Source organism: Oncorhynchus keta, chromosome 35 (assembly GCF_023373465.1).
Source record: "Oncorhynchus keta strain PuntledgeMale-10-30-2019 chromosome 35, Oket_V2, whole genome shotgun sequence".
Taxonomy (NCBI): Eukaryota; Metazoa; Chordata; class Actinopteri; order Salmoniformes; family Salmonidae; genus Oncorhynchus; species Oncorhynchus keta.
The window spans coordinates 29,733,447-29,805,535 of NC_068455.1; the positions used below are offsets into that span (position 1 = coordinate 29,733,447).

Genomic DNA, 72,089 nt, shown 5'->3' on the forward strand with positions numbered 1-72,089 from the left:
TACTAGGCTACACATTCTTTTGTCTGCGCAAGTCACTTCCAGCGCAGGTCTGGCGCAAAACGTATTATCCAGCAGGTGGCGCTGATGCTTCGTCAATGAGTAGTCATATTAAACTTCCGAGTGTGGCAGTGGTCTAAGCATGATTAGATGCATCTACACTTGTAAAACGTTTACCTTCCAAACATACAGTAGACAGACAGTATACTACGAATATGATATTTCTAAATGCCTATTATTAAAATCAAGTTAAGTACAGGCCAATGTTATGTCATATTAACACATTTAAACGTGTGTAGGCTAATGATTCCACATTCTCATGAAGGTGTGAAAGAAGTGGACCGCCATAGCCTATAACATTGAATAAAAATCCTTAATGTAAAAATTCAGTCAAAACAATAAAAACTGGTCTATACTGAAACACGTTTGTTCTCTTATCTTGGGCAGGTGTCTTATTTACAGACGGCGCCTGTGCAGGGAGTTCCTCCTCTTGTTTCTTGTGACTGATGCAAAAATAAGCAGCATCATCCCGACCGGACACCAGTGATAAGGAGCATTTAAGAGGTGAGCCACATTAACATTATAAATTTAATCCAATGGCGGTTTATTTCTATGGAAGAAATGTGCACGCGAATTATGAGGTTAGCGGCGGCTGATTTTGAAGTTATCTTTAAAAAGTGGGTGGATTTACTGTTTTGATAGTACCCTACTGCAGTGAACAGACACTACGTTAGTTAAGTGAACAGCTATAAAGAGAAAAAACAACGGTAATCACACCGGAAGGCGAAAAAAACTGTCGTTGCCTTAAAATGTTTGATGGGAAGCATTGGAGAATTGATGTTGGAGACATTAACATGTAGGCTATTGGTTCATTCGAATAACTTGTAGTGACTTGGCCTGTCAACAGACTGCTCTCTTATCTTAAAGCATAAAGGATCTATTTAGTTGCGTGTTCGTTAGATCAGAATTAGTTATTGTGCAGCGATCCGTCGGTGAGTGCGACACCGAAGGTACGTGGCAGAGATTTACGCCCTGACAAACACACTCCTCACCATATTACACCGGCGGCTGCATTGTGTAGTTGATTAGTGCCCATGCGCCGCCTGCACAGTTAACCACTTTGCGCTCTTTGAACGCTATAGCATTTTGAAGAAAACCAGCATCGGTTACATCAGCTGGTTCTTCTAAGATGTCTGATTAAACGTGGTTTAGATATCTCTATATGCCTTAAAGTATTTGTCTGTAGTCTGTCCATGGTAGGCATCATTCGTGGTCCATTGTTTCTACTACGTGTGATAGGCCTACTCATTGGTATTTTATGGGGGCGTGTATCCGTGTCTAATCCAGCAAATGAAGATGATATCTCTAAACCAAGTCAAGATGCCGAAGAACACCCATGCTGTGTTGAAAAGTATGTGGATTCTGCATAATGTAAGCAGTTGAACCTGTTGAGTCAATATTCAGAAGCTGTTTTGTTTCTATTGTCAGTGCTATTGAGCACATGCAGTATATGCACTACTTCACTTTAGTCTAAACTCAAGCTATTTGATTATTTTGACTAATTTCAAGCTCATGATTTACAGTTGGTCCATTACACTCAGGGCAGTCTGCAGCAAACACCAGTAGCTTTGAAATGCCAGCTATAATTGTTTTGACTTTATGTTGAATGAAAGGTTATCAGCTTAGGTTTCAACCAGTTTGATTTATTTTGGATGCCAGTAGGCAGTAGCCTATATGCATAATCTCAGATGTATTGACCTTCCCAGTAATTCAAAATGTCCAGACATCTTGTTGACAGCATTGTTAAACAATGTTGAATGTCTTAATAGAGGAGCTGAGAGCACATTTAGAGTGTTGAAAGGAAGGACTGCGTTATCTACAGTACCGTATCCATTGTTTTGCCAATTCAAACGTCACAAACCAGGTCTCTGGTGGAGAAGGAGCAGATGATGAATGTTGCCATTGTCATTTCCAAACAACAGAGTCATGAATATTTGATCAGACTGTTGGCTGAGATTGAAAGTTGATATCTCCCCCTATCCCAGCATGTTGCATTTGGCCTGGTTGTGTGGGATCTGTAGCCTGTGTTGGCGACAGGGAAGGGGGAGTCTGCCTGCCTCATGTTTCTGAGTTTGTCTGTATTTTGTGTAGGCAGGAAATGACAAGTGAGCTTTCACATTGGAAGTATGAGAGAGTCCCCATTCATGCTTCTGGGTTTACATGCTTTCTGTATTTTCAGCACCACACGTGACTGGACAGCTTCAATCAATTTGGCATTAACTGCACATCATGATCTAGAGATCAGCTAATCAGTGCCATGCCAGACAGGAGAGGTGTAGCCATCCTGCACCTGAACCCTGGCCTAGGCTTTGAACTGTAATGTGATCTGGGAAGAACTAGCTATTAAAATATTTCACAAGAGGTTAACAACCTGTTCTGATGAGCAATAAGCAGGCATAATTAGCCCCTCTATTCAGAGACTGAGATAAAGGGTGCTTGTGTAGGCGCGTGTAGGCAGGGGCATGTGAGCTTGAGGGAGGGCGTACGTGTCAATTGCATCAGATGTGAGATGGGGATATGTATTACTGTGACTCATCTCCTCCAGTCATGTTTTCAAAGCGCATGACTCAGCCATCCATGTGAGCAGAAACCCTCCCACAAAACTAACCTGTAGAAATCAATGTGTATACCTATTACCATATCTGTATGTGTATACCTATTACCATATCTGTATGTGTATACCTATTACCATATCTGTATATGTATACCTATTACCATATCTGTATGTGTATACCTATTACCATATCTGTATGTGTATACCTATTACCATATCTGTATGTGTATACCTATTACCATATCTGTATATGTATACCTATTACCATATCTGTATGTGTATACCTATTACCATATCTGTATGGTATACCTATTACCATATCTGTATGTGTATACCTATTACCATATCTGTATATGTATACCTATTACCATATCTGTATGTGTATACCTATTACCATATCTGTATGTGTATACCTATTACCATATCTGTATGTGTATACCTATTACCATATCTGTATGTGTATACCTATTACCATATCTGTATGTGTATACCTATTACCATATCTGTATGTGTATACCTATTACCATATCTGTATGTGTATACCTATTACCATATCTGTATGTGTATACCTATTACCATATCTGTATGTGTATACCTATTACCATATCTGTATGTATATACCTATTACCATATCTGTATGTGTATACCTATTACCATATCTGTATGTGTATACCTATTACCATATCTGTATGTGTATACCTAGTACCATATCTGTATGTGTATACCTATTACCATATCTGTGCTTATTGCTTTGTTTGGATTAGTCGGCCTCTAGGATCATTTTTTGCAGTAGAACGCCTGCTGTGAATTTTCATGCCGTTCGGCATGGGTCCTCAGGGACTCCTTCCCACACAACCTAGCTCATAGTTGGCATGATTACTGACAGAGGAGAGCAACAACACTATATTATAAGCCTACAAACCAGCAATATGTTTTTCTGCTAAATGCCCTATTTTTACTCAGCTTCCCCTCACATCAGTTAATTTTTTTCCCCATAGATATGTACCAACAGTGTCATGTCTCTACCTTGCATCTTCCTTAGGAATGATACTGACCTTACCCTCTCATAAGTCCCATGACTCCCCATCCAAGACTCCCCACTGCCCAGGGCTTTGCTGTTTGTATCGGACTGACGCCTCGGACTCGGTGAGGCCTTTTACTGGGGCCTGGTCTGTTACTGAACTGTGGGACTCTGCTCCACTCACAGAGGTGCAGTCTGACAGCCCAGGAGCCTGTGGAGAAGCCTGTGATTTGTGGGTTTTACCGTGTTGCACTCAGTGCCTCTAATTGGCTTCATCCATGTCATTCATCTTTCTGCCTGTTACATGGGTAATGAATGGGTTTTTTATTCTCATAAGTAATTCCATGTGGGTTGTGTTTCTATGCCACTGCCCTTTTTAAAATATTTTTCTTAATTTGATAGATCAATCTGTTGATGTCTGGCAGATTTTATTTAGACATCACCAGCTAGGTTTCCATCCAATTGATGACAGAGTTTCATGCAAATATTCTAAACTCTGCATAAAATCAATGCCAGAGATGTTTCCATATTTATTTGTTGTGGATAAAAGGCTGTGCCTGATGTAGTGCACACAAAATGTACTTTTTCACTTAGTGTCATGTACTGAATAACAATCTGAAATACAGTGTGTTCCCATTGCATGTTGAACTCTACGGATAGTTTTGTCACAAACTGTTGCGTTAAATAGCAAATGTGCCTACTCTGGTCTTGGTATGTGTGCTCTAGCCAACAGCTCAGAGATACAGTGCGGGTAGGCTAGACTACATGATGAGATTATTATGGATAAGAGCTAGAATATTTGTCAAACGGCAGTCAAGCATCGATTATCATGTCACCAGAATAAGACCCTCGATACTTATTGGAAAGGAGCATCAAGATCACTGTGCACTTTCACCAACCTGTTATTTCACCAACCTGTTATTTCATCTGTAGCCTAATAAACTGTAGTTTCCCAAATTTCCCATATCATCGAGTGACTTCAAGTTTACTTTGATTTGATGGTTATTATATCAATATTTACGCATGAAGGCGTTTCCACCACCGTTCCTTGAAATAATTCATTTTAATGACACAAAGATCCCACCATGTCGAACGAACAAATTATCTGTCAGCATTTATACATTTGTACCGAAACTTCCAGTTTCCATCACAGCTGTCGGGATATATTTTCTTCATACGGTTGGACTTTGCTCGCATGAACTGGATGGGAACACAGTTACTGACTTGGAACTGATCTCTCTCTCTCTCTCTCTCTCTCTCTCTCTCTCTCTCTCTCAAGGCAAATGTGATATGATGTGGTTGTAGATTCCTTGTTTCTTATTCTACAGTTTGCCAAGATGCTTAAATGATTAGCCTCTAGTTTGTATAGTAGCATGAATGATCTTCATTTGTAGGCTACAAAACAAGATCTACTTAAACTGCCAGACTGGAACCAATGATCAATGGCATAGTCTACTCCACAAACAAGGCATATACACAGTGACAGTGCTCCTCAGTGGGCCTACTGAGCATGTGTATTGCAGACAGGAAGCAGGTGTTCAGTTTGTTAAACAAGGCGAGTGTGTGCGCAGTCCTCACCCCAGGCACGTTAGGGATCACTCAGCCTTCAGTAAGGGGCTGAGAGCGATGATGCTAACTTGGCCAGAAAACAGTCCTCTCAGCTGTGTGTGTGGGAAGGAGAAAGACCCCCTCCACCCCGGCTTTAGAACAGGTGGGGAGCAGCAGATTGTGTCCTGTCCCCCTCCTCCAGCCTGGGTCTCTTAAAGGAAAATTCCACCCCAAAACTATATTTTTGTATTTATTTCATTTGTCCATTGTTGATGTAGTCCCAACATATTTTGATTTCCAAATACAGAAATCCTCCCCATATGACACTGCGTTTTGCATTATATGATGTAAAATGCATCATACGGGATGATTTCTGCATTTTGAAAGGTAGATATCTTAAAGTTGATTACTGACACATAGGGTTGCAAAGGGTCGGAAACCTTCTGGTAAATTTCTGGACATGTTCCATTGAACCTGGGAATTTTGCTTAAATTCATCAAAGTTAGCTTATAACTTTGAAGTTGTGGGATACACATAAGGCAATTCTAGGTCTTGTGGCATATTTTAGTTCAACTATCCCCAATTCAATGGAAATGCAATCCTCTGCATGTACAGTGCATTTTTCCATCACATGTACAGTGCATTTTTCCATCACATGTACAGTGCATTTTTCCATCACATGTACAGTGCATTTTTCCATCACATGTACAGTGCATTTTTCCATCACATGTACAGTGCATTTTTCCATCACATGTACAGTGCATTCTTCCATCACATGTACAGTGCATTCTTCCATCACATGTACAGTGCATTCTTCCATCACATGTACAGTGCATTCTTCCATCACATGTACAGTGCACTCTTCCATCACATGTACAGTGCATTCTTCCATCACATGTACAGTGCATTCTTCCATCACATGTACAGTGCATTTTTCCATCACATGTACAGTGCATTTTTCCATCACATGTACAGTGCATTCTTCCATCACATGTACAGTGCATTCTTCCATCACATGTACAGTGCATTCTTCCATCACATGTACAGTGCATTCTTCCATCACATGTACAGTGCACTCTTCCATCACATGTACCGTGCACTCTTCCATCACATGTACAGTGCACTCTTCCATCACATGTACAGTGCATTCTTCCATCACATGTACAGTGCATTCTTCCATCACATGTACAGTGCATGTACAGTGCATTCTTCCATCACATGTACAGTGCATTCTTCCATCACATGTACAGTGCATTCTTCCATCACATGTACAGTGCATTCTTCCATCACATGTACAGTGCATTCTTCCATCACATGTACAGTGCACTCTTCCATCACATGTACAGTGCATTCTTCCATCACATGTACAGTGCACTCTTCCATCACATGTACAGTGCACTCTTCCATCACATGTACAGTGCATTCTTCCATCACATGTACAGTGCATTCTTCCATCACATGTACAGTGCATTCTTCCATCACATGTACAGTGCATTCTTCCATCACATGTACAGTGCACTCTTCCATCACATGTACAGTGCACTCTTCCATCACATGTACAGTGCACTCTTCCATCACAGTGCACTCTTCCATCACATGTACAGTGCACTCTTCCATCACATGTACAGTGCACTCTTCCATCACATGTACAGTGCACTCTTCCATCACATGTACAGTGCACTCTTCCATCACATGTACAGTGCTCTCTTCCATCACATGTACAGTGCATTCTTCCATCACATGTACAGTGCATTCTTCCATCACATGTACAGTGCATTCTTCCATCACATGTACAGTGCATTCTTCCATCACATGTACAGTGCATTTTCCATCACATGTACAGCGCATTCTTCCATCACATGTACAGCGCATTCTTCCATCACATGTACAGTGCATTCTTCCATCACATGTACAGTGCATTCTTCCATCACATGTACAGTGCATTCTTCCATCACATGTGCATTCTTCCATCACATGTACAGTGCACTCTTCCATCACATGTACAGTGCATTCTTCCATCACATGTACAGTGCATTCTTCCATCACATGTACAGTGCACTCTTCCATCACATGTACAGTGCACTCTTCCATCACATGTACAGTGCATTCTTCCATCACATGTACAGTGCATTCTTCCATCACATGTACAGTGCATTCTTCCATCACATGTACAGTGCATTCTTCCATCACATGTACACATGTACAGTGCATTCTTCCATCACATGTACAGCGCATTCTTCCATCACATGTACAGTGCACTCTTCCATCACATGTACAGTGCATTCTTCCATCACATGTACAGTGCATTCTTCCATCACATGTACAGTGCACTCTTCCATCACATGTACAGTGCATTCTTCCATCACATGTACAGTGCATTCTTCCATCACATGTACAGTGCATTCTTCCATCACATGTACAGTGCATTCTTCCATCACATGTACAGTGCATTCTTCCATCACATGTACAGTGCACTCTTCCATCACATGTACAGTGCACTCTTCCATCACATGTACAGTGCACTCTTCCATCACATGTACAGTGCATTCTTCCATCACATGTACAGTGCATTCTTCCATCACATGTACAGTGCACTCTTCCATCACATGTACAGTGCATTCTTCCATCACATGTACAGTGCATTCTTCCATCACATGTACAGTGCACTCTTCCATCACATGTACAGTGCATTCTTCCATCACATGTACAGTGCATTCTTCCATCACATGTACAGTGCACTCTTCCATCACATGTACAGTGCACTCTTCCATCACATGTACAGTGCATTCTTCCATCACATGTACAGTGCACTCTTCCATCACATGTACAGTGCATTCTTCCATCACATGTACAGTGCATTCTTCCATCACATGTACAGTGCATTCTTCCATCACATGTACAGTGCATTCTTCCATCACATGTACAGCGCATTCTTCCATCACATGTACAGTGCACTCTTCCATCACATGTACAGTGCACTCTTCCATCACATGTACAGTGCATTCTTCCATCACATGTACAGTGCACTCTTCCATCACATGTACAGTGCATTCTTCCATCACATGTACAGTGCACTCTTCCATCACATGTACAGTGCACTCTTCCATCACATGTACAGTGCATTCTTCCATCACATGTACAGTGCACTCTTCCATCACATGTACAGTGCACTCTTCCATCACATGTACAGCGCACTCTTCCATCACATGTACAGTGCACTCTTCCATCACATGTACAGTGCACTCTTCCATCACATGTACAGTGCACTCTTCCATCACATGTACAGTGCACTCTTCCATCACATGTACAGTGCACTCTTCCATCACATGAACAGCTGATTTTCAAGATCTTGCACAGAAATGAGCGCTGTTGAGCCCACACTACTACACTATCTGAGCCAAGAACTACATGCTTTCTGGTAAGTTTTGATTACAATACTGCATGGGGTGAATATATTTTATATAACCATTTTTTTGTTAACTAGTAAATAGTAGCCTAGAGCAAAGTGTGTTTTTAAATCATTTCTAACTTGTTAACAATTTCTGCTTGTTAGTTTTTGATACCATTTGGGTTTTAGCTTGCATGAGCCTGCTAACTGAGTGTTAATTGACCTGTTTCATACATATTTTATTTTAAAACATTTATCTTACAAAATGAGTTTTTTAATCTAACTGCTAAACTATTTATCTGTACATGGAATTATATTTGTTTTTTTACTGTTTTTTTCTAATCTTTACAGGAGAATGCCACAGGCACTATCTGATGTGTGGAGACATTTCACTGCAGCTAATGTAGAATGAAAATCTGTGTACTTTTGTGAATACTGTACCAAATCATATGTGAAGAATGCAACAAAGATGCAAAATCAGCTGGCCAAGTGCATATAGTTCCCTCAGCGCTCACAACAAGCAACCTCTGACAAATGTCTCTCTACTTCTATTTGGGGTCAAAATGATGAATAAAACACCTTATCGATAGCAACAGCTCATGGTCCTCCTGGAATCAGAAGTTGTTTTGACTCAATGGAGGAACCTAGTCAGAGAAATGCTTATGAATGTCTGGCACGAGCTGTGTATGCAACTGGTTCACTTCTGATGCTCACAGGCAATGGGTATTGGAAAAGATTTCTGAATGTTCTTCGCCCAGCAACCAGACATGCTTTATCAACTTATTTGCTGGATACAGAGTTCAAGTGAAGGTCAAGCAAATCATAGAGAAAGTGGACTGTATTGCAATCATCTCTAATGGGTGGTTGAATGTTCGTGGGCAAGGAATAATTAACGACATCATGTTCACCCCTCAACCGGTATTCTACAAGAGCACAGACACCAGGAACAACAGACACACCGGTCTCTACATTGCAGATGAGCTGAAGGCAGTCATCAATGACCTTGGACCACAGAAGGTATTTGCACTGGTGACAGACAATGCTGCAAACATTAACATTTAACATTTAAGTCATTTAGCAGACGCTCTTATCCAGAGCGACTTACAAATTGGTGCATTCACCTTATGACATCCAGTAGAACAGTCACTTTACAATAGTGCATCTAAATCTTAAAGGGGGGGGGTGAGAAGGATTACTTATCCTATCCTAGGTATTCCTTAAAGAGGTGGGGTTTCAGGTGTCTCCGGAAGGTGGTGATTGACTCCGCTGTCCTGGCGTCGTGAGGGAGTTTGTTCCACCATTGGGGGGCCAGAGCAGCGAACAGTTTTGACTGGGCTGAGCGGGCACTGTACTTCCTCAGTGGTAGGGAGGCGAGCAGGCCAGAGGTGGATGAACGCATTGCCCTTGTTTGGGTGTAGGGCCTGATCAGAGCCTGGAGGTACTGAGGTGCCGTTCCCCTCACAGCTCCGTAGGCAAGCACCATGGTCTTGTAGCGGATGCGAGCTTCAACTGGAAGCCAGTGGAGAGAGCGGAGGAGCGGGGTGACGTGAGAGAACTTGGGAAGGTTGAACACCAGACGGGCTGCGGTGTTCTGGATGAGTTGTAGGGGTTTAATGGCACAGGCAGGGAGCCCAGCCAACAGCGAGTTGCAGTAATCCAGACGGGAGATGACAAGTGCCTGGATTAGGACCTGCGCCGCTTCCTGTGTGAGGCAGGGTCGTACTCTGCGGATGTTGTAGAGCATGAACCTACAGGAACGGGCCACCACCTTGATGTTAGTTGAGAACGACAGGGTGTTGTCCAGGATCACGCCAAGGTTCTTAGCGCTCTGGGAGGAACATGAAGGCTGCTTGGTCTAAAGTAGAGGAGTCCTACCCTCACATCACATCACACCCATTGGCTGTGCTGCTCATGCATTGAATCTGCTCCTCAAGGACATCATGGCACTGAAAACAATGGATACGCTCTACAAGGGAGCCAAGGAAATGGTTAGGTATGTCAGCAATCTACCTCACCAAGCAAAGTGAGAAGAATAAGAACACCACATTGAATCTGCCCAGCAACACCAGTTGGGGGGGGGGGTTGTCATGTTTGACAGTCCTGGAGGGGAAGGAGTCTCTCCAAGAAATGACCATATCACAGTCTGCCCATATGGAAAGCCCCATCAAGAGGATCCTCCTGGATGATGTATTTTGGAAGAGAGTGGTAAGCAGCCTGAAACCTATAGCAGTAGCCATTGTACAGATTGAGGGAGACAATGCCATCCTGTCTGATGTTCAGACCCTGCTTGCAGATATAAGAGAAGAAATCTGTACTTCCCTGCCCACTTCACTGTTGCTCCAAGCAGAGGAAACTGCAGTTCTGAAATACATCAAAAAGCGTGAAGACTTCTGCCTGAAGCCCATACACGCCGCAGCGTACATGTTGGACCCCAAGTATGCTGGCAAGAGCATCCTGTCTGGTGCAGAGCTCAACCAGGCCTATGGTGTCATCACTACCGTTTCTCGCCACCTTGGCCTGGATGAAGGCAAGGTTCTTGGCAGTCTGGCGAAGTACACTTCTAAGCAAGGGCTTTGGGATGGAGATGCAATATGGCAGTCGTGCCAACATATCTCGTCAGCCACCTGGTGGAAGGGACTTTGTGGATCCTAGGCTCTTTCCCCTGTTTCCTCCATCATAATCCAAATCCCACCAATATCAGCTGCCTCAGAGCGCAAATGGTCCTTGTTGGGAACACACACATCAAAGCACGCAACAGGCTGACCAATACAAGGGTTTAAAAATTGGTGGCCATCCGGGCAAATTTGAGGCTTTTTGAGCCTGACAAGAAGCCATCCTCAACAGGATTGGAAAGTGACCGTGAAGATGAGGCCTCAGTCTGATGTTCAAGAGGTGGACATTGAGGAGGTCCAGGGAGAAGACATGGAAGCCCGAGAGGAAGACCGTCTAGAAACTAAAGCTTTGATTATCATTTAACAGATATATGATTAAAACATTTTGGGAGATGCGATGGATCTATGGGGATCATTCAATATTCCCTTTTGTTGTTCAGTGAAATCATCCCATGTGAAGAGTCAACACATTTAATGTTCAATTTGTTACTAAGTAGTTTTTTTTCTATTGGAAGGATTTAATCATTTGCAATTATGTCTACTTATGATGCAGTAAAATGTTTGTTTCTGTCTCCATATATGGTAAATGTGTCCAATGCAAAAAACATTTAAATGTTATTAATATTAATTTGCATATATTTCTGTTAATTCCAATCTATTCCCACGGAAAGTTTCCACCTCTGAATTTTCCACAATGTGCAACCTTACAGACAAGCAACACAATTTGGGACTATGTCAACAATGGACTAATAGTTTTTGGGTGGAATTTTCCTTTTAAGAACCCCTGTCTCTATAGACAGATGGAGGTTCCTCAGTAGCCTGTGGTCTGCGGACTACCAGAATTGCTCAGGCCTAAACAAACTGTGGTACTGAAGTAAACCTGACACACACAAACCAGTATTTAGCCTATTCCAATATAACCTATTAGCAGAGAGATGCAGTCTTATGGCTTTAAATCCAATTGCATGACTAAATATTGTAAACATAATAGGAGCTATTAGGGATATTTCACAGCCTTCTGTTATCAGAGCTGCGTTGTTTTGATACAGCAGTCTTCACTCATCTCGGTGCTTTTATACAGAGGATTATTGCAGGGCTTTCCTCTTTCCTGTGACAAGTGAGCGACGCCAGAAATCACCCCAGTGGTCTTCAGGTGTTGGCTTCAAAATCTCTTTCATTTCAATTAGGGGGCCTCAGGCCCCGTCAGTAGCCTGTGGAGAGGGTGAAAGTGGTGTGTCCTTGTCTGATGGCGTGCCCTGCTTTCATGTCAGTGGGATGTCACTGGCTGGTTAATAGTCCAATGGACTGGAGAAGCTTTAGGAAAGTGGATTGAGAGGGGCTTTTTAAGAGGGGCTATTTTGAAGGAAGTCTAAAAATTGCCTCAGAATTTGATTATATATTTTTTTAAATATCAGAATTTTAGCTATGTAACCAAATGCTGAACAGTCCTTCTAGACTCCTCAACCTTCTCCTTTATTCATTCAGTTTAATGTATTTCTTGCAGCAAGGACATCCTCTTTTTGACTTCACCTCCGCGATTGTAGCGTATCTCGGCCATGAGAATATGAGGTATGAGAGTTATGTAAAAGCTCATTTGTATTCCGCAAGCTCTGGGTACTTGGAGAATAAGCTGACAATAGAGAATTCATCCCTCTTTTCCCAACCGTAGGCTTTTCCATGAAGAGTAAACAACTCTTCCAACACAAACAAACAGTGACAGGGCGAGACAGCTTGTTAAACAACAAACAGATTCCTGTTGGTGCATTCAAGCACAGGAACTCTAGCAGGTTCATTGTTTTATTTATGGTAATTGCCAGTCATCCTTTAGAGACGGTCCTTTATCCCAGAGTGATTGAGTGACTGACAGACCGTTGTCGAGGTGACAATGGCGGTTGAGTCTATTTGAGTTCACACTTGATTTATGGTTAATTTCTGTGCCATGGCAGGACTGTCCTCCCCTGGTGTCATCTGCTCACTGAAGCAGGTAATGAATCTGGATCTAACTGAAGGTTTTACTGTGCAGGAATCCTTGTCTCTTTATTTGTCTTTGTATTTAATACAGTAGGCAATGTCAGATACATCATATTGTATGGACTCAGGTGATGTGTTTATTCTTTGGGTGCAGTATGTATTTGATCTGCCCCCTATATCTCCCTCCAGAAATGTTTCAGCACTGTTGTTACCCATGGGCTGACCCTTAGCAACCTTTTCCATGGTTTCACTGTCATGTAAAACAATGTTAATTATTAGGAAGAACAAACTGTATCCCAAATGTCTTTTCTAGGAAGAAAATCTCTTCATAAGTCCTACTGTATGTCAGTACCCTACTTATTAGATATAATGAATATTGAGAATCTCTATAACCTCAGAATCGTTGGCTGCTTTGTGTGAACATGCTTGAACATCACTGTCTATTCCTTGTTCGACTTCATCTCATGGGTAAACCAAATTCGGGACTACAGCGTGTTCCTCTCATGCGCTAGCAGCAGCTTTGATCACAAAACCAGCTGTGATTACAACCCAGCCTAACTGAAAATTGGTGACTCAATCAGGATACTGCTGTAATAACTAGTGTTTGGCAGTATCCAGATGTTCATACCGTTTCTGTACCATACCGGGGTATAGGTATTGCCGGGAGTGCGGGTCAGAAGGTTGTGGGTTTGCAGACAGGTAGGGGTGGAAAGATCTCCTTTATAGTTTCAAGCATTGCATGAATTTATCATCGTATTTGCAGGTATGAAAATGTCATGTCAATTATACGTAATATTTTTGTAAAAAAAAAAATCTCCCCTTTTTCATGGTATCCAATTGTCTCATCGCTGCAACTCCCGTACGGACTCGAGAGGCGCAGGTCGAGAGCCGACTGCACATAGCATGGACACAGTACTGACACTTACTCTGTAGTGGTTGGGCTTGGGAGCTGAACATGCACTGACCCAGACCTCTCTACTTTCGGGGGATTACACATACTGATTCAAATTAATAAATAAACTGTGACACAATGTGCATCATTTTGGCTCTGTACTCCACCACAATGGATTTGAAAGGAGACAATCAAGATGTGCTTTAAGTGTAGATATTTGGGGCAGAAGTCGGGTCAGATGAAGTGAGGAAGAACAGACATCACGAAGGTTTTGTCTAGCAACAGAGGTGTATTGGCTGTTCAGATGTGTAAGGAGGAGACTCCGCGGAGGAGGAAGGTTTAAATACTAGTGCTTGTGTGAAGATGTCTTGGTCTGTTCATCTGTCTGACCATTTGGGTGAATAAACTTGGTTTGAGCTTTACTGGTCGTCCGTGAGTTTTTACTCTTTATTTAGAACCTAACAGTTGGCGCTGCGAGCAGGGGTCACCACGATTTACAGTCGAACTAGGGATTCCGAATCAGTGAAAAAGGAGCCGGAACCAAACAGATGTCGTAACTGTGCCGACCTTTTTTATCACTCATTCTGACATCTTGGGGAGATGATCATCGTAGGCTGAACCAATTCTAGGATACGGACATAGAAAGCCTGAACTTATTCAGTAGTTCCATTGTATTACGACCGGTCGTAGTTTTATGGTTTAATGGTAAATTCCGAAAGGTAAGCCCGAGCAGGCTGGTACCTGCAGACGGTACGTCCTAGGGGGTGGGTTCCCTAATAAACCCGTAAAGAGGCGGTGAAAGCCCAGCCGCGGTTGCCGTGAGGCCTTTGAGAGTGTGTGTGGATTGTTATGCTTGTGTACGGTAGGTTGTAAATAAGTAGTCCCCGGAGAAGGACAACCGGGGGGAATGTGGATGGTGATGAGGTTGCCTAGAAGTTCTGGAGGGAAGCCACATTCATTTCTTATTTTTAAGCAAGAAGATATTCAAACGTGTGATCATGATTTGTGTGTATTAGCAGTAGCAATAAGGAGAGAGGTTGGTTCAAGACAACTGTGAATAATTTTGGTAATGTGTGTTATCAACAACAGTGATATTTGAGGCTGAACACTGGAATGAGACATTAGGTCACCCATATTCTCCAGTAATACATTTGCAGACGCTATACTATTGGTTCTAATACAAGGTATCAAGTGCCGTGGGCAATTTTAATAGGCACATACTGTACCATAACTACTCTGGGGAAGTGGGTATCGCTACCTTAGAAAATAGTTAATAGAAGGCGTGTATTAGGGAGTGGGGGTATCTAAATACTCTGGACGTTGTCGGGAGAGGCTTCGGAGTAAAGAGGGGCTAGAGGAAGAACCGTTTTTACTAAAAGCTATAGGGCCGCACAAGCATTCTACCAAATCGGCTCGAATATAGGGAAAATGAGCAAATTGGTCAGCATTTCCCTGCTGACGGAAATTCCAATCTAATAGAGAATACAGAGATGTTGTGACTTGGCACAATGACATGAAATAAGAATCAACGCTCAATACACCAGCGTTTTGATGTCAGCATTCTATCAACAAAAAATACAAACCGATAAACCCAAAATTGTGAGATGTACTCCCCTGCAAGAACACTGGGTCCTTGAGTACATTGATAGAATGTGTACATCTGCGTTGACTGCAGGTTTGAAACCTGTTATCAAAATGGCAATTGCGGGGGTTGTGGATGAAATGGAGCAGGATGCTTTGAGTGGCGTCGAACGCCGCTCAATTCGCGGTCGTGCGAGGCGTAAACACGGCCACAGTGAAAGTCACTAACAGTGGTTTCAATGGCCAAGGTAATACACAGAAACAGGGAGGGAAAAGTAGCGAAAAATCATCAAAGCGTATGGCGACAGACCCCTGTTTTAGATGTGGGACCGTTGGTCATTGGAAGGATGAGTGTAGAATGGTAATGAAGACTACTGCATTCGGAGGGAATGCTGCTATGCATTTTTGACAAAAGAACCAGCAGCGAACACTTGTACGCAGCGGGGCAGAAAACTCCTATAGGGGTGCATGGCCTTGGTTCGTTCGATAGTGGTTCATAGAGACGAGTTTCTATGTGAAGGGAGACGTAGGAGGCCACATCTCACACAACTTTCTAATAGATGCCTGGGATCAAATATCACTGATTTCTTATGATGAGAAATAGGCTAAATATACGCCTGGGGAAAGTGTTACAATTAGCAAGGTAACGGGCAGCATCGAAAGCGATACGATTGACATGACAGCCCGCTTGGAGTTTGCCAAAAGGACTCAAACAATGAGAAACAGATTATCTGGACCGATGAAATCAAGATTGAACTCTTTCGCCTGAATGCCAAGCGTAATGTCTGGAGGAAACCTGGCACTATCCCTACGATGAAGCATGGTGGTGGCAGCATCGTGCTGTGGGGATGCTTTTCAGCGGCAGGGACTGAGAGACTAGTCAGGTTCGAGGAAAAGATGAACGGGGCAAAGTACAGAGAGATCCTTGACGAAAACCTGCTCCAGAGCACTCAGGATCTCCGACTGGGGCGAAGGTTCACCTTCCAACAGGACAATGACCCTACGCACACAGCCAAGACAGCGCAGGAGTGGCTTTGGGACAAATCTCAGAATGTCTTTGAGTAGCTCAGCCAGAGCCCGGACTTCAACCTGACAGAACGAGAGGGTCTGCAGAAAAGAATGGGAGAAACTCTCCAAATACAGGCAGCGGTGTAAAGTACTTAAACTACTTTAGTATTTTAAAGTATTTTTTATTTATCTGTACTTTTATATTTTTGACAGCTTTTACTTCCCTATATTCCTAAAGAAAATAATGTACTTTTTACTCCATACATTTTCCCTGACACCCAAAAGTACTCTTTACATTTAGAATTATTAACAGGACAGGAAATTGGCCCAATTCATGCACTTATCAAGAGAACATCACTAGGCCTCTGATCTGGCAGAATCACTAAACACACATGCTACATTGGTAAATTATATCTGAGTGCTGCAGTGTTCCCCTGGCTAAAAAACAAGAAAATGGTGCCGTCTGGTTTAATTTATGGAAGGAATTTGAAATTATTTACTCTTTTACTTTTGATACTTAAGAATATTTTAAACCAAATACTTAGACTTCTGCTCAAGTAGTATTTTACTGTGTAACTTTAATTTTTACTTGTCATTTTCTATTAAGTTATCTTTACTTTTACTCAAGTATGACAATTGTATACTTTTTCCACCACTGAGTACAGGTGGGCCAAGCTTGTAGCGTCATACCCAAAAAGACTTGATGCTGTAATCGCTGCCAAAGGTGCTTCAACAAAGAACTGAATACTTATGTAACTGGAATATTTTTAATACATTTGCAAAAATGTCTAAACTTGTTTTTGCTTTGTCATTATGGTGTGTGTGTGTGTGTGTGGATGGGGGGGGGGGGGCAATTGAATACATTTTAGAATAAGGCTGTAACGTAACAAAATGTGGAAAAGGTCAAGGGGTCTGAATACTTTCCAAATGCACTGTTATGGTGCCATATCAGGATTCAAAGTGAATTGGAAAAAAACTGAAATAATGCTAATTAAAATGTGAAAAATACATTTCTGTGGAAATTTGATTGATTAGGATCCCCATTCGCCGATGCCAATGGCGACAGCTAGTTTTACTAGGGTCTGACACAAAGCAAAAAATGGGTAAACAAATCTCAAGAAATTGATGAACTATTGGTCACTGATATGTGAAAAATGTGTGTTACTACAACCTTAAAACATATAAATTATTGAAACATATAAATTAAATTACTACACTCCTGCCACAATGCATGTAATGCACCCATAAATATCTCTGTTGGAGATGCAAAAAAACAAAAAGGAACCCTATTATACTTAACAAAATATAAGCACAACATGCAAAGTCTTGTTTTCATGAGCCGAAAAGATCCCAGAAATGTTCCTTATGCTCAAAAGGCGTGTTTCTCATTTTGTGCACAAATTTGTTTACTGTACATCCCTGTAGGTTACAATTTCTCCTTTCCCAAGATAATCCATCCACCTGACGGGTGTGGCATATCAAGAAGCTGTTTAAACATGATCATTACACAGGTGCACCTTGTACTGGGGACAAAGGCCACTCTAAAATGTGCAGCTTTGTCACAATAGACAATGCCACAGATATCTCAGCGCTGTTGCCAGATAATTGTTCATGTTAATTACCATAAGCCGTATTCAACGTTGTTTTTGAGAATTTGACAGAACATCCAACCGGCCTCACAAACGCAGACCACATGTAGCCACGCCAGCCCAGGACCTCCTTCTTCACCGGCTGCATCGTCTGAGACCAGTACCTGGACAGCTGAATAACGTGTGGGTTTGCACAACCAAATAATTTTTGCACAAACTGTCACTGTCTGAGGGAAACCCATTTGTGTGCTGATTGTCCTCACCAGGATCTTGACCTGACTGCAGTTTGGCGTCGTAACTGGCTTCAGTGGGCAAATGCTCAACTAGTTTTTTATAGATATCAATTGTAAAGCATCATACTCGCCTAGTGGTTAGAGCGTTGGACTAGTAACCGGATGGTTGCAAGTTCAAACACCCGAGCTGACAAGGTACAAATCTGTCGTTCTGCCCCTGAACAAGGCAGTTAACCCACTGTTCCCAGGCTGTCATTGAAAATAATAATTTGTTCTTAACTGACTTGCCTGGTTAAATAAAGGTAAAATAAAAAAATAAAATAAAAAAAACTGGAGGGCTGAACTAGTTACATTAGATTCTGTTTTTTTAATCAACTATGGAAACCTTACATTGATCATCTTGCGGAGTGTGACATTTGCCAACAGACATAATCACGTTTTGATTTTGATATGTACTCTGTGTATTGAAAGGGGAGGCTACTGTGTGTTCATGGACTGTTGTGGTGTTTTTTTGTGGTTTTGGTATCTATATGTATGTTTATCCAAAAAAGAATAATTACCTGGGTAAATGGTATATCGCCCAAGCCTGGTAAAAGCATGGACTAGGCATTCCTCAATTGGCCTGTGTAACACAATGTTCTGTTTGCTGGCTTGATTGTGTTTCACAATGACCTTCATTTGACCCCCTAATTGAAGGGGTACTCTAACTGGGATGGCACAGCTGTTGGTCAGAGATGCAGATAATGGATTGTGTAGTAACCACCTTAGCCAGAAATGTAATTTCAAATAATTATTTCACTGAACTGAATTGGTTGTGAGTAATGGGCCAAGGCAGATCCATTGAACTGTTTACATTTCAGGTTTAGTGTTACAGATTTACCTTTTTTCAGAGTTTGTATGATGTATTTTTCAGGGCAGCAAATCCTCAGTCAGGTGCACACACATCCACCTCAGCTGTTTTTCTGGTGCGTTGAGCAGATTAACTGGCTTGAACTACAATTTGCTCTTTTCAACCCCCCCACCGTGGACACCCTCTGCTCCTGGTAATGTCTGCCTGCCACTCATGGGGGAAAGGCAGTTCAAGGTTCTAAGCAGCAGTCAATAGAATCAGAAGGATTTTTAAGAGGATGAGAAACATTAGTGTTTATAGATTTAATTTGATTGCCTCTTATTTAAACCAGGCTGCTTTTTTTTTGAGGTGGGAATCATGTGTGGTGTGTGTGTGTGTGAGAGCGTACAGTATTCAGTTGAGTCACATTGCTGCAACGGTGGCACTGGTTTTAGTGCCTCATGACCCGACAGAGTGGGTAGCCCACAGCATCCTGCCCTGTAGTGTTGTTTTTGTTCAATAGAAAAGTCCCACTTCACATCAGGAGCAGGATCCACCTCTGCCCTCTGATGGAGAGACTGATGGACGGACAACTCTGAGCGGATGCAGGTCTGTCTGAACTACTTTATGTTAAGCTCTTATTAGTTGGAGAGGGAGTATCTCTCTCAATAGATTGTCTGACTGTTTCCCTGTGTGATAGGGCACTATTGTATAGCTCTCCCTGCGCACAGCTGTTTACTTTTGTTGTCCACACTTGCTCACTAAGTGATGTAATTGCTGTTGTTTGTGAATGCTTCTTGGTTATGGTTCATTTATGAAATATTCACCCTCCCCTCTCCATCCTTATCATTTTATCTAGAACTACTGTGATATAGAGATTTCCATTCTACAGTAAAGTAATGGGACAGAATTTAATAGGTTGTCATGCAAGTCTATTGGGCTTTTTGTTGCTGATAGGTGGGGCATTTTGTTTCATTTCATCATTGTGTTTGCACAAACAGCAGTGTACACGGTTGGATAATAATAATAACCCTCTATCACATTACTGTACCTCTTGCAGTATTGCTTGTTGGTAGAGAGCTTTTGCTTAAACTCTGCAGTAAACTTATGTTTGTACTGTGCAAGGCTGTACTATAGTTAAGTGTTAATAACCCTTATGGAAAGGGAACCCTCATTTAACAGATAAGGAAGGTACTATGGCATGCTGGGATAGTGAGGAGGGCAAACTCAATCACTACCCAGCTAACACATTTGGTTCCTTGGAAGTTGTGGGAATGTACGTTTTTGGTTTGCCATTGTTCCTGGGAAGGAAGCCATACGTTTCCTTTTTTAAAACATTCCAAGAATGGAAGTGAAGTGGTCCTTCTGTAGCTCAGTTGGTAGAGCATGGCGCTTGTAACGCCAGGGTAGTGGGTTCGATCCCCGGGACCACCCATACGTAGAATGTATGCACACATGACTGTAAGTCGCTTTGGATAAAAGCGTCTGCTAAATGGCATTTATTATTATTATTATATTATTGAACATTTTGCCTGTTCTGGGGACCTTTCGTTCCAGTACTCTGCTGCCTGTGACTGGAACGAATTGCAAAAATCGCTGAAGTTGGAGACTTTTATCTCCCTCACCAACTTCAAACATCAGCTAGCTGAGCAGCTAACCGATCGCTGCAGCTGTACATAATCTATTGGTAAATAGCACACCCATTTTCACCTACCTCATCCCCACAGTTTTTATTTATTTACTTTTCTGCTCTTTTGCACACCAATATCTCTACCTGTACATGACCATCTGATCAGTTATCACTCCAGTGTTAATCTGCAATATTGTAATTATTCGCCTACCTCCTCATGCCTTTTGCACACATTGTATATAGACTCCCCTTTTTTCTCTGTGTTATTGACTTGTTAATTGTTTACTCCATGTGTAACTCTGTGTTGTCTGTTCACACTGCTATGCTTTATCTTGGCCAGGTCGCAGTTGCAAATGAGAACCTGTTCTCAACTAGCCTACCTGGTTAAATAAAGGTGAAATAAAAAATAAAATAAAACATTTTTTTTAGGTTGCTGGGAGGTTCTCAGAATGTTTTACAATGGTTCCCTATGTTTTCCTGGGCGATTTTATTAACGTTCTGAAAATGGAAATTATAGCTTATTTGAAGGTAATTAAATAACGTTCTGATAACATGTTTCAATCATACTTTTAATAACACTGCTAGCTCTGTTTTGAACTCCATTCACAGATAGGATACATGGAAATTAATTTGCTTAGGCATTAATCATGCAAACAAGTTTATTGTCAGTGAGATTTGAGCCTGAGCATCTGTTTCTCTATCCATGTAATTAGTTCACTGCGCCACCAGGATTTAGCTAGCATGCTATGTTTTTTAAACTCCTACAAAGCTATTCATTTTAGTCTATTGAAAAAGACCCCATTTCAAAGGAAGCAAGCACCCATTAAGATCAGGTGTGGCCAATTAGTGGGCTTGGCCGACACACCTGAACACAATTAAGAAGATGGAGGATAGTCAGAGTTTTTTGTTGATACTGAGAACGGACTGTATATGTTTTTAAAAAACGTTCTCTGAAAGTTAAACTTTTTAAACTTTTTTTTTAATGGACATTTTTCCTAAAGTTCTCTGAACAATTTAAGAACATTACTTTAAGTAGAACCATGAGGAAACATGTAGGAAACGTTCCTTAAATGTGCTGAGAATGTTCCAAAAGCCACCTAACTATTCTGCACCATTCCCAAAAAGTTGTGGGAAGGTTGTATGCAAAATTACCGTAAGACAAAAATGCTTTCACCAAGCTCCAAGAAACATATGGTTCTCAGAACGGCATGTGCTAGGTGGGTAGAATAGAAAGAAACATCTCCTCAGAGAGCTATGTTGGGTCTGATTTTATCCTGGATCCATGGGGACTTCCTGTTGTCCTCAGGGAAATTTCCAGATGCTGCTGGCAGCAGACAGTTGACACACAATGATCTGAAAACCAATCTCTTCACAAGATTAGCCCAGTGTGAAAGATAGGCCTAATGGTTTTTATAGCTTTAATGTATTGTCCCAGTCTGTTTGCCACTGCTATCAGTTCATCAGCTCGCCCATTGATGCCTGCAGGAAATATCCTGTTGTTGCACCAGCTCTCCAGCTGCACAGTGAGCGCCTCATGGTGTCCTCTGATATCACATACCGTAAGGTGCCCAAGAGTCACAAGAAGTGACATCATTGATGCAGTGAAATCACACCAAAGAGGAGTCCAGTAATGTTTGACATTTTGCATGCCTAATATCTTTCTTTCTTTTCTCTCTCTCTCTAACCTCGTTCTCACTCTAGTTGCTGTCTCTTTCTTATCTCCTAAAAGCTAATAGTTGGACAGCACAGTTGTTGGACAACATTGTGATGCAGTTTTGGCTGCTTTTACTGTTGCTGCTGCATAAATTACTCAAGGTTTGAGGAACCTTAAAATTAAAACATGACCTTGTCCAACAAGTTATTTTGCAGTAAGGTTCAGATAGGGCTCAGATGATATTGACTTTACTGTGGCAATTTGCTCAGTGAAAAGTGTATACAAATACTGTTGAGCTAAGAAATGGTCTTGTATTGATTGGTCAGAGAGCTTGGGAGTGTACGTAGCTGCAGTTAGCTTTGCTCAGGCCCTGACTGAGGTCACAGCAGTGTGAGTGATGTGTTCATACCCTCTGTGTTCTCATCCAGGCCCAGGGGACAACGGTGCATTCGCAAAGTATTCAGACCCCTTTACTTTTCCAAAATTACGTTACAGCCTTATTCTAAAATGGATTACATTTTATTTTTTTCCCATCAATCTACACACAATACCCCATAATGACAAAGCAAAAACTGTTTTTTTAGACATTTTTGCAAATGTATTAAAAATAAACTGATATCAGATTTCAGACCCTTTACTCAGAACTTTGTTGAAGCACCTTTGGCAGTTATTATAGCCTTGAGTCTTCTTGGGTATGATGCTACAAGCTTGGCACACCTGTATTCGGGGAGTTTCTCCAATTATTCTCTGCAGATCCTCTTAAGCTCTGTCAGGCTGTGTGCTTAAGCGCTTTGGAGCAGGTTTTCATCAAGAATCTCTCTGTACTTTCCCTTGATCCTAACTAGTCTCCCAGTCCCTGAAAAACATCCCACATCATGTTGCTGCTACCACCATGTTTCGCAATAGGGATGGTGCCAGGTTTCCTCCAGACGCGATGCTTGGCATTCAGGCCAAAGAGTTCAATCTTGGTTTCATCAGACCAGAGAATCTTGTTTTTCATGGTCTGAGAGTCCTTTGGGTGCCTTTTGGCAGACTCCAAGCGGGCTGTCATGTGCCTTTTAATGAGGCCACTCTACCATAAAGGCCTGATTGGTGGAGTGGTGCAGAGATGGTTGTCCTTCTGGAAGGTTCTCCCATCTCCACAGAGGAACTCTGGAGTTCTGTCCGAATGACCGTTGGGTTCTTGGTCACCTCCCTGACCAAGGCCCTTCTCCCCCGATTGCTCAGTTTGACCAGGCGGACAGCTCTAGGAAGAGTCTTGGTGCTTCCAAACTTCTTCCATTTAAGAATGATGGAGGCCACTGTGTTCTTGGGACTTCAATGCTGCAGAAATGTTTTGGTACCCTTCCCCAGATCTGTACCTAGACACAATCCTGTCTCGGAGCTCTACGGACAATTCCTTCAATTGCTCGGTTTTTGCTCTGACATGCACTGTCAACTGTGGGACCTTATATAGACGTGTGTGTGCCTTTCCAAATCATGTCCAATCAATTGAAATGTTGAAAAAGTTCTAAAAAACGTTTTTCACTTCGTCGTTATGAGGTATTGTGTGCAGGTTGAGGATTTTCATTTAATCCATTTTAGAGTAAGGCTGTAACATAACAAAATGTGGAAAAGGGGAAGGGGTCTGAATACCTTCCGAATGCATTGTATACCGACAAACTTTGAACCTCAGCAAGCTGCTCTTGGATCAGTTGAGCACACAGTGAAAAGCCTCTAAGATGCATAGCATGATATGCTTGACTTTTACAAAACCAATTTACTGTACATCACCTCAAGTATTGGTAGAGGTACATGCTATGTAATGTTTCATGAATGTTTTATTTAACCAGGTACGTCATTGAGAACACATTCTCTTTTACAATAATGACCTGCTGCTGTGGTCAAACGTTTAATCGCCTGATCATGATTTGCGTTTCTTCAATACATAGCTTTATCTGCAGGCTACTTAACTGTTCACGGCAGCCAAGCCATGTGACCAGTCCACTTCCTGTCTCTGTGGGCCAGTGAAGATTGACGGCCACTCGTTATCACCTGGAGCTCCAGTCCACTGCCACTCTGTTATTTACATGGCTTTGTGTAAGCCAGCCATGGCTTTTTAATAGACCTATGTCTTCCTCCTGTCAGCTCATGGTGAATGAGGGAAGCCTGTGTTACTAGGACTGCCTTCACTCTGCCATAGCATGCTGACAAGACCAGGGAATATCACTCAGTGGGTGCTTCACCAGACATAAATGAGTGTTGATGGGGTGAAAAATAGCAGGAGCACACAACACCTATCCTAGTTTTTAAGATCTACTGTAACCAGTATGTTTAAATAATAGGCCTAGGTATGATGAGATGAGAGCCGGCCAATAAGCTAAGTAAGCTATCCGTTTTTTCACTGGGAAGATTCTTCAGATGGCTGTACCTGTTTTACTGTAATTTGTCATAGACTCTTGCTAAAAAACATTAACTGGCATTTGTAAAATTGGTATAGAATCAACTTGATCCCATCTGTCGAAGACGCTTGGAACTTATTTTTTTATATTTTCAGTGGTGTTGTTAACGAACATGCCCCATAAAGAAAATGAGAATTAAAAACAGGTTCAGCCCCTGGTTCGGACGTGATCTTGCAGAGTTTATCCACCTCAAGAATTGCATTTGGCAAAAGGCTCGCCACACGCATAGTCAGGCTGACTGGCTCTCGTTCAGGCAAATGAGGAATAAGTGGCGGCAGGTTGCCTAGTGGTTAGAGCATTGGACTTGAAACCGAAAGGTTGAAAGATCGAATCCCCAAGCTGAACAAGGCAGTTAACCCACTGTTCATAGGCCGTCATCGAAAATAAGAATTTGTTCTTTACTGACTTGCCTAGTTAAAGGTAAAATAAAAAAAGTGGACTCAGGCTATCCAGAAGGCCGAAGTTAGTTACTTTAAGGAGCAGTTCCCTCTCTGTGGGTCTAACCCCAAGAAGTTCTGGAAAACGGTTAAAGACCTGGAGAATAAACCCTCTTCACAGCTGCTCTTAAAGTTGATGTGGTTGTTACTTACAAGAAGCACATGGCTGAGCTCTTTAATCACCACTTCATTAAGTCAGGATTCCTATATGACTCAGCCATGAGTCATGTTGGCTGTCCAACATTTCCTCATCTCCCACCCCTTCTAATGCGACTATCGGGATGCTTCTCCCTCTATTTCCCCTGCCCCGCTACAAGGTCACTGAGTCCGAGGTCCTAAAGGAGCTCCTGAAACTTGACCCCAAAAAAACTATCTGGGTCAGATGGTTTATACCCTTTCTCCTTTAAGGTTGCTCCCACTACCATCGCCAAGCCGATCTCAAACCTTTTTTAACCTGCCTCTCCTTTCTGGGGAAGTTCCCATTGCTAGAAAGGCAGCCACAGTTCATCATTTATTTAAAGGGGGAGATCAAGCTGATCCTAACTGTTACAGGCCTATTTCTATTTTGCCCTGTTTATCAAAAGTGTTGAAAAGACGTATCAATAATCAACGGACTGGCTTTCTTGATGTCTATAGTATTCTCTTGGGTATGCAATCTGGTTTCCGCTCAGTTTATGGATGTGTCACTTCAACCTTAAAGGTGTTCAATGATGTCACCATTACCCTTGATTCTAAGAGATGTTGTGCTGCTATTTCTAATGACATGGCCAAAGCTTTTGATATGGTAGACCATTCCATTCATGTAGCTCAGGCAGTAGGAAGCTCTCTCATCCATTTATATGCAGATGATAGTCTTATACTCAGCTGGCCCCTCCCCGGATTTTGTGTTAAATGCTCTACAACCAAGCTTTCTTAGTGTCCAATAAGCTTTCTCTGCCCTTAACCTTGTTCTGAACACGTCCAAAACAAAGGTAATGTGGTTTGGTAAGAAGAATGCCCCTCTCCCCACAGGTGTTATTACTACCTCTGAGGGTTTAGAGCTTGAGGTAGTCACCTCACACCTCCTTCTCTCAGCGCATATCAAAGCTGCAGGTTAAAGTTAAATCTAGACTTGGTGTCCTCTATCGTAATCAGTCCACTTTCACCGCAGCTGCCAAACTAACCCTGATTCAGATGATCATCCTTCCGATGTTAGATTAAGGAGACCTAATGTAAAGATCGGCAGGTAAGGGTGCTCTCAAGCGGCTAGATGTTCTTTACCATTCGGCCATCGGATTTGCCACCAATGCTCCTGATAGGACACATCACTGCACTCTATACTCCTCTGTTAACTGGTCATCTCTGTATACCCATCGCAAGACCCACTGGTTGATGCTTATTTATAAAACCCTCTTAGGCCTCACTCCCCCCTATCTACTGCAGCCCCCATCCTCCACATACAACACCTGCTCTGCCAGTGGTCCCCAAACACATCCCTGGGTCGCTCCTCTTTTCAGTTCGCTGCAGCTAGCGACTGGAACGAGCTGCAACAAACACTGAAACTGGACAGTTTTATCTCAATCTCTTCATTCAAAGACTCGGTCATGGACACTCTCACTGACAGTTGAGGCTGCTTTGCGTGATGTATTGTTGTCTCGATCTTGTCTTTTGTGCTGTTGTCTGTGTCCAGTAATGTTTGTACCATGTTTTGTGCTGCTACCATCTTGTTGCTACTGTGCTGTGTTGTCATGTGTTGCTGCTGAGCTATGTTGTTGTCTATGATCTCCCTTTGTCCTATATTTTTTGTTGTTAAATCCCAGCCTCCATCCCCGCAGGAGGCCTTTTGTTAGGCCATCATTATAAATAAGAATTTGTTCTCAACTGACTTGCCTAGTAAATAAAGGTTAAATAAAAAAATCCAGTCTATTGGATATGAACACTTACTGCAATATCCCCAGGGAGAGAAACCACTCTAGAGAGGGCGTTGGGTTACAGGAGTCACTTCTTGTTTAAATGGCATTCATTCCCTCATCCTCAACTTTAAAGACACTGGCAGCCATTATAATTGGACTTGGGGGAAAATGCTCTGAAATCAGACTTAAAAATATGCCTTTGTACATTGCAGTGTTGGTGTGAATGGAAAAGACAAAGTAATATGGCGACATGAAGGAAGCACATGCCAAACATTATCTCAGCAAACCGTTGGATTGATGGAGGTTTTGAATTTCACTGGGTCCTTTGTGACCTCCAGATTAAATGTATTGTGTGTAGATACACCGTCCAAGCCCATATCGCCTGGACCTGAAGGCGTTGGAGAGATCCTCTTTGTGCCTGTACAGAAAAAGGCAAGAGTGTGGCCCATAGGGAATCCATACCTTAGTCCTAAACAGTAGCATGCCAAGGCCAGTCGGATAATAATGCAATATTTGACAAGGAATAGTAAACCATAATTTAGCAGTTTTCACTGATTTGGAAATGCAAGAATAACATGCTTGCAATGCCACTCACTTGATAGTTTGTAGCTAACTACTGTACAGCTTGTTTGGTCCGGCGTGCGTCGAGTCACTCTGGTTCACACTGACCGTGTGCAGAAAGTAGTCCACCACAACCTCTTCCCATTGATCTTTGTCGATAGCACCTGCTAAATTCAGGGCAGCAATGTTGTTCAGCAGAGTTCTCCATGGCTAACATTATCTTTCAAAAAAAGCTGCGGTAGAAAGGATTATCTACACATACTAAGCAGCTCATGTTATAGACAGAAGTGCGCTACATGGCAGATCAATCTGAACTCATCTCTCGGCATTTCCAGCCCATCCATTATCTCAGCCAATCATAGCTAGCAAGAAGGTTCCTATCTTTTTCCGTGGCTAAACCAACTAGGCTTGTAATTTAAGAATTGTATTTGTATTTACATACAAGTTTGTTATTAAGGCACATGAAAGTTAACATGTTTATGAAGGCATTTCTGCCCCAAAATGCATTTTGATAAAAATGTTAAAATGCCTCTCCTGTGAAGTTGTGATGTGTGACATACTTTGATAGCGATTGAGTGCAAACATCAACAGCATGGTGTGGGATCTGGCATACCGTTCAATATGAATCACTTTCCTTTTTCTATTTCCTCAGTTATGGTTGCATGACTTCAGCCCCTGAGACTTAGGCCTTGGCTCACTCATGGTGGATTCTGAGTTTATGGTGAGGGCGCCCCCTCTGGATGGGAGGGATATGGAGCTGGATGTGCTGGGCTTCCTGGACTCTCTGGGGGAGGACAACACCACAGCAGCAGAGAGGTGCTACCGCTCCCACTCCCGCAGCAGTGTCCTGCAGGGCCTGCCTTTTGGAGGGGTGCCCACGGTCCTCGCCATCAATGTTGTCCTGTGGCTGGTATGTTGCTGACACAGACACACCGATACATGTATGTATACACAATCACACGCGCGCACACACACACCCACACACACACACACACACACACCCACACACACACACACACACACACACACACACACACACACACACACACACACACACACACACACACACACACACACTACAGTGCTACAGCAGTACCAGAGAGACATTTTCCCCAAAGACCCATCCTTCACGTGAAGTGTAACATTGTATCAAATCATCAACCGGGTCGATCCAAAGCTGTCCCTCGCAAACTTGCAAAATTATATCATCTAGCTTATTCCGGGCGTCAGAGTTTCAGACATCTGTTTTTAATGACGATCCCACTGGATGTTTGGTGTTGTGTTCTGTTAATTACTGATGTCCCCTTTAAGGATGGAGCACCCTTGGTCATGCACAGTGTTGTTCTATGTTATTCTGGTACTAACTTGTTTGAGTAAATGTGAAGCTCCAGTTCAATTGCTTGTATTCAGACTCATTCTTATTTCATAAATAAGTACTAAGTGTTAAGACACTACATTTGGAATCGTCAGATCGTGATATTTTGCTCTTTCACACCAAGTCTTGGTGATTATCGAAGCTGGGAGTGTTCGAAAGACTTCAAATACTGAGGAACTAAACAGACATTGTTGACTTACTGTGTGAGGTGAATAAAAAATGACTGAGAAGCTCAGCTCATTAGTGGTGGATGTGGTGAGTTATGACAATCAGACATTGCCAAATGGGCGCTTTCTTACTTTTGCATGCAGCAGGCCCGGTAGGCCTACTTCTGTGTACTCAGGTGCTCTCTCTCCCTCAACTTTATCAGGAACGAGAAACCAGACACATGCTCATTGCTGACATGGATTACGCCAAACAAAAGCCAATGAAAACATTTACAAAACTCATGGTTATGAAATAAACCAAAACGTGTTTCTCACAAGTGTAGCAGGTTGTAAACTCTTCAAACAACGTTTCCAGTCTGAGAATGAGAGCGGTAAATGACTGTAATTAATACAATACAGGCATTAACATAAATTAATGTAACCAAATGACGGGGAATTAATGGTACATTTACTAGGCCTACTGGTGACCTGTAATGGAGAATTGATAGAAAATAAACAAAGGGAAAACGATTCACACAATTAAACAATGAATGCACATGAATTGGCGGGAGACAGCTGAACGCATTCTGGAGAGCTGAGCACATGCATTCTGGAGAGCTGAGCACATGCATTCTGGAGAGCTGAGCACATGCATTCTGGAGAGCTGAGCACATGTATTCTGGAGAGCTGAGCACATGTATTCTGGAGAGCTGAGCACATGTATTCTGGAAAGCTGAGCACATGTATTCTGGAGAGCTGAGCACATGCATTCTGGAGAGCTGAGCACATGTATTCTGGAAAGCTGAGCACATGTATTCTGGAGAGCTGAGCACATGCATTCTGGAGAGCTGAGCACATGCATTCTGGAGAGCTGAGCACATGCATTCTGGAGAGCTGAGCATATGCATTCTGGAGAGCTGAGCACATGCATTCTGGAGAGCTGAGCACATGCATTCTGGAGAGCTGAGCACATGCATTCTGGAGAGCTGAGCACATGCATTCTGGAGAGCTGAGCACATGCATTCTGGAGAGCTGAGCACATGCATTCTGGAGAGCTGAGCACATGCATTCTGGAGAGCTGAGCACATGCATTCTGGAGAGCTGAGCACATGCATTCTGGAGAGCTGAGCACATGCATTCTGGAGAGCTGAGCACATGCATTCTGGAGAGCTGAGCACATGCGTTCTGGAGAGCTGAGCACATGCGTTCTGGAGAGCTGAGCACATGCATTCTGGAGAGCTGAGCACATGCATTCTGGAGAGCTGAGCACATGCATTCTGGAGAGCTGAGCACATGCATTCTGGAGAGCTGAGCACATGCATTCTGGAGAGCTGAGCACATGCATTCTGGAGAGCTGAGCACATGCATTCTGGAGAGCTGAGCATAGGCCTACATACTTGTGATTTGAAACAATCCACAATAAAATATTTTTTAAATAAGCTAATGATCCTCTGTGGCTAAGTCATGCTCCCTGGTGAATTATTTTGAATTATTTAATTTAGACACGAGTAATTATAGCCAATTTTGTCTAAACAACAATTTACTTTAGTTTGCTTTAGGAGAATCCAGCATCCTAACAGTGCAGAGCTCTGCACCCGCCAATTTTCCTTTCCAATTCACAAGAAACCAGAGATCTGAAACCAGAGATCTGTATAATGACAAGATGGTCATGTCTCCGCACTAACAATAAGAGTTCCAAAGGTGGGAAGGCAGGCGACAAGCTGCATATTATGCCCATAGAAACGCATTGGGCTTATTCTGGACAGATTTGACCGTGAGTCAGCCCTCTAGTTTTGCCTCTTCCTCTCTGCTGAAATTATATCACTCGGAGAGGAGAAAGCATCCGAGTGAGAAAAACAGCGCCCCTCTATATGTAGCCCATGTATCTGATGCTGTCTGGCCAGAAATAGTATGACATGTCATAATACTCTTTTGGTCCAGGCAGCATCAGATACATGGTGTACACATACTGAGACCGAGGGGCGCTGTTTTGCTCGCTCAGGTGCTTTAACTGAGATCGATGCGTCTTTCCGTCAGCATGTGTCTCGGTCAAATAAATTATCAATATTTCAATATTTTATTTGTACAGGCAAGAGGCCCGTCCATAATGCTGGATCTGCTTACAAGCCTTCACATTCATCGTTTTATGATACAAACACTACTCCATTCTCCTCTTCTCTATAAAATACGGTGTGTTTAGAAATATGCAGAAAGATTACTCTTCCCACTCCAGGATGATGATAGAAATCCATCTGTCTCCAGATTTGTGAATGTACACCTCTGTTCCGCTGTCAGTTCTTGTCAAACTAGATTTTCTCTCTGGTTATCAGTCTTGTCTACCAGCCCATGTTTAATTGATTCACTGTGATTGTTCCCTGGTTGTCAGGACAACACAGAAGGTTAATAGCAGTGTCTTAATGACGAGTTCAAGTGTGTTTCAAACCTTGATTTTCCCCCCATGTGACAGCGTACCGCCTCTGCACCATTCCTAACATCACACAAAATAATCATCTGTGAGGCATCAGCGGAACGTGGACACCCACCCAGGGACAAGAGATGGAAGACATTCGAGACAGGCAGAGAGAAATGGGATACAACGAGGGGATATTATATATGCAGAGAGCTTAGGAATTGCATTTGGCCACGACTATAAAAGCAGAATGTATTACTCATCTTAGTCCAATACCTTGTTAAACATTGTCCTGGTTGCCCATGCTTGGCTTTAGACCAGTATGGAGGCGCAGGGAGGTGGTGGTTGATGAGCTCTGTGTGTCTTATAACTCGTTCTTTGTATTGCAGTTTCTTTTGCTCATCTTTTCCTGTTTGAGGAAGGCTGCGTGGGACTATGGCCGTCTGGCTCTACTGATGGAGAATGACAGGTACAGTAAAGCCCTTCACCTCAGCTTCTTCATTCTCACTGTATTTTAAGCCTGATTTAGAAGTCGAGGCAACACTCAAGATGGAGAAATCCGTATCGAAAGCACAATTCATGACTGATTGACACTGTGCTACTTGAGATTGGCTCCCCCTCCTGAGAAGAAATGGTACTGCCCAGGCATTCTCATGCTCATGGAATACTTTGTTTTCATGTCTCTCTTGCTTTGATGGAGCACTATTACATTGCTTTAATATAACTATGCCTAACAAAATATAAATGCGACATACAACCATTTAAAAGATGAGTTATAGTTCATATAAGGAATCAGTAAATTGAAATAAAGTAGTTAGGCCCTAATCTATTGATTTCACATGACAGGGAATACAGATATGCATCTGTTGGTCACAGATACTAAAAAATAAAAAAATAAGTAGGGGTGTGGATCAGAAAACCAGTCAGTATCTGGTGTGACCATTTGCCTCATGCAGCGTGATTGTGGAATGTTATCCCACTCCTCTTCAATGGCTGTGTGAAGTTGCTGGATATTGGTGGGAACTGGAACATGCTGTCGTACACGTCTATCCAGAGCCTCCCAAACAGGCTCAATGCGTCACATGTCTGACTATGCAGGCCATTGAAGAACCGGGACATTTTCAGCTTCCAGGAATTGTGGACAGATCCTTGCGACATGGGGCCGTGCATTATAATGCTGAAATATGAGGTGATGGCGACGGATGAATGGCACGACAATAGGCCTCAGGATCTCATCACGGTATCTCTGTGCATTCAAATTGCCATTGATAAAATACAATTGTGTTCGTTGTCCATAGCTTATACATGGCCATACCATAATCCCAGCGCCACCATGGGCACTCACTTCACATTGACATCAGAAAACCACCCACCACACAACGCCATACACGTGGTCAGTTGTGAGTCCGGTTGGATGTACTGACAAATTCTCTAAAACGGCTTATGGTAGAGAAATTAATATTAAGTTATCTGGCAACAGGTCTGGTGGGCAGGCCAACTGCACGCGCCCTCAACTTGATGTCTGTGGCATTGTGTTGTGAGAACTGCACACTTTAGAGTGGCCATTTTTTGTCCCCAGGACAAGGTGCACCTGTGTAATGATCATGCTGTTTGCCAAGTTAATCCAGACACCTGACAGGTGTGGTATATCAAGAAGCTGATTAAACGGCATGATCATGTAAAGAAATTTGTGCACAAAATTTGAGCTAAATAAGCTTTTTGTGCAAATGAAACATTTCTGGGGTCTTTTATTTCAGCTCTTGAAACATGGGACCAAAACTTTACATGTTATTTTTATTCAGTATTGTATACATACATACCATTTAATCACTTTTGACACATTATCACAATCTGTGAGTACTATTTTTTCCCCCCAAGCCTTGATACCATAATATGCAGAAGGCAATAATGGCACACTCATTGTAGCTCTGATTTTCCTGAATCTTAGGACGTTGTTAGCTTTTAAAGTGACGTGAAGTCCAGACAGTCCTCTGTGTGGGTCTGCAGAGTGAGGCTCTGCAACAGCTTACTTCTGCCTGACCTGGAGCCACTCCGGTGTGAGTGTGGGGTTGATTTAGTTCTGCCTGACCAGCAGCAGCTCTCTGCCACCCTGGGGCAGTGACATCTGTTTGTTCTGCGGAGCGGGCGGCCGTCGCGCTAATTCAATTATTACGCTTAAAGTGGCACGCTGTAGAGCTGTCAGCAACTTCAACTTGAAAGAAACATCACCAAACCCGATCATCACAATGCTTCATTGGATTCCAGGAACACTGTCCATCCCTCCACCCTTCTATCACTGATATGATCTCAGATTGACTGGAGTTCTAAGGGGAGGACCGCATCCTGCATGGAATAGCTATTAGACCCAGCCAACACAATTAGCGCTCATGCTGTCTGCAGGCTCTGTGCCTGACCGTCTGTTGGAAAGAGAGGATATTAACTTCCCACAGTCACTCATTGCAAAATGGGTTCACGTTTGCTATATCATTTTAGGATGCTGTCCAGGCCACTGAAAATCATCCTTCCAAGAATGTGTTTAACGGCTGTAGTCTCATACTGTGCAGTCTTGTTGCTCGTGCAGTTTAGTGTCTTCCATCTTGTGATCTATGTGATGAGCTTCCTTCCTACCTATTCTGCAGGAAGAGATCCATGCACCATAATAATAATCCTGGTATGTCTTCTGTTGCTCAGCCTCACGTCCCTGTTCTACGGAGAGCAGAGTGAGAAGGAGAAGTCCCCGTCAGAGTCCAGCCCGTCAGACTCCGACACCAAGGACTTGGTAAGTCCAACTTTATTATGGATCCAAGTCCAGACAGTAGGATAGGTCTGGAGGTATAGCTGATAAAGGGTGACCCTGTTTGAGTGTGATTCCACTCTTTTTGTGACCCTGATCAAGCACTTTTCCTTAATTGAGTTGATGAAACATCCAGCTGCACAAACAAAAAACAAAAACATTAAGAAAAGGCAGATTATTTAGAGAATGACTTTATATATACACACACACACACCTGCCTGCGTGACTCGGTAAGATCACTATTAATGTAACACACTATGTTAATGAGGGAGTAGGACGGAGTAGGACGGCTTCTCCCAGAGTTTGACAGCAGTGAAGTGGTTTACGCCTCAGACTAGACCTATTTAAACCCCATCACTCTCTCAGTGCGTAGGCCTGCCTACCACATATGTGGTATCGATTTTGTTTTTGATAAGCGATCCACTGAATGTTTTATGTCTTTCCTCCTTTAGGGCTTCTGTTCTTGGCTTACAACACTTTACCATATGAAGTAAGTGTAAAACCTCTACCTGTTATCACTTCTATCATTTTTATTGCCCTTCTCTTCAATGTTGTCATCCCATTAAGCAGCGAAAAGCGTGTGTGTGCTCACGGAATTGTTTGTGCCGTGGTTTACCATAGACTCCACTAAATGGATTTAGATCCGTAACTTCCTCTGTGTCCATGGTTTCCATATTATTATGGTGGAGTTTGGGTTCTTCTGGGTGCTGTTTTTAGCCCTTGTGTTAGTGGCTGACTGTAATACCTCACCCTGGGATCCCTGGGAAAGTGCTAACCCACCCTGAAAGCTCTCTGTGTGGCCTGGCCTGCCTGCCGTGGGACCAGCAGTCAACTCTTGTTTCTTCTCTTTTATGAGACAAGTGTGTTTTCTGACCCTCCAGGAGTGCAGTGAGGTATGAGGAGCAGGCCCCACAATATCACTACCACAGAGCACCTGACTCTGTCTCCCCATAGAAGAGAAGGATTCTGCTCTTCCCACTACAGTCCCATTACACCCATGTGTCTAGTACATGCTGTTTCCCCCGTAGACCCCTTCTCAACTGCACACTGCTTCTTTGTAACTCTGCGCTTAGTCTCCTTAGTTTGAATCCTGCCACCCTGGGAAGATCCCCTCTTCCCTCCCCAGTTTCAGAACCTCTCTCTCTGTGTTGCGTCTCCAGGGATGAGGAGATCAGGAGTAAGTGTGGTGTCGACGCTACGACCTACCTGTCCTTCCAGCGCCACATCATCCTGCTCATGACTGTGGTCTGCCTGCTGTCTTTGGCCATCATCCTGCCTGTCAACTTTTCCGGAAACCTCCTAGGTAATTTAGAACGAAGCCTTGGCCTATGTTGGGAGGCCCAGGGATATCATAGATGCCAGGGGAGGTAGAGGGGCACCTCGCCGGGAGAGACCAGGCCACACATGCATATGTAAACGCAAACGCATACAGGGGTGGGCTTGCACGCATGCACACACACACCACAGTTATAAATACAAATGGACAAAGTCTGCTCATGGATATCTTAAATGTAGGCCACACACACATACACACCACAGATCCAAACACAGACAGAGTGAAATGACACCGGGGAAGTGAAATGATAGGCTACAATGACTTTGTTCATGATCATGCACTTCGCAAATGACTTGTAACTATAGACAGGTTGGTTGTTTAGCAACAAAGCCAGAAGAACAAATTCTTATTTTCAATGACGGCCTAGGAACAGTGGGTTAACTGCCTGTTCAGGGGCAGAACGACAGATTTTGACCATGTCAGCTCGGGGGTTTGAACTTGCAACCTTCCGGTTACTAGTCCAAACGCTCTAACCACTAGGCTACCCTGCCACCCCAAGCTATACTTCGTTTGTTTACTGAAAACACAAATACATTTGCACAAGTACTTGTCTCTCAAATACATCTTTACAGTTGTTTGACCCATATTAGCATTGACATGAAATCAGTAAAAATGCCTCAAAACAAGACATGGTATCAAGAACATTATGAACCGAGTTGAAACAAGACAATAACTATTCCCCACATAGCAGTTTCTTGCCATTCTTGCTAGCAATCTGGCCATCCAGAATCACAACATGCTGAATAATGCCCAATGGAACCATGCACATCGTTTTCGTGACGACGTCCGCTAACCCATCTAGAAATTCCTTGAATTTCATTTAGTGGGAAGTGAACAAAACGTTTGTTGTCAAAACCATTCATCTTGTGTTGTCGGGCACTATCGGTTCGGGGGGGCAGTGTCCCTGTGAGAACAATTTTGGACCTCCCTGTGGCCCCCCTAAATGTGGAGTATGAAATCAGTTTTACAAAACTAATTTTTGCTATCGTTCTTTTTTTACATCCGTTATTAGACAGAAAATGCAAATAAATTGTCGAATGATTGTGAACATGGTCTTTTGCCTGCTAATGCCTGCAATGCAGTGACAATAACGTCTAATGTAACTGGCCCCTCTAACAGTACAACTGGCCCCAGCTTGGCCCCCCCCAGTTGAAATGGTCTAGAACCGTCTCTGGTGTCGGGGGGAGCGGGTTAGCAAAATGCTATCATATGCAATTAAACAAAATGGTCAGCTATATTTGTAATACAGACTAGCTCAAAACTAAGTGATTTTGATAATTGTCTGTTAAATGAAAGTAGAGGTGCTATCTTTATTTGCTCCATAGCTCAGGCGGCTCTAGGCTGTTTGGCTCATCTCAGTCAAGAGGAAGAACTTTGCAGCTGTTTCTGAGTTAATAAACAATGCCATGCTACTGGATGGTAACATTCAAATAAAACCACCCAGCCCTAAAACAAAACGTAGAATGAAAATAATTTATGTCATATCATAGGAATTTGCACGAAGTGGGCAGTTCAGATTTGTCACTTCAAGCCCAGATAAAGTGGATTTCTAGTGGTGTGGGTGTTTAAAGTCCCTCTCTTAACTTTAGAAAAATAACTGTAACACACACACTAACTGTCGCATGTTGTCTTTTCTATAGGGGATAATCCTGAAAATTTTGGAAGAACGACTGTGGCTAATCTTCCTGCGAAGTAGGTCAAAGGGCTATGGCTTCTCTTTTGGCAGCGGATTCATAATAATTCAGGAAATGTTCAAGAATATCTTGAGACCATCATGGTTAACCAACAGTCATGCGGAAACCTTTTCTTTCCTCTTAGGGACAGCTTCCTGTGGCTCCACAGTATCTTTGCTCTGCTCTACTTCATCATCACAGTGCTGTGTATGGCCCACCACTCCTCACGCCTGGAGTACAGAGAGGACGAGAAGGTGTGTGTGACTGCTCCTCAAACCTAGACAAATGTATAATGATTACAGCATGGTCAGGTTACTGTCTCAGAAAACCTGAAAGAGACACCATTTGGTGTCTGTAATTTATTGTTACCATCTTGTCAGGTGGCCAGGACTCTCATGATCACCTGCATCCCCAGAGAGATCTCAGACCCAGGCCTCATCACCAAACACTTCCAGTAATCTTAAATGTTTACTTCCCACTTTCCTTACTCTTTCAAGATACAGCTGATACTAATACAGCTGGTGTGGATAGGTGGTTTAACTCTGTTCCCTTTTCCCTCCACTCTAGTGAGGCCTACCCGAGCTGTACTGTCACTGACCTCCGCTTCTGCTTCAACGTACACAAACTGATGAGGCTGGACTCTAAGAGGTACAGTAACTATGACAATATGGAGAAATGAGTTACATTTTTTATTTTTGTTGCCTTGTGCAGATTTGAGTTGTTGTGTTTCAGACGGAAGGCGATGAAAGGAAGGCTGTATTTTGCCACTAAGGCCCAGAAGGAGGGGAAGATCATGATTAAGACCCACCCCTGTGCTACCATCTTCTGCTGTGACGTGTGCGGCTTTGAGCAGGTGCTTTTGTAACAGAAATGTTACAGTGAATCTTGGTCATAGTAATTATGTTGCATTGATTGCGTTTTGCCACTGGATGGCACTAAGAAACTAATTTAGATTTGAGCAGCAACGTGATTCCTCGTCTGTCTGAATTGAAATACAATAAGGGCTACAACAAGACTTGATGAATAATAACGGTATGTAGCTGATCTATATTTTCAACTCTTTGCAGGTGGATGCAGAGCAGTACTACAGTGAGCTAGAGGAGAAACTGACTGATGAGTTTAATGCAGAGAAGCATCGCATCTCGCTCATGAGGCTGGGCATCGCCTTTGTGACCTTTCGGGACGAAAGGATGACTGCTGTGTGAGTAAACTATGACCTCTGGCTGACCATGGTAATGCACTCTACTGCAGTTTCCCGCAGTGCCAAATTACATGTTTTACTTTCCCCCAAATTCCTGTTACAGGGTTTGATTGAATATGTTCATGAGTGTGTGTCTGCCTGTTTTGTGTGATGACTTTGTGTCTGTGTGTGTTGTTTCTCTTCGCAGTATTGTCAAGGACTATAGCAGGGTCCGTTGCCGTCAGAAACCACAGCAGTCAAGCATCACCACGGTAGTTCAGTCTCACAGGTGGGGTGTAAACTACGCCCCGGCACCAAGCGACATCATCTGGTGAGCGAGGTTATCTGAAGCAGATGATGACTAGAAATTCCCTCCCATTGGTTTTCAAACTGTTTAGTAGCTTTATCTTACCTGATAGGTGAGTTAAAATATGCAGTTCGGGATTTGAAACTGACGCATATTAACGAGCGGTACCCCGCATTTTTACAGTTAGATTTGTCATTTAGAAGACGCTGTTATCCAGAGTGACTTAGTTGTTGCATTAGCAATTTGTATTTCAGTTAGTAGCAAAGAGAGACAACGGCGTATCCCAGTCAGAGTAAGCTATTTTTTCCTCAATAAGTTGCTAGCAGTAAGGTCCACGCTAGTAACAGGCTTCCAAAGACGTTTGCACAGATTGAGATCACCGTTTGACGGCTCAAGCATACTGTAAATTGCCTTTGAAAATCAATTGCAGTGCGTTAATCTGTGTTACTTAACTTACTCTTACAAGAGGGCCATTCAACAATATAACCGATTAAATGAGATGGATTTTAGAATGATCGTTGTGTGGGATGTCTTAGAACTCGTTTTAAAGTCCATTTGAGATATAAAATAAAGTGATAACCATCAGCCCCTATGAGGTTACATACTGTTGAAGTCTGAAGTTTACATACACTTAGATTGGAGTCGTTAATACTCATTTTTCAACCACTACACAATTTTCTTGCTAACAATCTATAGTTTTGGCAAGTCGGTTAGGACATCTACTTTGTGCATGACACAAGTGATTTTTCCAACAGTGGTTTACAGACAGATTATTTCACTTATCACAATTCCAGTGGGTCAGAAGTTTACATGCACAATTGTGCCTTTAAACAGCTTGGAAAATTCCAGATAATGATGTCATAGCTTTAGAAGCTTCTGTTAGGCTAATTGACATAATTATTATTATTTTTAATTTTCCCCTTTTTCGTGGTATCCAATTGTTTTTAGTAGCTTGTCTCATCGCTACAACTCCCGTACGGGCTCGGGAGAGACGAAGGTTGAAAGTCATGCATCCTCCGATACACAACCCAACCAAGCCGCACTGCTTCTTAACACAGCGCCATCCAACCCGGAAGCCAGCTGCACCAATGTGTCGGAGGAAACACTGTGCACCTAGCAACCTTGGTTAGCGTGCACTGCGCCTGGCCCGCCACAGGAGTCGCTGGTGCGCGATGAGACAAGGACATCCCTACCGGCCAAGCCCTCACTAACCCGGACAACGGTAGGCCAATTGTACGTTGCCCCACGGACCTCCCGGTCGCGGCCTGATACGACAGAGCCTGGGCGCGAACCCAGAGTCTCTGATGGCACAGCTGGCGCTGCAGTACAGCTCCCTTAACACCACTGCGCCACCAGGGAGGCTTAATTGACATAATTTGTATCTATATCCACAGTAAAACGAGTCCTATATTGACATAACCTTCTAAGGTCTTCGAAAGCCCAGTTAACAAACAGATTACCGACCATTTCGAATCCCACTGTACCTTCTCCACTATGCAATCTGGTTTCAGAGCTGGTGGGTCCACCTCAGTCACACTCAAGGTCCTAAATGATATCATAACCACCATCGATAAGAGACATCACTGTGCAGCCGATGCATTCATCGACCTGGCCAAGGCTTTCGACTCTGTCATTCACCACATTCTTATTGGCAGACTCAACAGCCTTGGTTTCTCAATTTTTTTTCAGATTGCCTTGCCTGGTTTACCAACTACATCTCTGATAGAGTTCAGTGTGTCAAATCGGAGGGCCTGTTGTCCGGACCTCTGGCAGTCTCTATGGGGGTGCAATAGGGTTTAATTCTCGGGCCGACTCTCTTCACTGTATTCATCAATGATGCCGCTCTTGCTGCTGGTGATTCTCTGATCCACCTCTACGCAGACACCACTCAGTATACATCTGGCCCTTCGTTGGACACTGTGTTAACAAACCTCCAGACGAGCTTCAATGCCATACAACTCTCCTTCCGTGGCCTCCAACTGCTCTTAAATGCAAGTAAAACCAAATGCATGCTCTTCAACCGATCACTGCCCGCACCTGCCCCCCCGTCCAGCATCACTACTCTCGACGGTTCTGACTTAGAACATGTGGACAACTACAAATACCTGGGTGTCTGGTTAGACTGTAAACTCTCCTTCCAGATTCACATTAAGCATCTCCAATCCGAAATTAAATCTAGAATCGGCTTCCTATTTCGCAACAAAGCATCCTTCACTCATGCTGCCAAACATACCCTCATAAAACTGACCATCCTACCAATCCTCGACTTCGGCGATGTCATTTACAAAATAGCCTCCAACACTCTACTCAACAAATTGGATGCAGTCTATCACAGTGCCATCCGTTTTGTGAACAAAGCCCCATATACTACCCACCACTGCAACCTGTACACTCTTTCGTTCGGCCCTCGCTTCACTCTCGTTTCTAAACCACTGGCTCCAGGTCATCTACAAGTCTCTGCTAGGTAAAGCCCCGCCTTATCTCAGCTCACTGGTCACCATTGCAGCACCCACTCGTAGCACATGCTCCAGCAGGTATATATCACTGGTCACCCCCAAAGCCAATTCCTCCTTTGGCCGCCTTTCCTTCCAGTTCTCTGCTGCCAATGACTGGAACGAACTGCAAAAATCACTGAAGCTGGAGACTCATATCTCCCTCACTAGCTTTAAGCACCAGCTGTCAGAGCAGCTCACAGACCTGTACATAGCCCATCTGTAAACAGCCCATCCAACTACCTCATCCACATACTGTATTTATTTATCTTGCTCCTTTGCGTTCCAGTATCTCTACTTGCACATTCATCTTCTGCACAGCTACCATTCCAGTGTTTAATTGCTATATTGTATTTACTTCGCCACCATGGCATATTTATTGCCTTAACTCCCTCATCTTACCTCATTTCCATTCACTGTATATAGACTTATTTTTTCTACTGTATTAATGACTATATGATTTGTTTATTCCATGTGTAACTCTGTGTTGTATATGTCGAACTGCTATGCTTTATTTTGGACAGGTCACAGTTGCAAATGAGAAGTTGTTCTCAACTAGCCTACCTGGTTAAATAAAGGATAAATAAAAAAAACCTGAAAGGCCGCTCTGCAAGGAAAAAGCCACTGCTCTAAAACCGCCATAAAAAAAGCCAGACTACGGTTTGCATCTGCACATGGGGACAAAGATTGTACTTTTTGGAGAAATGTCCTCTGGTCTGATGAAACAAAAATATAACTGTTTGGCCATAATGATCATCGTTATGTTTGGAGGGAAAAAGGGGAGGCTTGCAAGCCGAAGAACACCATTTCAACCGTGAAGCATGGGGGTGGCAGCATCATGTTGTGGAGGTGCTTTGCTGCACTTCACAAAATAGATGGCTACATGAGGAATGAAAATGATATGGCTATATTGAAGCAACATCTCAAGACATCAGTCAGGAAGTTAAAGCTTGGTCAGGTCTTCTAAATGTACAATGACCCCAAGCTCCAGTTCCAAAGTTGTGGCAAAATGGCTTAAGGACAACAAAGTCAAGGTGTTGGCCATCACAAAGCCCTGACCTCAGTCCTATAGAACATTTGTGGGCAGAACTGAAAAAGTGTGTGTGAGCAAGGAGGCCTACAAACCTGACTCGGTTACACCAGCTCTGTCAGAAGAAATGGGCCAAAATTCACCAAATTTATTGTGGGAAACTTGTGGAAGGCTACCTGAAACGTTTGACCCAATTTGAACAATTTAAAGTCAATTCTACCGAATACTAATTGAGTCCATGTGAACTTCTGACCCACTGGGAATGTGATGAAAGAAATAAAAGCTGAAATATATCATTCTCTCTAATATTTTTCTGACATTTCACATTCTTAAAATAAAGTGGTGATCCTAACTGATCTAAGACTGGGAATTTTACGAGGATTAAATGTCAGGAATTGTGAAAAACTGAGTTTAATTGTATTTGGCTAAGGTGTATGTAAACTTACTACTTCGACTGTATCCCCCATTAGCCAATGAGACAATGCTCGCTGTGCTTCATGCCGCATTGGCTGTGTGTGTTTGTGCGGCAGGAGTGCTCCCTGGTGGTGTCACAGGCTCTGGGGTCGACCAGTGATTGACTGACTAACTGACTGTGTTTTATTTCATTAAAACGGAGCACTCGAGTGTGCTGTATCCAACCTGTTATCCACTCCAGTGTGGTTTGTTATTCCCTCCCACGTTAAGGGTTGTTTTTGTTGTATTCATACTTTGTGGATATAAACAGTAGTACAGATTAGTAGAGACAGGACGTGGAGAGGTCTGTCATGTCAGCCGTCCATCAGGATAGATCAGTGACCATGTTTTTCCTTCGTCTCCAGGGAGAACCTCTCAGTGTGTGGCTCCCGCTGGTGGCTCCGCAGCGTCCTGCTCAACATCCTCCTCTTCCTCATCCTCTTCTTCCTCACCACTCCCGCCATCATTGTCAACACCATGGACAAGTTCAACGTCACCCGGCCTGTGGACAGCCTGAGGGTCAGAGTTCATTCCTGAATTACAGTGCTTGAATGGTCCTAATGGGGTGATGGTGCTGTACAAAAGCAAATAAACTCAGTATTTCCAGAATGAACTCATGAGGTTTTGGTTTCTCCCCATAGAGCCCGATCATCACTCAGTTCTTCCCTACTCTATTGCTCTGGGCATTCTCTGTCCTGCTGCCCTTCATAGTCTATTACTCAGCCTTCTTCGAGTCTCACTGGACCAGGTAGAGTATTGCACTGCTTGCAGGCCCCAGCAGATACAGCTCAACCAAAGGCCCACTTCTGTCCCTGAAAAGACAAAACACTGTATTCATATTCCTCAGACCCTCTTCACTTGTTTTCTCGACACAATTACACACCTCTCACTGTTCTCTCACTGTTCTCTTTCTGTCTCACTGTGTGTGCTCTGTTTGCCTGCGTTACTTCTCTAGTCAGGTTGTCGTAACGATCTTCTGTGGAGATAATGACATGCAAAGTGGTCACGATACACTGAGGAGCAGAATAGCTCTGCATCCTGGAGGAGACAACCTCACACTGCACCTATGAGCACTGTCTCTTTACATAACCACCCACCCATATATTGTGAAGGACTTAATGCAAATCAATGTTTACTGTTATTGTGGAAGGCTCTGCTCGTGGTAATGAGCCCACTAAGTTGTTTGCATTTGAAACGTAATCATTAAATATGTGAGATGTTGCTTTTTGAATGTCGCGTGTGAGTGAGTGCGATTGTGTTTGTGTGAGCTTCTGTCATTAGTGTCTCCTGAAAGTATTTCATATTCTAACATGTACTACATGTCCAAAATATGTGTTGTGATGTCCAAAACATGTCCTCTGTTGTGATGTGGTCCATGTTGTGGGGTCCTCAGATCCAGTGAGAACCAGATCACGATGCACAAGTGCTTTGTACTGTTGGTGTTCATGGTGATCATCCTGCCCTCGCTGGGTCTCTCCAGGTATGAATATAGGAACGTACATGCTGACGTGTAACAGACCACTTATTGCTCACTGCTATGATCATTACAGAGACTGTGTATGATCCAGGATCCTGTGCTTCTGCTCTAATGTACATGTGCTTCTTTCCTCTCCTTTTGCCCTACTCTAGTCTGGATCTGTTCTTCAGGTGGCTGTTTGATGTCAACTTCCTGGAAGACAAGGATGTTAAATTGGAGTAAGTGTAACTGTCCAGGCCTCTACTGCTATGGTACCATCTGCGTAGCTCGCTCTGACAGAACTGCCATGGCAAACACACTTCTAAGATATGTCTCCTCTGTGTACAGGTGTGTGTTCCTGCCTGATAACGGTGCGTTCTTTGTAAACTACGTGATCACGTCCAGCCTGATCGGCACGGCCATGGAGCTGCTGCGTATCCCAGCTCTGATGGTGTATGCTCTGCGTCTCTGTTTGGCCAAGCCCGGGGCCGAGCGCATCCACGTCAAACGGGTGACAGGAGCAGTATTTGACTGTAGTATTTGTGTGCATCTTTGATTTATCAAATAACCTTTTTTTATTTTTATCTCCAGAGCCAGGCCTATGAGTTCCAGTTTGGTCTGGAGTACGCATGGACCATGTGCATCTATGCTGTTAGCATGACTTACAGTATCACCTGTCCCATCATCATGCCCTTTGGTGAGTGCGTGTGTGTGTAGGCTAAAGAAGCACGCTTGTCGTTGCTTCTCACATCCTTCCTTCCTATGTGTGTGTTTTGTGTGTCTCCTTCCTGTGTGTGTGCTCAGTGGAAACCTCGCTCCTGCTACTGTAACCCTGGTCACCTCTGCTGCCAGCCTGGTGCAGACTGTGAAGTGTATGTGCTGTAGTTCCAGACGCTCAGGCACAGCGAGTTGTGAGCCAGACGCCCACTCCACTTCTGTCACTTCTGCCGCTACGCTCCTCTATTTACTGCCGCTACTCTCCTCTATTTACTGCCGCTACTCTCCTTTATTTACTGCCGCTACTCTCCTTTATTTACTGCCGCTACTCTCCTTTATTTACTGCCGCTACTCTCCTTTATTTACTGCCACTACTCTCCTTTGTTTACTGTTGCTACTCTCCTTTATTTGCTGACGCTACTCTCCTTTATTTACTGCCGCTGCTCTCCTTTATTTACTGCCGCTACTCTTTTTTGTTTACTGTTGCTACTCTCCTTTATTTACTGCCGCTACTCTCCTTTATTTACTGCCGCTACTCTCCTTTATTTACTGCCGCTACTCTCCTTTATTTACTGCTGCTACTCTCCTTTATTTACTGCCGCTACTCTCCTTTATTTACTGCCGCTACTCTCCTTTATTTACTGCCGCTACTCTCCTTTATTTACTGCCGCTACTCTCCTTTATTTACTGCCACTACTCTCCTTTGTTTACTGTTGCTACTCTCCTTTATTTGCTGACGCTACTCTCCTTTATTTACTGCCGCTGCTCTCCTTTATTTACTGCCGCTACTCTTTTTTGTTTACTGTTTACTTTACTGCTACTCTCCTTTATTTACTGCCGCTACTCTCCTTTGTTTACTGTTGCTACTCTCCTTTATTTTCTGCTTTATTTGCTGCCGCTCTCCTTTGTTTACTGTTGCTGCCACTACTCTCCTTTATTTGCTGCCACTACTCTCCTTTATTTACTGCCGCTACTCTCCTTTATTTACTGCCGCTACTCTCCTTTATTTACTGCCACTACTCTCCTTTGTTTACTGTTGCTACTCTCCTTTATTTGCTACTCTCCTTTGCTGCTACTCTCCTTTATTTACTGCCGCTGCTCTCCTTTATTTACTGCCGCTTTATTTACTGCTGCTACTCTTTATTTACTGTTGCTACTCTCCTTTATTTACTGTTGCTACTCTCCTTTATTTACTGCCGCTACTCTCCTTTGTTTACTGTTGCTACTCTCCTTTATTTTCTGCCGCTACTCTCCTTTGTTTACTGTTGCTACTCTCCTTTATTTGCTGCCGCTACTCTCCTTTATTTGCTGCCACTACTCTCCTTTATTTACTGCCACTACTCTCCTTTATTTACTGCCGCTACTCTCCTTTATTTACTGTTGCTACTCTCCTTTATTTACTGCCGCTACTCTCCTTTATTTACTGCCGCTACTCTCCTTTATTTGCTGCCGCTACTCTCCTTTATTTGCTGCCGCTACTCTCCTTTATTTGCTGCCGCTACTCTCCTTTATTTGCTGCCGCTACTCTCCTTTATTTGCTGCCGCTACTCTCCTTTATTTACTGCCGCTACTCTCCTTTATTTGCTGCCACTACTCTCTTTTATTTACTGTTTGCTACTCTCCTTTATTTGCTGCCGCTACTCTCCTTTATTTACTGCCGCTACTCTCCTTTATTTACTGCCGCTACTCTCCTTTATTTACTGCCGCTACTCTCCTTTATTTACTGCCGCTACTCTCCTTTATTTACTGCCGCTACTCTCCTTTATTTGCTGCCGCTACTCTCCTTTATTTGCTGCCGCTACTCTCCTTTATTTACTGCCGCTACTCTCCTTTATTTGCTGCCGCTACTCTCTTTTGTTTACTGTTGCTACTCTCCTTTATTTACTGCCGCTACTCTCCTTTGTTTACTGTTGCTACTCTCCTTTATTTTCTGCCACTACTCTCCTTTGTTTACTGTTGCTACTCTCCTTTATTTGCTGCCGCTACTCTCCTTTGTTTACTGTTGCTACTCTCCTTTATTTTCTGCCGCTACTCTCCTTTGTTTACTGCCGCTACTCTCCTTTATTTGCTGCCGCTACTCTCCTTTATTTACTGCTGCTACTCTCCTTTGTTTACTGTTGCTACTCTCCTTTATTTACTGCCGCTACTCTCCTTTATTTGCTGCCGCTACTCTCCTTTATTTACTGCCGCTACTCTCCTTTATTTGCTGCCGCTACTCTCCTTTATTTGCTGCCGCTACTCTCCTTTATTTACTGCCGCTACTCTCCTTTGTTTACTGTTGCTACTCTCCTTTATTTACTGCCGCTACTCTCCTTTATTTGCTGCCTTCTACTCTCCTTTATTTACTGCTGCTACTCTCCTTTATTTACTGCTGCTACTCTCCAGGCCTTGACACCTGCCTTCCACATTGTACCAGGCCTGCGCCCTGCTGCATGCTGTCTTTAACCTGTTATTCATTCTGTAGCCCTGAGTTGGGGTCAATTCCATCTAAATTCTAGTAAATTCCGAAGTCAGCCGACAGAAATGGGAGTGTAATTGACCTCAACTATGCTTTAGACTGAAGTTAACACTTTACAATAGGTGATTGGCTGCATATGTCCTCATCAGTCAGCTCGGTGTATGTCTGTCTCTCAGGGCTGCTCTACCTGATCCTGAAACACATGGTGGACCGTTACAACATCTACTATGCCTACGTGCCCACCAACCTCAACCAGCGCATCCACACTGCAGCCATCAGCCAGGTCATCGTGGCGCCCATCCTCTGCATGTTCTGGCTCCTGTTCTTCTCTGTGCTCAGGCTGGGTACTTCCTGGTTCATGTTACCATAGCCTATCAAACAGACCGATACATGTGGGTTACCCACTGTTAGTCAGACATAGCTTAGTGAGTCGTCATATATGGTGATGTGGTCTTGATTGTGGTTCTTCTCTTGTGCTCCAGGCCCAATGCGTCCCATCACCCTCTTCACATTTGTATCGCTGCTCTCCTGCCTTGTCTTCTCCCTCTTCAGCTTATGCCTTAGGAAACAGCCTGACAAGTCATCAAGCTACCAGGTCAGAGATAGTATGAACAATGGGACATAGTGCTGTACTGGTGTTATTGCTAGCACAGCCTTAGTTTTTGGCAAACTCTATGTAATGTAATTTATTAAGCCTAAGTACCTCAACCTTGGGCTATGTCTTTATGAGATGTGGTATTTAAGCATCTGCTGTCGCAGTGCAGCTATGCTCTTTAGATAAATCCCTATAATTTCAGTGCGAGATTATTATTGACACTTCCCCCCGGTGGGTGTAGAGTACTGGCCCTCAATGGCTTAATTATCACTGTCCCAATGTGTTTCAGATGTTTGACCAGATGTCTGCTGACCAGCCAGCAGAAGGGGCCTTCACTGATGCAGAGAGAAGCTCCACCCCCTCCACCACCCCCTCCAATGTACCTGCCTTCATTCACACCACTCTCAATCCCTGTACAATAAGCTCATAACTACTATATATGTATGAGTCATTTCAGTTTTAGTAATTAGTAACTTCTTTCTCTGTGTCTCTCCCCTCAGCTGTTTGTGGCATCTGTGTTGCTGGAGCCGGAGTTAGGCCTGACCCCCATGCCCTCGCCAGCTCACCAGAGCTACGGGACTATGGCCAGCTCCCAGGACAGAGAGGAGCAAGAGGAGGAGGAAGACCAGGTTGAGACTGTCGAGACAGAGCTCCAGGACTCTCCAAACCCCTATTACTCCAGCCCCCTCATGGACAGCCCAGTGGGCTACCAGTGACTCACCCCCCTCCCTAACCTCCATACCGTCTCCTATTTGTAAGAGAGAAAGATGTTTTTTTTAAACCCTTGTTTTACCCTCTTCCACATCCAAGCCCCTCTGACTGTACAATGTTTGTGAGGGACCCTTTTGGATTTTGTGTTTGGAGGTTCTTTGGAACCAAAGGCTGAAATAGGTTCTTCCCCAGCCCAGTGGAGGGGATGTGGGGGCTTCATCTTAAATAAACAATACGGAGGATACTTCAAACAAAAGTGCATCTCTAGTTTTCTGACTACTTCATGTCTCCATTTTTTCCCCTCTATAAGTGAATGAACTTTACCATACTGTATGTGACCTGACTGGGAGTGACTGTGTAGTGAAGGACACTATCTTTGTGTACCACTGGGAAAGAAGTAGGGATGAATTTCACCAGTTCAGTGGGTTTTAACCCAACGACCCTACTAGACAGAGTGGTCTTGGCTCTGGGGGATCTGGCTCTAGTGGAGTAGAGCTCTGTGAGGCAGGGCTGCGGGTCGGGATCAAGCCATCTGCAGTGGGAGAACAGGACAGACGGAGGGAAGGCAGAGTGGAACTCCGATCTCTATCACCCTATGGAGGGGAAGGGACAACGGGTCTGATACTATTGCATTTATTGTCAAGGTTCTTGTTTTTGCTCTTCTGTACTGTCAGTTGTATGTGATATTATTGTGCTGAGGGGCGGACTGTGTGTATTGTTTAATAATTTATGTATAGTGCCATCCCTTTTTATTAATGTTTATCAATGACTGTTATTATGAGAACATCATAGTTGTGGAAATGGGAGAAAAGATTTCAAAACAGAAAACAAAAAGGAGTACTCTTATTGGACAAGTTCAGGGAGCACCTGAAGTCCTCAATTTTTAGAACATTATCTCCAATTGACTTGGGTTTTAAAACGTTGTGCGTAAAGGTCCGGCCGCAAAAATAGTCTTGAAAAGATACTAGTAGTACCCTATTGCATTATGGTTTCAGTAGTCCAAACCAGTCGTCCGCTCCACTGCATGTTGCGAACGTATACATTGTAATACTCCATGTCCACCCATCAAACTAAAGACTCGGCTGACCTCACTGTTTGATTCAATCATACAGTAACCTTTGCTAGTTTTGTATTGCAAGTGTTTTGCTGCTCGGGGGAGAGGTTTCCATGCCAAACTAAATGGAAACTGATTGAGTTTTGTCATTGTGCTCTCTTGCTGTGCCTTGAAGAAAAACTCACTATGTTGCATGGACTGAACTGAAGAGCAGGGAAAAGCGGGAGACCGATTCAAACAAACACGCATATGTGCGCATTCTGGTCCATAGTTCTATCCAACGCAATTGATAGCTATTATCCTACTCCCTACTTTATGTGAGCAGCCATCTTCCTGTGTACTGTGTGTCATACAGTTCCTTCAACCAATAGACAAGCAGCAGACCTGGGTTCAATAAAGTACATGCATATAAGTCTTTAGTAAAAGTTGTATTTTCTGAGTTTTGAATATTTTCTAATGTAGCTGAATGTTACTACCTTTTCTTGAAGTATTAGAAAGTATATTCTAATAGTTTCCTATAAATAGCCTACTTTTTTGACATGCTTATTTCCAAATACATTTATAAAAACATTTAAAAAATGTAACCTAAAGGACAAGGTTCGAATGCATGGAGTATTTAAATGCACTTGTCTGTGTATTTGATGATTTTCAAGTACATGCCAATACTTCCAAATACATTCAAATATTGAACTACTCATTTTCAAGGAAAACACCGACATACTTGCTTCAAAATGTCTTTGAAAGTCATCGAAATAGTCTTTGAACCCAGGTCTGTCGAACAGTGTGCTCCGCAAACCACCGAGCTAATGATGTTGACTCATTATGTGCAGACTATTTGCTAGTCTGATGGGGTTTTTCAATGGAAGCATTTGGATTGTGGTTTAAGGTGCCTTGTTGTCGGTGTCTTTGCAGTTTCTAACTGCTGTATTCTGTGATCATATATTCAAGCTCTTTGTCGATGATATAATGGGATTTGAACGTTGATTCTCTGGTGTCTTTTCCCTTCCTATGAGTTGATTATAAGCTGTAGTTACGGTACCAGTCAAAAGTTTGGATACATCTACTCATTCAAGGGTTTTTCTTTATTTTTACTATTTTCTACATTGTAGAATAATAGTGAAGACATTAAAACCTATGGAATCATGTAGTAACCATAAAAGTGTTCTTCAAAGTAGCCACCCTTTGCCTTGATGATAGGTTTGCACACTCTTGGCATTCTCTCAGCCAGCTTCATGGGGAATGCTTTTCCAACAGTCTTGAAGGAGTTCCCATATATGCTGAGCACTTGTTGGCTGCTTTTCCTTCACTCTGCGGTCCAACTCATCCCAAACCATCTGAATTGGGTTGAGGTCTTGTGATTGTGGAGGCCAGGTCATCTGATGCAGCACTCCCATCACTCTCCTTCTTGGTCAAATAGCCCTTACACAAACTGGAGGTATGTTAGGTCATTGTCCTCTTAAAAAAAACAAATGATAGTCCCACTAAGCGCAAACCAGTGGGTTGGCATATCGCTGCAGAATGCTGTGGTAGCCATGCTGGTTTAATTGTGCCTAAAATTCTAAATAAATCAGTGTCACCAGTGTCACACCATCACACCACCACCTCCATGCATCACGGTGGGAACCACATGACATCAAGGCAAAGGGTGGCTACTTTGAAGAATCTCAAATATAAAATATATTTGGATTTGTTTAACACTTTTGTTTGGTTACTACATGATTCCATTTGTATTATTTCACAGTTCTAATGTCTTCACTATTATTCTACAATGTAGAAAATAGTAAAAAAAAATATAGAAAAATCCTTGAATGAGTTGATGTGTCCAAACTTTTGACTGGGACTGTATGTTTTGTCATGTCATCATTCATATATTGTGGTTTTTGGTTTTTCCTGAACCCAAAGGAAGCTACCGAATGTATATAATAGTACTCCAAAATTCAAACGGTATAATTGTCAACCTAAGAAATGTCCAGTGTACTTTAGTGCAGCCCTGTGAAGGTAGTAATTTTATAGTCATTGAAGTATATTCTTGATATACTCTGTCTTTTTGAAATAGTGTTTGTCAGAAGTGATTTTGAGAAATGGAGGGAATATCGCGCACCAGCGACTCCTGTGGCGGGCTGGGCGCAGTGTGCGCTAGCCAAGGTGGCCAGGTGCACAGTGTTTCCTCCGGCGCATTGGTGCGGCTGGCTTCCGGGTTGGATGCGCACTGTGTTAAGAAGCAGGTTGGGTTGTGTATCGGAGGACGCATGACTTTCAACCTTCGTCTCTCCCGAGCCCGTACGGGAGACAAGATAGTAGCTACTACAACAATTGGATACCACGAAATTGGGGATAAAAAGGGGTAAAATAAAAAATAAAAAGAAAGAAACCTAGAGAGGAACGAGGCTATGTGGGGTGGCCAGTCCTCTTCTGGCTGTGCCGGGTGGAGATTATAACAGAACATGGCCAAGATGTTCAAATGTTCATAAATGACCAGCATGGTCAAATAATAATAATCACAGGCAGAACAGTTGAAACTGGAGCAGCAGCACGGCCAGGTGGACTGGGGACAGCAAGGAGTCATCATGTCAGGTAGTCCTGAGGCATGGTCCTAGGGCTCAGGTCCTCTGAGAGAGAGAAAGAAAGAGAGAATTAGAGAGAGCATACTTAAATTCACACAGGACACCGGATAGGACATGAGAAGTACAGCGGTTCGTTGCTCCAGAGCCTTTCCGTTCACCTTCACACTCCTGGGCCAGACTACACTCAATCATATGACCCACTGAATAGATGAGTCTTCAGTAAAGACTTAAAGGTTGAGACCGAGTTTGCGTCTCTCACATGGGTAGGCAGACCATTCCATAAAAATGGAGCTCTATAGGAGAAAGCCCTTCCTCCAGCTGTTTGCTTACAAATTATAGGGACAATTAGGAGGCCTGCGTCTTTTGACCGTAGCGTACGTGTAGGTATGTACGGCAGGACCAAATCAGAGAGATAGGTAGGAGTAAGCCCATGTAATGCTTTGTAGGTTAGCAGTAAAACCTTGAAATCAGCCCTTGCCTTGACAGGAAGCCAGTGTAGGGAGGCTAGCACTGGAGTAATATGATCACATTTTTTGGTTCTAGTCAGGATTCTAGCAGCCGTATTTAGCACTAACTAAAGTTTATTTAGTGCTTTATCCGGGTAGCCGGAAAGTAGAGCATTGCAGTAGTCTCATCTAGAAGTGACAAAAGCATGGATACATTTTTTTGCATCATTTTTGGACAGAAAGTTTCTGATTTTTGCAATGTTACGTAGATGGAAAAAAGCTGTCCTTGAAACAGTCTTGATATGTTCTTCAAAAGAGAGATCAGGGTCCAGAGTAACGCCGAGGTCCTTCACAGTTTTATTTGAGATGACTGTACAACCATTAAGATTAATTGTCAGATTCAACAGAAGATCTCTTTGTTTCTTGGGACCTAGAACAAGCATCTCTGTTTTGTCCGAGTTTAAAAGTAGAAAGTTTGCAGCCATCCACTTCCTTATGTCTCAAACACATGCTTCTAGTGAGGGCAATTTTGGGGCTTTACCATGTTTCATTGAAATGTACAGCTGTGTGTCATCCGCATAGCAGTGAAAGTTAACATTATGTTTTCGAATGACATCCCCAAGAGGTCAAATATATAGTGAAAACAATAGTGGTCCTAAAATGGAACCTTGGGGAACACCAAAATTTACAGTTGATTTGTCAGAGGACAAACCATTCACAGAGACAAACTGATATCTTTCCGACAGATAAGATCTAAACCAGGCCAGAACTTGTCCGTGTAGACCAATTTGGGTTTCCAATCTCTCAAAAAGAATGTGGTGATCGATGGTATCAAAAGCAGCACTAAGGTCTAGGAGCACGAGGACAGATGCAGAGCCTCGGTCTGATGCCATTAAAAGGTAATTTACCACCTTCACATGGGGTCTAAAACCAGACTGAAGCATTTTGTATACATTGTTTGTCTTCAGGAAGGCAGTGAGTTGCTGTGCAACAGCCTTTTCTAAAATTCTTGAGAGGAATGGAAGATTCGATATAGGCCTATAGTTTTTTATATTTTCTGGGTCAAGGTTTGGCTTTTTCAAGAGAGACTTTATTACTGCCACATTTAGTGAGTTTGGTACACATCTGGTGGATAGAGAGCCGTTTATTATGTTCAACATAGGAGGGCCAAGCACAGGAAGCGGCTCTTTCAGTAGTTTAGTTGGAATAGGGTCCAGTATGCAGCTTGGAGGTTTAGAGGCCATGATTATTTTCATCATTGTGTCAAGAGATATAGTACTAAAACACTTGAGTGTCTCTCTTGATCCTAGGTCTTGGCAGAGTTGTGCAGACTCAGGACAACTGAGCTTTGAAGGAATACGCAGATTTAAAGAGGAGTCCGTAATTTGTTTTCTAATAATCATGATCTTTTCCTCAAAGAAGTTAATGAATTTATCACTGCTGAAGTGAAAGCCATCCTCTCTTGGCGAATGCTGTTTTTCAGTTAGCTTTACGACAGTATCAAAAATACATTTCGGATTGTTCTTATTTTCCTCAATTAAGTTGGAAAAATAGGATGATCGAGCAGCAGTAAGGGCTCTTCGATACTGCATGGTACTGTCTTTCCAAGCTAGTTGGAAGACTTCCAGTTTGGTGTGGCGCCATTTCCGTTCCAATTTTCTGGAAGCTTGCTTCAGAGCTCGGGTATTTTCTGTGTACCAGGGAGCTAGTTTCTTATGAGAAATATCTTTAGTTTTTAGGGGTGCAACTGCATCTAGGGTATTGTGCAAGGTTAAATTGAGTTCCTCAGTTAGGTGGTTAACTGATTTTTGTCCTCTGAGATGTTCATAGTGGAGAGCACCACAATAAAACCAGTTTGAATAGAGAAGCCCCAACCCAGAAGTCCCCTAAGATCACCAAACGTGTGCTCTGAATTCAGCAGGTTTTTACACAGGTCATACAGTTCTTTAACATGTTCTTATAAGAAAAGAATCATGTTTTTACACAGGTCATACAGTTCTTTAACATGTTCTTATAAGAAAAGAATCAGGTTTTTTTTATGATGGTCACAACAGTTGATTCCATTTCATTTCAGGTAATCATGTGCAAACATCAAAAAGTTCAAGAACCAAACTTTCTTCATGTCCCAATAACATTGCGAGAAGGATATGTACTTGTAAAACCCACAGATTTGATGCTAAATGAGCTCTATTGTTCCTCTGTCATTTGTGCTCATACATCAGATGCTCTTCACATGGGCGCTCCGGCTCTGTTTTGGGAATACAGTGGTTTTCCAGACTTTGCTCAAGCTCTTATTTTCGTCCTTTACGGGAAACTGCTGTGTTCTTTCTGAAATACTACTTATAGATTTCTCTGAAGCATCTACTTTCGCAGGGAAATAAAGTAAAACTAACATTATGTCATCTTGATGAAAATGGGTGGCTTGTTTTTTTTTATTGAGACCTGAGGTTGAGGAACCGTGGGACAGTGTGTGTGTGTAGTAGTGACCTCCATCTGACCGACAGGCCTGAGCTGTTCTCTGTGTCAAAAGTCTTTTGAAGTGCTGTGAGTTCAATTAAAACTGAATCTGTTGCTGCCACGCATCTTGTGCTACAGGCTCCTTATTCCCTCTCTGTCTGCTGTGGTCTGTAGGGAAGGGCACGGAGTCACAAGTTCAGCAGAAGGCACAGAGGTTCTGGTCAAGGAAAAATCAAAGGGGCGACTGCAGAGAGCTAACCAAGCTTTTATAGTGGATTTTTACAATCTGGTTTCTCTTGTTGTCCGTGAGAAAATGTAGCCTACAAGTGACCGAGGCTCATTGTCCAAGCACATTTGGATATTCAGCAATGCGTGCAAGTTTCTCACACATGGTCCAAGAGAAGAAAGAATATCTCACACTGAGCATACAAAACATTAAGAACACCTGTTCTTTCCATGACAGAGTGATCAGGTGAATGTTAGGACCCCTTGTCGATGAAGTGGTTTTAACAAGTGACAATCAGTATTCGGGTATTTGAACCACCTTGTCGGCTCAGGTATTGTTCTCAATCTGTTGTCCTCAAAGGTTCTGATTTGTAAGATTATGATGTATGTGCCATACTTAACATTTTGGCATGTTTTCTAAATCACCAGTTTTGTCAAAATGAATTTGTCAGCCTGTCGCTGCTGAATCAAAGTTGTGTGGGGAATGAATTCCACTATGGCTCTCTGCTGATCAGATTTGCACCCCAATGGTCATGAATTTGCCTGGCCAGAGAGTTTAATTTGGCAGACAGAGCTGCAGAGACTGGGTTAATGTATGCAGGTGCTCACCTCCATGATGGCCCATTTTCTGGAGGAGTACTGCATACAAACTAGCCCGGGGACAAGCATGTGTGTATACTGGAGACCTCATTGGTCCCGTAAACTTCATGTCGGGATTGTAGTTCGAATGGGGGCAATTAGTTGATCTGTCGCCAGATCAGGGTAGAGGAGGAGGAGAGCTGAGACTCCAATGCCAGTGAATAACATCGCTCTTAGTGCTGTGTAGAACTTGCCTCAGCCTCCCTAAGATCTACACTATCACTTATAATGAATTTACAGAGACTTTAAGATAAAAACATGTTATTCTGATTTATATATTTCAGCTTTTATATGGGATAAGTGTAGTGTTTTATCAGAATCCCAATTAGGTACTGCTAAAGCAGCAGCTCCTCTTCTTGGGTTCCACACAAAACATAAAACATGACAATGCAGAACATTAATAGACAAAATCAGAACGACATACATTTAAAATAAGAATATACACTTTCATACATTCATACCTTGGCATTCCATGCATCATGTGCTCATTATAATGGTAATACTGCAGCCATTCATTTTCCCATACATTGCGATCATTTGCTCTACTGTTACAATTGCTTTTGTCTAAGCAGGTCCTGATATCCTAATCTCACAGCATCCTTGCATCTTGATATCCTCACAGCATCAGTTGTTCGTAAACACCAGAGAGAATCTCACAGCAGGAGCCATCCTTGTCCTCGGTTCTTCCGTTTGACGTCAATACTATGCATAATCATGTGGTTCATAGATGCTGCACACCACGTCTTTTCAATGTGGATAATTGGGTCATATTAGGTAAATATGTTCCAACCTATATTCATCCATTTAGAAAAAGACAGCCAAAAGTTTGCTGGATTCCCAATGCTATGCTTTCAACCATCTGAAAGCACAACTAAATTCCAACGTAAAATCAATGTCCGATTTTTGGTTTAGTTGTCTCAAAAATGTGTTACCACTGCACTCTCAGACATCTAAAAGCACAACAACGTTCAAATAGGAATACAATGTCAGATATTTTGTTTATTTATACAACAACTTAATGTGTATCACTGTGCTTCATCTAATAGCACAGCCAAATGACCTGGGTTGCAGTTGTGATTACATTAAAGTAGGCCTACATGGCATGTGATCAATGCCGTTTGAGGTTCTGTGCAGATTTTTATAGCAATTGTAAAGATTTCCACAGACCTTGCGACCTGCAACACTTTCTATGATTGCATAGAACATTTATGGTTACAGTAACCTCAAAATGTGGCAATGGATGTCTTACTCTTCAGGTTGAATAAATATTGTTACATTCATTTATAAGGTGGCCTTAACATTAGGGTATTTACCTTAGAGATCTTATTAAATTACTTTAATTTCCATTTCTATGCTATTTACTGTCTTAAAGTAATATTGAATTGTGTTTTTTTGACATCTCCTTTAAATGTTGATATTTTGTTGTATCTACTGGTTGGATAGTTCCATCTTAGCCACTGGTGAAGAAGGCACAACAGTGACTCTTTAATTAACCTCAGGAGGCTGAAGAAATGTGGCCTGTCCCCGAGGGACCTCACAGTGTCCTACAGGAGCACCATCGAGAGCATACAGCCTGGTATGGCAACTCCACCGCCACTGACCGCAAGGCACTACAGACAGTGTGACAAAAGCCCCATTGGGTGCACACTGTCCCTTCTGGACACCTACAACACCAGGTGTCGCAGGAAGGCCAAGAAGATCATCAGGGAACCCAGCCACCCAAGCCATGCATGCCCTGTTCTCCCTGCTTCCATCACTCAGACGCGGGCAGTACAAGAGCATCATGGCTAAAACTGACAGACTGGCCAATACCTTCTACCCCCAGACCATCAGACTGCTGAATAGCTACCACCAATCAGCTACCTGCTCCCCTTGTCCCCTTCCTGCCCTCCCGGACATACATTTTTGGGGGGGTTGAGAGGGAGATGTGAGTCTAACATAGCATTTGTAAAGTTGTAGACAAGGTAATAGGCTATTTACCATATTGCAAAAGGGATATTGAATTGTGCTTGGATAGATCCATCAGTGCCACCTGAGTCTGGCTTTAGCTTGTCTACAAATTCATCATTTTATATGTTGAATTCACATCTCCTTTTCAACCAAAAACCTAAGTTAAAGAATAGGACTAAATCAAATCAAATCAAACTTTAAATGCACTTAATATAGAGTTTGATTTAATCCTATTCTTTAACTGTTGGTTGAGATGTGAATCCAACATACAGTACATATTATTAACTTGTATATTCCATTTGAAATCAACCAAAGCTGAAAATGCTAGGCCTATGTACTGTCTATATTTGGTTGAATTCTGGGCTTAATGTAAACAAAAGCTGTTGACATCCCAAATGCTAAAACCCTGGATGGGAGACTGAAGAAATAAGGTATAGAATACCTCTCCAGTATTAGGTGCTGTTCAGCCCGAAGTCTTTTTCTTATAGTGGATATTACATTGATGATCTGACATTGTTTCAAAGGTACAAATTCAAGATTTTTAGTCAAATTTAGTCTATGTTGAAAATTTGTTATAGAGAGAAAGAGAGAGAGAGAGAAAAATAGGCCTGACATTTTCCGCTATCACCACAGGCAACTGCTTGGAGCACGCTTCTTAGTGAAAGGTGAATTCCTTTGGGTGTGTGGCACAGAACTTTTCCCCTCTTATCGCCAGATGCTCAGAATATAATATTATCATTCCCCCACAGCTTATGCTGCCTCCTTAGTTTCACATGCAAATTCAGCTTAATCATTTGCTGTTGTTTTATATTTACATATCTTTAGTTAAAACATTTCATGTAATGAAAGTATAAGTCATTTCACTCTCACTTTTTATTCCACCCCAGATTGCATAAGTTTACACAAGATTTGTAGAAGCAGGCTATAGTTGTGAGTGGCTATAGTTGGTCATTGTGTTCCAGGCCAGCCAGGGCTTTGAAGGCCAGACAGGGGGGGACAGTGTCTTGCTCTCAGATCTTGGAGCAGATCGATGTGAGATCCAGCGTGGCGCTGTAAAGGTCTTGGCAGGCAGCGTCACAAAAGGTTGAGCTCATTAGAGGAATGTTGTCGGCATGAAATGCCACTGTCTCCATCTCCCAGCAAAGGTGTCAACATCTGTTATCTAATGCAGGAGAACAGGGCCATTAGAAGGTGGCTTCTTCTGTTACCATGGCTTCATACTTACATTAGAATGGAACCTTTCTGGGCCTCCTGAGTGGTGCAGCAGTCTAAGGCACTGCATCACAATGCTAGATGCGTCACTACAGACCCGGGTTTGATCCCGGGCTGTATCACAACCAGTGGTGATCGGGAGTCCTATAGGGCAGCGCACAAATGGCCCAGCATCGTTTGGGCCCAGCATCGTCTGTTTCCTCTGACACACTGGTGCGGCTGATGGGCGGGTGTTAAGAAGCATGGTTTGGCGGGTCATTTTTGACCTTTGCCTCCCAAGCCCGTTGGGGATTTGCAGCAATGAGACAAGATCAAAATTGGGGAGAAAAAGGGGGTAAAGAAATAAAGAATGTAACCTTTCTAATGTTTAGACTGCAAGCCAGTCAAGAGAGAGAGAGAGGGGGACTACCTTACTTGAATGATGTTCTGTATCACTGCCTGTACTTTTTAGTGGCACAGTCTGTACCAACATAGAGGAAAATTTAACAAACACTCTTTGCCAATTGAGACACTTCAAGTTGACTGGGAAGTCAGTTGTAAACCCCGTAAGATTTCAACTGAAAGTCTTCACCTGTTTATGACATTTTAACACTGTCATCAAACTGTCATGAAAGAGCACAAAAAGAGAAGTGCTTCTCCTCTTGTTGCTAAGGCAATGGTGGTTGCCATGCTGCAGTGGTTGAGCTGAGGCGACGCGAGATGGCAGACTCACTCATTAGTATTCAGCTGCCTCCAGGCTGGATGATCTTAGAGTGTTAACCTGATCAGCCCCAGTCTGCTAGCCCCCTCCACCTCCCTACAGACCCCCTCTCCTCTATATCATACATCAGTTACCCTACCCCGCCCGCCAGCCAGCTCCACTGAAGAGGGTCTGTCTGCCTCCAAAAACAAATATCTCTTTGGACCCTTGCTTAGCAGTTTCCATGACAACATCCAATCCCCCTTCATTCCAAAGCACATTGCAGACTTTCTAAAAAAAGAATGTGTGTCTTGTCTTTTCTAACAGGCTTGTCTCCCCCAGAAAGCCCCAGAACGGATCCCCCAGCAGCCATCAGGTATGGCACAATATCTTCAGTTGGCGTCATGGGACAACATTTGATTACTCTGCAGTACAGATAGTTTAAAGTTTCAAGTGTTATTATTCATATGTGCGGGATGCACAAGGTGAACACCGTCCAAAGAAATGCAGGTTCCCACTCAACAATGCAACAATTATAAGAAATCATAAAAGATAACCCAGTGGGTACAGACATCAGTTCAATGTGCAATTTTAATTTACATTTGGTTGAATTGTCAACTAACGTGAATCCAACAAAACATTTCACCATGTCATAGGATTTAGGTTAATAGTTGGGTGAAAAAAACAACTAAATTCCCTTACGTTGATTAATTTTTGCGTTACCAATCAGTTTGCATGTTGATTCAACATGCGTGTGTGTGTGTGTGTGTGTGTGTGTGTGTGTGTGTGTGTGTGTGTGTGTGTGTGTGTGTGTGTGTGTGTGTGTGTGTGTGTGTGTGTGCGTGCATGCAGCCAGGTCACCGGTGATACAAGTCAGTATTTAACGTCCATCCATGTCTGAGGACGTTGGGAGATGACTTGTAAACCGGCAACTAGGGGGAACAGTGAGCATTCAAGTAGGTTTCCATTTTGCTACAGCATTGTGGACCGGATGTTGGATGAGCGTAAGCATCTGCCTCAGGTTGCATGTTTGAATCCAGCGATAGATATATATATATTTTTTTGTTTTAAGCCTATCACAAACCTTAACCCTTACCTTAACCATTCAGAGTTAATGCTTAACCTTAACCCTTACCTTAACCATTCAGAGTTAATGCTTAACCTTAACCCTTACCTTAACCATTCAGAGTTAATGCTTAACCTGAACCCTTACCTGAACCATTCAGAGTTAATGCTTAACCTTAACCCTTACCTTAACCATTCAGAGTTAATGCTTAACCTTAACCCTTACCTTAACCATTCAGAGTTAATGCTTAACCTGAACCCTTACCTGAACCATTCAGAGTTCATGCTTAACCTTAACCCTTACCTTAACCATTCAGAGTTAATGCTTAACCTTAACCCTTACCTTAACCATTCAGAGTTAATGCTTAACCTGAACCCTTACCTGAACAATTCAGAGTTAATGCTTAACCTTAACCCTTACCTGAACCATTCAGAGTTAATGCTTAACCTTAACCCTTACCTTAACCATTCAGAGTTAATGCTTAATCTTAAGATTTTGGAGTTAATGCCTGAACTTAACCTTAAACACGATGAAATTGTACAATTGGAACAACTTCAAAATTGGATGTTTGAGAAACATGGATGAACATCTAATTCTGAGAGCAGTCTGATGGCTTGTAGATACCAACAGACTCCGAGACAGTTTCTATCAGACCTCAAGCTCTGATACCGACTGCCTGATGGTAAGGGAGTGAACGGCTTGTGGCTGGGGTGTGTGGGGTCCTTAATGTTGCTGAGGGCCTTCCTCAGGCACCGTTCTGAGTAGATTTCCTAGATGGGTGGGAACACGGTCCCAGTGATGTACTGGGCCATCTTCATCACAAGCTGGCGGGCCTTGCAACCGCCTTAGGTAGTAGAAACCCTGTTGCAACCTCTTGACAAGAGTGATGGTGTTGTTGGTCCATGTCAAGTCCTTGGTGATGTGAACACTGAGGAACTTAAAAGTGCTGACTCTGCTGCAGTTCTGTTGATGTGCATCACCTCAGTGCTGCTGTATCCACCTTTCTCGTCTCTATATCCCTACATCTGCCAATGGCCGGGTTATACAGCTGCGGCCTCACTAGACCTTTATACCTGACCTGTAGTGGCGGTATAGTGGAGGTGACCGTGCTATAGCAATCCTCAGGACAGCAGATACTCTCCATGTTATGGGATGAATCATGTGTTAAACTAATGGAGGCCACTCCACTGCTTTTCTCAACCTAATCCCCTGAACTCACACCCCAGCCTCAGTGTTACTCTGTGGGTCATAGTAGGACAGCCAGCGACTTACTAGCATCAATAAACCAACCTTTCAGATAGAGGGGAAGATGAAGAGCACCGCAGAGAGACAGATTTGGGACACGTCAGTTACTGCTTTCTCACCAGGGCAGACAGCGAGCCCATGGATGCGACTTTTACAATGACGCAAGCAAATGTAATACGTGAATGCTTTATAGGATCGATTAACCCAATGTGTTGAATGGAGTTCAGGCCATCTGGGACAGAACAACTTAGCTGCCAACTCTCTGTCTTTCTCTGTTTCTTTCTCTCTTTCTTTATCTTTCTCACACACGCACGCACGCACGCACGCACGCACGCACGCACGCACGCACGCACGCACGCACGCACGCACACACACACACACACACACACACACACACACACACACACACACACACACACACACACACACACACACACACACACACACACACACACACACACACACACACACAAAATAGAGCTGTCTTCATTTTAAGGTCAAGAAAGCACATTAGCTGTGTAGCTGCTAAGAGTTTTTGGAATCCTGGAGATGCGGTGAATGTGGCATTTGCATGATTAAACAGGATGATATTCACTCAGCTCTCTGGTTTTCAGACAAAGTCTCTATACCCCCAGGGAAGGAGCCAGCCAGTACACTGATGTTACATAATCCCAAGGAATAACCAAGCGGAGCGAGAACAAGCGGGCGTAGTGTAACTGATTACAAACCCTGAACTCAACATTAATACCATCACACAAACATACAAACCATCAAAGTGGAAGAAAAACAATAAACATTGTCCCCTTTTTTCAGTTGTATGTCCACAGAAGATCACCTTTATTTATTCTTAATTGAGTAAAAGCACACAACACATTACATAAGGGAATTCATTGCTGTTCAATGGCAGCTGAGTTTGATGAGGTAGACATGGAGACACTCATAATCAAAATATCAGGATATTTACATGTACCAATGCAATCCACACATACACATTAAACAGACCTACTCTCAGAAAATTGAAAATAAAGACATTACCCACAACAATCTGCATAGTACATTATATAGATATTACAAAATGTGTTTCATTCATAGGGCTGGTTTCCTAGACTCAGATGAAGCTTATTCCTGGAATAAAAAGCACTTTCGATGTGTATTCTCTATGTATAATGCTTTTTGGTCCAGGAGAAGGATTCATCTGGTAAGGGAAACCCACTATGCTAGTTGAAAAGTGGGAGAGAGGAACCCCCTGAAGTAGTAAAGTACTGCGATAGCCTGAAAAGAAAGCTCACAGGTTAATTGAACAATAAAGTGAGATCTCATATTGAAATAGTAATGAAATGGTTCAGTATCCGATGCCAACAGTAACATTCCTTTTAGGGTTGACAAATTGATAATATGGCAAATATGTTTACTGATTGAGGAGAAATTGCGCTCTTGTTTGTAGCACAAGTTTCTAGGGCAATTTAACCACATTGAGTGATTGTTATATCTTAAGTCATGATACATGTTCAAGGGAACACCATGAATTTTACATTTTTGTTTTGGGTTATTTAACATGTAAGGAACATTTGTGTTCACAATGGTATATAGTCATTTACACATATAAAACACTTGAAAATACAAAAATACATTTGATAAAAGTCATCTCGGACTAAAGCAATATTCACCACATATCAGCAGCTTGGATATACAGTAGTGTAGTGTTATCAAATACTTTACGTATTATAGCTAACTTGGAATTTTGTCTTTCATGCCACTGATACACACTGTATAGAAACATATAGGTAAATGTGTTCATAGCGGCAAAAAGGATGTACACATCTCTAACTACAGTATCATCTCTTACTATCTGAGCAGGCTCAGGTAGGATGTAGTGAAACTTGTTTATTCCTAAATGTTTTAGGGTTGTCCACAGAAAGACCCTCAGAGCTCTAAAAGTACTTAACTTTGCAGTGTTATGAACACAATAGAGAAGTAAAAAAGAAAGAATAAATCCTGGCTTTGTCAATGACTATGATTGTCTAATTGGTCCAAAAAGCCTAAGTACTTCTGTAATTGTGGCTTCTTTATAACGTATCATCACAATATTGATACATTATGTGGTTCAACACCACTTCACATTTACAATTAGTGAAAACGAATTGCCCAAAGTCACTCAAGCAAATAATCTACTGTTGGGTTCCATGATTTAGCTTGAACTCAAGAGGAGAATAACAGTCTATTTAGAGTAAGTAACAGTCAGTTGAAGTCTATTGAAATATGATAATACGCACATGGCAGTGTGATCTTTACAACCTCTACTGTCAGAGGAGAGTGCCACTTACACTCTATGAAAGAAAGGTGCTCTCTAGAACCTACAAGGGATGTTCAGCTGTCCCCATAGAAGAACCCTTTCAAGAACTCCTTTTGGTTCCATGTAGAACCCTTTTTGGTTCCATGTAGAACCCTTTCCCCAGAGGGAACATGGAACTAGAAAGATTTCTACCTCGAACACAAAAGGGTTCTACCTGGAACTACAAATGGTTTTCCTATGGGGACACAGAACTTTTTTGGAACCCTTTTTTTCTATAAGTGTTCCACTTTCAGACAAAGGTGCCATTACAGTCATAGAGGTCCCATAGAAAAACCTTTGAATACATTAACAGTTCTTGTCATTTTCTATTGAGCATTGTCCAAAAAAAACAGTTTACTTAATAATATCAATGTCTTTAAGAATCATGTTCACCTCTAAGGGTTGTTACACCCCAGGTCATGAACACACACAAAGAAAGGAGAGCGTTTTATATGTGCCATTATCAGATCCCTAGCCTAACTCAAAGAAATATAAATAGATTTGTGATAATCACTCGAAACAATAATCTTGTATATACTTTTGTGATCAATGTTTCTTTATCATTGGTTTGATTTGGCAAAGGGCCCATCTCATAGCCGGCCATTCCAGCTACAGTAATGATCACAGTAGAGGTAGTGATGCCAAGTAATACAGCCATTGTGTGATTCTTTAAGATGCATCACGAAGAACCTCACAATCATTGCTATTAGAGTAGAAACAGTGCCTTGCAAAAGTATTCATCCCCCTTGCCGTTTTTCCTATTTTGTTGCATCACAACCTGTAATTTAAATAGATTTTGGGGGGATTTCATGTAATGGGCATACACAAACTAGTCCAAATTGGTGAAGTGAAATTTAAAAAATAACTTGTTTCAAAAAATGATATATATATTTTTTTAAACGGAAAAGTGGTGCGTGCATATGTATTCATCCCCTTTGCTATGAAGCCCCTAAATAAGATCTGGTGCAACCATTTACCTTCAGAAGTCACATAATTAGTTAAATAAAGTCCATCTGTGTGCAAACAAAGTGTCACATGATCTCAGTATATATACACCTGTTCTGAAAGGCCCCAGAGTCTGCAATACCACTAAGCAAGCGCCACCACCAAGCAAGCGGCACCATGAAGACCAAGGTGCTCTCCAAACAGGTCAGGGACAAAGTTGTGGAGAAGTACAGATCAGGGTTGGGTTATAAAAATATATCAGAAACTTTGAATATACCACAAAGCACCATTAAATCCATTCTTAAAAAATTGAAAGAATATGGCACCACAACAAACCTGCCAAGAGAGGGCTGCCCACCAAATCTCACGGACCAGGCAAGCAGGGCATTAATCAGAGAGGCAACAAAAAGGCTAAAGATAACCCTGAAGGAGCTGCAAAGCTCCACAGCAGAGATTGGAGTATCTGTCCATAGGACCACTTTAAGCCGTACACTACACAGAGCTGGGATTTACGAAAGAGTGGCCAGACAAACACCATTGCTTAAATAAAAAGAAATAAGCAAACACGTTTGGTGTTTGAGAAAAGGCATGTGGGAGACTCCCCAAACATATGGAAGAAGGTACTCTGGTTAGATGAGACTAAAATAGAGCTTTTTGGCCATCAAGGAAAACGCTATGTCAGGCGCAAACCCAATACTTCCCATGATTTCTACAGTGAAGCATGGTGGTGGCAGCACCATGCTGTGGGGATGTTTTTAATCAGCAGGGTCAGGAAAACTGGTCAGAATTGAAGGAATGATGGATGACACTAAATACAGGGAAATTCTTGAGGGAAACCTGTTTCACTCTTCCAGAAATTTGAGACTGGGACGGAGGTTCACCTTCCAGCAGGAAAATGACCCTAAGCATACTGCTAAAGCAACACTCGAGTGGTTTAAGGGGAAACAGTTAAATGTCTTGGAATGACCTAGTCAAGGCCCAGACCTCAATCCAATTGAGAATCTGTGGTATAACTTAAAGATAGCTGTACACCAGCAGAACCCATCCAACTTGAAGGAGCTGGAGCAATTTTGCCTTGAAGAACGGGCAAAAAATCCCAGTGACTAGATGTGCCAAGCTTATAGAGACATACCCCAAGAGACTTGCAGCTGTAATTGCTGCAAAAGGTGGCTCTACAAAGTATTGACTTTGGGGGGTATGCACACTCAAGTTTTCAGGTTTTTTTTGCCTTATTTCTTGTTTGTTTCACAATAAAAACTATTTTGCATCTTCAAAGTGGTAGGCATGTTGTGTAAATCAAATGATACAATCCCCCCAAAAAAAAATTGTTTAATTCCAGGTTGTAAGGCAACAAAATAGGAAAAATGCCAAGGGGGGTGAATACTTTGGCAAACCAATGTATATCAAGACAATTATTTACAAAGCAAATTCAGTCATTACATTAATTTAACCCTTTCTCTAATTTGAGGAACTCAAACTGAAGACGTAGAGCACGTGCAAAGCTGGTTGACACATAACATCCCCACAAAGTTATAGCAGCATTATCTACAGCTACAACATCCCCAGCAAAAACAGTTAACTCTGAACATCAGGTGATTCAACCATCGTTTGTGGTGTCAAGTGTGATAACATGATTTGTTCCCCTACTGTAACCCTAGACTCACTGAGGAAATATACAGCAATCAAAACCTTCAGGCTGTGAGCTATACAACCTTACTCCGTAGCAACCATGAAGGTCATTAGACAGAAACTGGTAGCAGACCCCAGCAAATGTTTCAGTCAGTCTTGTGTTCCCCGTTCTTGGCCCATCCTCTGCTCATGGCCGCCACTACGATGGTGTACATGTTGAGCCAGGCCTGACGCAGTGGGCCAGTGTACCCATGACCCAGACTACACTGCAACATGTAGAGAAGGGACTCCCCCACCACCTGCAACATACACATGCACACACGGATGCACGCAAGCATATATTATGAATATTGGCCTACAACTATAAATTGTTGCAAGTTTTGTTCCTTAAAGCTACACTGTAAAATATTATGTTGATTTCAATGTACGGCAAATGCCTTCAATAGGATTGTGAGTTTGCTCAACAACATTTTTGTTGATCAAACTCACAATCTTATTGCAGCTGGTTGTCTTAAAATCAGGGTTGGGGTTAATTCCACTTCCTCTAATACAATTTCCTCTCCCTGTATATTCAATTTAATTCAAATCAAATTCCAGGTCAGTCTTTGAATTCAGAGAGAACTCAATTCCAATCTCAATTCCAATCTTATGCTAAGAATTCAATTCCCAATTCAATAGTATCCCCAACATTTCCACAAATTCCAATTTGAATTCAATTCTCTCAGACTGATCATATCACTGTCCTGACAGCCTGGTTATACTGGAAATATAGAGATAGAACTTGATATGATTTAGAACAAATCCTGCAGCACATTTTTAGACTAAGTGCAATAATTCCAATAACTGGGAAATTTACAGATATTGAATTCCAATTCAATACCAAATATATAAATGTGTTTACAATTCCAATTCAAACAGTCCAAATTCCAGTTAAATTCCAAAACGTGAAGATTTTTTAAAGTTGCATTGAATTCAACATGAATTCTCCACTTCATGAGTTAATTCAATATTTTAATTGGAATTTCAAAATAAATTGGAATTGACTTGCAATTGTACGTAAAATCAACTTTTATTTTTTTATTTTTTACAGTGTAGTATAGTGTACACTCAGTATGAAAGCAGTGTATTACAGTGAATAATCAGAGTGACAATATTCTTACAGTGAAAGACTGGGTGTTAACCCCAACTGCCTGGTGCTTCTTCCCCAGATTGAGCAGAAAATCCTCCAAGGTATGAAGGTCGTCCAGATGACTGACTGCTGCATCGATCACCAGCATTACCTGGACACACACGCACACACACACACACACATACACGCACAATCATGTACGCACATACACAAAGAAATGTGCACATACACCAACACGCAGCAAGAGGTTATTGCCGTGGATTTGTTTTCAAGAATCAACCATTTACAGTGAGGGAAAAAAGTATTTGATCCCCTGCTGATTTTGTATGTTTGCACACTGACAAAGAAATGATCAGTCTATAATTTTAATGGTAGGTTTATTTGAACAGTGAGAGACAGAATAACAACAGAAACATCCAGAAAAGCGCATGTAAAAAAATGTTATAAATTGATTTGCATTTTAATGAGGGAAATAAGTATTTGACCCCTCTGCAAAACATTACTTAGTACTTGGCAATCACAGAGGTCAGACGTTTCTTGTAGTTGGCCACCAGTTTTGCACACATCTCAGGAGGGATTTTGTCCCACTCCTCTTTGCAGATCTTCTCCAAGTCATCAAGGTTTCGAGGCTGACGTTTGGCAACTCGAACCTTCAACTCCCTCCACAGATTTTCTATGGGATTAAGGTCTGGAGACTGGCTAGGCCACTCCAGGACCTTAATGTGCTTCTTCTTGAGCCACTCCTTTGTTGCTGGGTCATTGTCATGCTGGAATACCCATCCACGACCCATTTTCAATGCCCTGGCTGAGGGAAGGAGGTTCTTACCCAATATTTGGCGGTACATGGCCCCGTCCATCATCCCTTTGATGCGGTTAAGTTGTCCTGTCCCCTTAGGAGAAAAACACCCCCAAAGCATAATGTTTCCACCTCCATGTTTGACGATGGGGATGGTGTTCTTGGGGTCATAGGCAGCATTCCTCCTCCTCCAAACACGGCGAGTTGAGTTGATGCCAAAGAGCTCCATTTTGGTCTCATCTGACCACAACACTTTCACCCAGTTGTCCTCTGAATCATACAGATGTTCATTGGCAAACTTCAGACGGGCATGTATATGTGCTTCCTTGAGCAGTCCGTCACGGCGTAATGTGTTACCAATCGTTTTCTTGGTGACTATGGTCCCAGCTGCCTTGAGTTCATTGACAAGATCATCCCATGTAGTTCTGGGCTGAGTCCTCACCGTTCTCATGATCATTGCAACTCCACAAGGTGAGATCTTGCATGGAGCACCAGGCCGAGGGAGATTGATAGTTCTTTTGTGTTTCTTCCATTTGCGAATAATTGCACCAACTGTTGTCACCTTCTTACCAAGCTGTTTGGCGATGGTCTTGTAGCCCATTCCAGCCTTGTGTAGGTCTACAATCTTGTCCCTGACATCCTTGGCGAGCTCTTTGGTCTTGGCCATGGTGGAGAGTTTGGAATCTGATTGATTGATTCTGTGGACAGGTGTCTTTTATACAGGTAACAAACTGAGATTAGGAGCACTCCCTTTAAGAGTGTGCTCCTAATCTCAGCTCGTTACCTGTATAAAAGACACCTGGGAGTCAAAAATCTTTCTGATTGAGAGGGGGTCAAATACTTATTTCCCACATTAAAATGCAAATCAATATATAACATTTTTGACATGCATTTCTCTGGATTTTTGTTGTTGTTATTCTGTCTCTCACTGTACAAATAAACCACCATTAAAATTATAGACTGATCATTTCTTTGTCAGTGGGTAAACATACAAAATCAGCAGGGGATCAAATACTTTTTTCCCTCACTGTAGATGTCAGTTTTAATGGTGATGGGCTACGCAGGGTTACCTTTGTGACATGGTCCAGGAACTCAGGGCTGGAGAGGCAGTCTTGTGTGGGGCTACAGTTTGTGTTGTAGTGAAAGAGGTTGAGGAGCGCAGGCTCTAGTTCAAACAGTCTGCACAGACATAAAACACAATTCAGTACTACAGGTGCAGACAGATACATGTAGTCGTAAGTCCCTCGAATGCCACAATTAGCTACGATTTTAATGTCTGGTTAAAGTAAATAGGACAGTCAGCAACAGTTCTTCTCTAGTCTGTTTTAGCAGGAGCTGTTTCAAAATAAAGACTATTGCAGCCTGTCGCCAAGCAACAAGTCAAGCCACCAGTCCCAGTATAGGGAGTGTGTGATGCAGTATCTATGTAGGTGAAGTGTATTTTTCTCTCTAAGTACACAAGTACTGTTTACTATGACAACTACATTATTTACAGTATCTTTGCACTATACTGACATATTTGTATTGTATACAACTGCAAATTGTAGTCAATGGTTAGGTTTCAGTAAAGTTTCTTACAAAAAATGCTGCAGATATCAACCAACACTCTGTTTTGGTACACAAACAGTAAAGGCTGATATACTAATCACCATGAAATCTTCATGGAGGAACACATGCATGTATAGTTCTCAGTGTTTCCCATTGGATTTTTTTCAGCAGTGGTAGCAGAGTCGAATATAGGGGAAACACTGGTTATAAAGTATAGTGTTGTACACCGGTACCCCTGTTTATAATCTCGTTATTGTTATGTACATTTATTGTGCTACTTTTTGATTGATTAGATTTGTTTTACTTGAGTTTATTTAGTAAATATTGTATTAACTATATTTATTGAACTGCATTGTTGGTTAAGGGCTTGTAAGTAAGCATTTCACTGCAAGGTCTACACTTGTTGTATTCGGCGAGTGTGACAAATACATTTTGATTTGATCTGAATAGATAATACAGTATGACAAGCAATATCACAACTTCTCCTAACTCCTTAATTTCCTCCATACTTAACTCCTTCATTTCCTCCATACCTAACTCCTTCATTTCCTCCATACCTAACTCCTTCATTTCCTCCATACCTAACTCCTTCATTTCCTCCATACCTAACTCCTTCATTTACTCCATACCTAACTCCTTCATTTCCTCCATACCTAAATCCTTCATTTCCTCCATACCTAACTCCTTCATTTCCTCCATACCTAACTCCTTCATTTCCTCCATACCTAACTCCTTCATTTCCTCCATACCTAACTCCTTCATACCTAACTCCTTCATTTCATCCATACCTAACTCCTTCATTTCCTCCATACCTAACTCCTCCATACCTAACTCCTTCATTTCCTCCATACCTAACTCCTTCATTTCCTCCATACCTAACTCCTTCATTTCCTCCATACCTAACTCCTTCATTTCCTCCATACCTAACTCCTCAAATAAAAAGCTTTAGATCATGACTGTACCTGGAGAACATGACGACTCCGTGTGGAACTTTGTTCTTGCCAAGACTCTCCCAGCTGCCTCGGATCAGCTCCTTGTCTTTCTCCGTCAGCTTCTCCATGCCCGGGGGTCGCTCAGTGTGAGGACTAGCTCTCTTTGCAGGATCAGAGGAAAAGTCTCTGATCTGGGCAACCCATTACACT

At 42.6% G+C, this 72,089-nt stretch overlaps 2 protein-coding genes across 4 annotated transcripts in view; one reads left to right on the forward strand and one right to left on the reverse strand.

Annotated features, from left to right (window-relative positions):
- Positions 1–436: 436 nt before the first annotated feature.
- Positions 437–55,492, forward strand: tmem63c (transmembrane protein 63C). 3 transcript variants are annotated; one of them, XM_035752272.2, is made up of 23 exons: positions 437–561; positions 28,551–28,808; positions 32,219–32,298; positions 34,521–34,608; positions 35,076–35,113; positions 35,784–35,926; positions 37,600–37,651; positions 37,778–37,886; positions 38,013–38,086; positions 38,200–38,280; positions 38,365–38,485; positions 38,700–38,833; positions 39,021–39,143; positions 43,460–43,613; positions 43,736–43,842; positions 44,488–44,574; positions 44,724–44,789; positions 44,899–45,061; positions 45,142–45,247; positions 47,902–48,069; positions 48,208–48,320; positions 48,610–48,699; positions 48,821–55,492. In XM_035752272.2, exons 2-23 carry the CDS (start codon positions 28,599–28,601, stop codon positions 49,034–49,036), a joined length of 2,523 nt encoding a protein of 840 aa, XP_035608165.1. In that variant the 5' UTR covers positions 437–561; positions 28,551–28,598; the 3' UTR covers positions 49,037–55,492. The 3 variants fall into 3 exon arrangements, with proteins under 3 accessions (XP_035608165.1, XP_052352803.1, XP_035608166.1); XM_035752273.2 differs by lacking the exon at positions 437–561 and adding an exon at positions 799–1,007; XM_052496843.1 differs by lacking the exons at positions 437–561; positions 47,902–48,069 and adding an exon at positions 798–1,007.
- Positions 55,493–67,185: 11,693 nt separating this feature from the next.
- The window catches only part of LOC118369241 (neuroglobin-2), a 5,270-nt gene continuing 366 nt past the window's right edge, over positions 67,186–72,089 (reverse strand). Inside the window, exons 2-5 of the mRNA XM_035753698.2 lie at positions 71,910–72,089; positions 70,470–70,578; positions 68,635–68,754; positions 67,186–67,773 (exon numbers count right to left, since the gene is read on the reverse strand). The exon at positions 71,910–72,089 is cut by the window's right edge and continues 44 nt beyond it. Coding sequence (XP_035609591.1) covers positions 67,621–67,773; positions 68,635–68,754; positions 70,470–70,578; positions 71,910–72,007 — 480 coding nt within the window. The 5' untranslated portion in view covers positions 72,008–72,089 and the 3' untranslated portion in view covers positions 67,186–67,620. The remainder of the gene's footprint in view (positions 67,774–68,634; positions 68,755–70,469; positions 70,579–71,909) is intronic.

Coding starts and splice junctions, on each gene's coding strand:
- tmem63c (XM_035752272.2), top strand. CDS start 28,599: ATGGTGGATTCTGAGTTTATGGTGAGGGCGCCCCCTCTGGATGGGAGG. Junction 32,299..34,520: donor CTACTGATGGAGAATGACAG/GTACAGTAAAGC, acceptor TCTGTTGCTCAG/CCTCACGTCCCTGTTCTACG. Junction 43,614..43,735: donor GGCCTGTGGACAGCCTGAGG/GTCAGAGTTCAT, acceptor TTCTCCCCATAG/AGCCCGATCATCACTCAGTT.